General features: G+C 45.7%; 3 protein-coding genes across 3 annotated transcripts; all 3 read right to left on the minus strand.

The window, feature by feature from the left end:
- Window positions 1-30774: 30774 nt before the first annotated feature.
- LOC141022772 (uncharacterized) lies at window positions 30775-32880 on the minus strand. The gene is made up of 3 exons (XM_073499029.1): window positions 32710-32880; window positions 31227-31980; window positions 30775-30977 (listed from the first exon to the last, which is right to left on the minus strand). Exons 1-3 carry the CDS (start codon window positions 32878-32880, stop codon window positions 30775-30777), a joined length of 1128 nt encoding a protein of 375 aa, XP_073355130.1.
- An 855-nt stretch (window positions 32881-33735) lies between these two features.
- On the minus strand, window positions 33736-35170 carry LOC120964893 (GDSL esterase/lipase At2g04570-like). The gene is made up of 2 exons (XM_040389925.3): window positions 34640-35170; window positions 33736-34564 (listed from the first exon to the last, which is right to left on the minus strand). Exons 1-2 carry the CDS (start codon window positions 35027-35029, stop codon window positions 33863-33865), a joined length of 1092 nt encoding a protein of 363 aa, XP_040245859.1. The 5' UTR covers window positions 35030-35170; the 3' UTR covers window positions 33736-33862.
- A 281-nt stretch (window positions 35171-35451) lies between these two features.
- LOC109762802 (auxin transport protein BIG) lies at window positions 35452-57439 on the minus strand. The gene is made up of 14 exons (XM_020321677.4): window positions 57098-57439; window positions 54012-54118; window positions 53613-53778; window positions 47462-53511; window positions 46707-47321; window positions 46425-46605; window positions 45065-45299; window positions 40416-44957; window positions 40127-40349; window positions 39617-40015; window positions 38965-39108; window positions 37806-38831; window positions 37062-37565; window positions 35452-36442 (listed from the first exon to the last, which is right to left on the minus strand). The coding sequence occupies exons 1-14, from the start codon at window positions 57312-57314 to the stop codon at window positions 35636-35638; spliced, it is 15216 nt and encodes a 5071-aa protein (XP_020177266.4). The 5' UTR covers window positions 57315-57439; the 3' UTR covers window positions 35452-35635.
- Window positions 57440-72089: the final 14650 nt, after the last annotated feature.

Raw genomic sequence — 72089 nt, forward strand, 5'->3', positions numbered from 1 at the left:
TTCAGAGAGTAACCAAACTCGCGGTCTCTCTCCGAGATCATGGAAGTAAGGACACGGATGACAATTGGATCAAGCGCAAATTCCTCAAGGCAATTATGCCCTACCACAAAGCCATGTCCTCCGTAATTCGTCAAAGGCCGGACTTTCACACCTTGTCCTCAAGTGAAGTGTTGGATGAGTTTGTTGCTATGAGCATCTTGGACAAGACCGCCGACAATGCGGTTCTTCGTTCTCAAAGAGTAAAGAAGCCCAACCTTGCTCTAAAGGCCAAGGTTAGTAGGGAGGAAGAGCATGAAGAGGAAGAAGAGGAGGGCAACCTCAAAGATATGAAGTATGCCTATCATGAACACATGGCTCTTGCTTCAAGGCAATTTTGGAGCAAGAAGAACACAAGGCCAAACTTCAACAAGAGCAATTCAAGTGGCGCAAAGGGCAAGCAACGAGTGAGGACTTGCTTCAATTGTGGCAATGTGAGCCACTTTGTTGTGGAGTGCCCCTACGAGAAGAGGGAAGACAATGGTGGCAAGCTCATTAGAAAGGACAAGGCCAAGTCGTTCCCCAACAAGAGCAACTTCACCAAGAAGACTCCTCCCAAGGCATTGGTGGTACAAGAAGAGTACAATGAGGATGATGACGATGATGAAGATGGTAAGTCGGTTGCCATGTCCTCCATTGCCATTGCGAAGACTCCACGGATGTCTCTCTTCGACTCACCCAATGAGAACATCACCGCCAAGTGTCTCATGGCTAAAGCCACCAACAAGGTAACCCCCAACATCAAAACTACCATCATTAATCATCCTTCTTCGACGGATAGCATTGATGAACATGAGGGGACAAATGTGGAGGAAAATGAGTTTGAGACCTTTATGGGTAAGCTCAAGGGTAAATCCAAGAAGCACTTCGTTTCTCTCTTGGAACAACTTGGTGAAGCCAATGACATGATCGAGGCTCACGAAGATACCATCTCTAAGATGGAGGGGCATAGTCGTGACTATGCCGATGAGATTTCGGATCTTTCCAATGCTCTTGATGAAGAGCGTGGTCTTCGTTTGGCTCTTGAGGAGTCATACAACGATGATCATGCTAAGTTAAAGAAAGATCTTGATCATGCTCTTGTTGTGTCTCGTGTGCTAAACTCCGAGAAGGCAAAACTTGGGGTTGATCTTGCTAGACTTAAAGAGGAGTTTGACATTCTCGACAAGGCTCACAAAGTCTTGAAGGGTGTTCATGCTAGCCTCAAGGAGTCTCATGATCAACTCCAAGTAAAGCTAACTAAGGAGAAAGCCACCTTTCCTCGTATGGTGTTAACTGATAATGCAAATGCTACTAACCCTTGTTGTGAGCATGTGCACCTTGTTGAGGAGAATGCTAAGTTGAAGGAGCAGCTTGAGAAAGGCCTTGTGTCATGCATACAAGGTGAGAAGAACCTCAACGACCTTTTGAGAAACCAAAAGGAAGTTGTGGCCAAGGAGGGGATTGGGTTCACACCCAAGCCCAAGAACAAGAAGAAGAATGACAAGACCAAACGACCTCCTCCTCTCAAGCAAACTTTTGTGAAGGAGGGAGAGGGTGCTTCCAAGGAGAAGAAGAACAATGCAAAGGGTGACGGTGTCAAGAAGGGCAATACCACCCCATCCAACAAAGCCAGCGACTTTAATCCTTCTTATGTGCTATGCCGTGCTAGTGATGGGCATGTTTATGCCAAATTTGTTGGTTCTCCTCATGAGTATATTGAATGGTCTATTTGGGTTCCTAAGACCCTTGTTACTAACATCAAAGGACCCATTAAAAAATGGGTACCTAAAACCAAGCATTGATCTCTTGTAGGTGTTTGCTTCCGGTGGGGGATCATGGTTGCTCGATAGTGGAGCTACAAATCATATGACCGGAAGCAAGGACTTGGTGGTGGACGTGCACAAGATTCCATCTATGCCCACCAATGTCGAGTGGGGTGATGCCTTGTCTTCTAAGGTATTGGGACTCGGCAAAGTTGTCATTTCTCATGATCTCACGATCGAGAAGGTCATGCTAGTTGAGTCCCTTGCATACAATTTACTTTCCGTTCGTCAACTTGCTATCATGGGCTTTGCCACTTTCTTTGATATTGATACCGTGGCCCTCTTGTGGAGCAAGACTCTTAAAGTAGCCTTTGTTGGGCATGTCGAAAACGGTCTCTATGTGATTAACTTTTCGGAGCGACCCACTAGGACCGCGACATGCCTAATGGCTAAAGTTGACGTGGGATGGCTTTGGCATCGCCGGTTAGCCCATGTCAATATGAGATCTTTGCAAAGTCTTCTCAAGGGGGACCATGTCCGTGGACTAACGAACGTTAGTTTTGCTAAAGATCGTGCTTGCAGTGCTTGTATCGAAGGAAAGCTTCATGAGAAGGCTCACCCTCCCACGACTCTCATTTACTCGAAGAGGCCTTTGGAGCTCCTTCATTTGGATCTCTTTGGGCCTCCATCCTTTGATAGTCTTGGGGGTAGAAAGTATTGCTTGGTAATTGTGGATGACTATTCAAGATACACTTGGGTGTATTTCTTCAAGAGGAAGAGTGAGACCCAACAAACCGTCATTGACTTTGCAAATGAAGCCCAATGTCAACACAATGCAAAGATCTTGACAATAAGAAGTGACAACGGCACCGAGTTCAAGAACTACACCTTGGATGAGTTTCTTAGTGATGAGGGGATCAAGCATCAATATTCCGCACCTTACACCCCTCAAAAAAACGGTGTTGCGGAGAGGAAGAACCGGACGTTGATGGATGCCGCAAGGACCATGATGGCGGAGTTCAAGTCTCCATACAACTTTTGGGCCGAAGCCATCAACACCGCGTGTCATGCATCCAATCGGCTTTACCTCCGCAAGGGCTTGAACAAGACTCCGTATGAGATACTCACCGGTAACAAGCCCAACCTCAAGTACTTTCGGGTGTTCGGGTGTAAGTGTTTCATTCTCAAGAAAGGTGTTCGATTGTCTAAATTTGAGGCTAGAGCATATGAGGGCATATTTGTTGGTTATGCTACAAACTCTCATGTTTACCGTGTCCTCAATAAATCCACAGGACTTATTGAGGAGACATGTAACGTGGAGTTTGATGAGAATAACGTCTCCCAAGTGGAGCAAAGTGGCACTTGTGATGTAGGTGATGAAATTCCTCCTCAAGCCATAACAAGAATGGGTGTTGGTTTTATCCTACCCATTGAGGAACCCCTTGTGGCCGAAGGAGAAGGACAATGCTCCACTCAAGTGGAGCCATCACCAACCCAAGGCCCACACGCTTACGAAGAACAAAGTGAAGGCCCTCAACCTCATGAACAAGACCAAGGGCAAAATCATGATCAAGACGGTGGTGACACACCAAGTGATGCCCAAGGTCAAGTTCTCTCCCCCGAGCAAGTTCAAGATCAAGAACAAGCTCAAGACGGCGCTCAAGATGATCAAGTGGCCGCTCCTCGACTCACCACCGAGGAGGAATTGGAGCGTCGTGCCGCCAAGATTGCATCCAAGCTCTCCACCAAGGGTCATCTCATGAAGAATGTGCTTGGAAGCATTCAAAAGGGGGTAAGCACTCGTAGACAATTGGCAAACTATTGTGAACATCACGCGTTTGTCTCTTGTGTTGAACCCCATAAGGTATATGAAGCACTCGAAGATCCGGATTGGCTTAATGCCATGCATGAAGAACTCAACAACTTCGAGTACAACAAGGTGTGGAGATTAGTGCCGAGGCCAACGGGGAACCACAATGTCATTGGAACCAAGTGGATATTCAAGAACAAGCAAGATGCTCATGGGACCATCATTCGCAACAAGGCACGATTGGTGGCACAAGGCTACTCCCAAGTCGAGGGTATCGACTACGGTGAAACCTTTGCTCCCGTTGCTTGCCTTGAATCTATTCGTTTGTTGATTGCTTATGCCTCTCATCACAACTTTAAGTTGCAACAAATGGATGTGAAGAGTGCTTTTCTTAATGGTCCCATTAATGAGTTGGTTTATGTCAAGCAACCCCCCGGGTTCGAGGATCCCTACTTTCCCGATCATGTGTATCAACTCGATAAGGCACTCTATGGCCTTAAACAAGCCCCACGTGCGTGGTATGACCACCTTACCGAGTTGTTACAAGATCGTGGGTTTGAAGTTGGGCTAATCGACCCCACTCTTTTTACTAAGAAGGTCAAAGGGGAGTTGTTTGTATGCCAACTATATGTTGATGACATTATCTTTGGTTCCCCTAACAAAGCTTTCAATGAGGAATTTGCCGCACTCATGACCTCAAAGTTCAAGATGTCTTCCATGGGAGAGTTGAAGTTCTTTCTCGGTTTCGAAGTAAAGCAAAGAAGAGAAGGAACCTTCATCAACCAAGCCAAATACACTCAAGACATGCTCAAGAGATTCAAACTAAGTGATGTCAAGCCGGCGTCCACTCCAATGCCCACCAAGTGCCAACTTGACATCGATCCCAATGGTAAAGCGGTGGATCAAAAGGTATATCGCTCCATGATTGGTTCCTTGCTTTATCTTTGTGCATCTAGACCGGATATCATGTTGAGTGTGGGAATTTGTGCACGGTTTCAAGCCGCACCTAAGGAAAGCCACTTTGTGGCGGTCAAGCGAATCTTTCGATATTTGGCTCATACCCCAAACTTTGGCTTATGGTACCCAAGAGGAGCAAACTTCAAGCTTGTAGGATATTCGGACTCCGATTGGGTGGGAGACAAAGTGGATAGGAAGTCCACTTCCGGAAGGTGCCAATTCCTTGGTTTCTCTTTGGTAAGTTGGTCTTCTAAAAAGCAAAGTTGTGTGTCTCTCTCGTCCACCGAAGCGGAGTATGTGGCGGCCGGGAGTTGTTGTGCACAACTCTTATGGATGAGGCAAAGTTTAAAGGATTACGGTGTCATTTGTGACAAAGTGCCTCTTTGGTGTGATAATGAAAGTGCCATCAAGATTTCTCTCAACCCCGTGCAACACTTCAAGACGAAGCATATTGAGATTCGGTATCACTTCATCCGAGATCACATTAGGCGAGGGGAGATCGATCTCAATTACGTCAACACCCATGATAACCTTGCAGATATTTTCACGAAGCCTTTGGATGAAGCAAGATTTCGCAAGTTAAGGCATGAGCTAAATATCATTGATTCGAGCAATGTTGCTTGACCCCTTGCACACCCCACCACACTCAACTTGTTGTCTATTCTAGGTGTAGGCATGGATATAGGGGGAGTGTTGTTCTCTCAATGAACTCTCCCTCCCCCCATTATGCATAAAGTGATCAACTCTTTCACATTAGCCATTTTTGATGGTACTTGTGCTTCAAAGATGAGTTTTGGTCATGGGCCCAGGGATAATTCTTCGCGGTGCCATACCAATTGACTCAAACATAGGTGGCTCTGGCCACCGCCCTCCCTTTGGAGAGGTTGTGTCTCGTGGTTGATTCTTGTTGTCTTTTGCCTTTCTCTCTTCGTGTTGAGCGTGTTCTTGTGGTGTCTTGTTTGCTTGAAGATTCCGTGCGAAGACCATTTTTTTCTTGTGTTTGAAACGTGCATCTTCTTGAGCTCACGGTACTACCGCAGCCTGCCACGGTACTACCGCGTGTGGAGTGCGCGGTACTACCGCACCTAGCGTGGCAGTAATTTTTTACTGCCGCCTGGGGGAGCGGTACTACGGCCTCGGTGCGGTACTTCTGCCCGGGCGGTACTACCGCGATGACGTGCGGTACTACCGCGGGAGGAGTGAGCGGTACTTCCGCACCCGGCGCGGCAGTATTTTTTTACTGCCGCCTGGGGGAGCGGTACTACGGCCCCGGTGCGGTACTTCCGCCCGGGCGGTAGTACCGCGATGACGTGCGGTACTACCGTGCGGTCACGGGCGCGTGGGGGTTAAACACGGGCAGGGGGAGTTCTAACTCCCCCATACCCATTCGTCTCTCTCCCCACTTCGTCTCTCTCTCTCTCTCGCTCGCTCAAGAACGGCGCCGGAGGCCCTCGCCGGATCTCCGTCTCCAGCCGCTCTCCTCGGATTCCAACCGGTGGGATCGTTCCCCCCACTCCCTCTTGCCATGGAACAAGGTTTCTCCCCAATCCCTCTCGTTTTCTTGTTCATCTTGTTGCTTTTAGGTTTTGGGGAGATGCAAGTTGTTCTTGAGATTTTAAGTCAAATCTATGCAAGAGTAGGATGTAGGAGAGTAGTTTTGCGTAGTGTTGGTACTTGCTATAGTTGTCCCGTGATGGATTTGATCGACCGTAGTACCGCGTGTTGACACGGATGTGCTCAGATCTCCATGGCTATTTCGGATCTGCAACCGTGCGGTACTGCCGCTCTGCGGGCGCGGTACTACCGTACGTCCGGTACTACCGCCCTACCGGCGCGGTACTACCGCACGTCCGGTACTACCGCTCCTTGGAGCGGTACTACCGCACGTCCGGTACTACCGCTCCTTGGAGCGGTACTACCGCACGTGGCACAACACGCGTTACTACCGTTGTCACAAATCCCTCTTGTGGCACTTCTTACGTGCCATGTCTACTTGTTTCACCTGCTTTGCTGTGGTCTTTGCATTGATCCTTCTCGTGTTTCGTGCGTGTTTGTTTTGTGGTGTGTGTTTTAGGTGGTGGCTCAGGTGCTCCAGCTCGCCGCTCCAATCCACCCCGTGACACGGGGTCCAAGCGTATGCGCAACACACAGGAAGCAGAGGGCTCCAATGCCCCCCAACGGAGAACCAAGACCACTACCAGCAAAGAGAAGGAACCCACCAAGGGCATGGATGAGATACCGCTTGCTGAGTTCATCGCTCGGAGGAAGGTCAATCCGTATGGAAACCCTCGTGCCATCTTTCGAGGGAATGATCTATTCTGGGCCAAGCAGCGGAATCTCATTTATCTGGATGTCATCAAGGCAAAGCAAAATACCCATGTGGAGGTGAAGTGGATCAACATGCATCACATGCGCAAAGAGGCGCACCGGGAATACTTTGGTGAGGCTTTGGACCTCGTGGAGCAATTTGGCATTGAGCATATCATCTCATTCCACAAAGACTATGATCCTGAGATCCTTGCCCAATTCTTTGCCTCCATGCATTTTCATCCCAATGAGGAAAGGACCATGACTTGGATGACCAATGGCCGACAGCTGGCTGCTACCTGGAAGGAATTCATGACACTGCTTGGGATTCCGGATGAGGGGCTCACCACACCCCAAGGTGTTCGCCCTCATGCCAATTCCGAGTCTGCCAACAAGAACAAGCTCATGCCCTACCTTGTGGATAAGAAGCTCTCCAATGGCAAGTCAACTTGGGTACTCAACTCATTTCTTGACATCATGCACAGGATCTTCCGCAACACTCTGTTCCCACGCATTGGGGACAAGGACAAAGTGCATGCCTATCTGGTGGATATGATGCTGTTGTGTGAAGATGCTCGCAACTCTCAGACTCAGCCACTTGATGTCTCACATATCATGGGGACTAAACTTCGGTTTGCGGTCTACAACCGCAAGGTCCCCATCTATGGACCTTATCTGTTTCAGTTGATCTCGGCTACTTGGGAGCGGGTCTACCCTCAGGATGAGTTTGAGGCCCCTGGTTGGATCTGGCATGAGCCCATCAACCTCCGTATCAAGTCTCAGTGGGCCAACACTACCTCTCGTGTTGATACTGCGGCTGCCATGGACATGGATGCAGATGAGGATGAGGAGGAGGCAGCAGACGAGGACAGTTCTGAGGGTTACATCCCTCCCACCTCTGAGCCTTCTTGGGCTAAGCGATTGAAGAACAAGATGAAGATGTTGTTTTGTATGCAAGCCAAGGGGCAGTACCAGACCCATGTGGCTTCCAAGGAGGTTCGCCGCCGCAACAAGCGGATTTTCAGGACTTTTGGCAAGAATATATCTAGCGGGTCAGAGGTGAACATCACCCCAGGCAGAATGGCTGCACAAGCAGGGCTACCGGTGGACCGAGTCTGAGGAGGAGTCCGTCCCAGCTGCAGAGTCCGACGAGGAGCGTGCCAGTGACTACTCCGCTTGAGCCACCCCTATTGATGTAGGTGTCCTCTCTGCCTTTTTGGCGTCTCGATGCCAAAGGGGGAGAGAGTGTAGGATTTGCTGCGAGTTATGTCGTGTTTGGGTCAGTTGAACTTTGTTTATTTCGTTTGCTTTGGTTTGCTTTGGTTTGCTTTGGTTTGTGCTCGTGAGACCTTCTATCATATGGTGTAAGACATATGCACTCTATTGTGCCGTAGTAAACTTATTATATCGTGTGCTTATTACATTATGCTCCTGTCTATCTTGCTTAGCTTTAGCTTTATTGCAAGATTTGCCATGTCTATAAAATATAGGGGGAGTGTTGATCCTAGTATGTGTGCCGTGCAGTCCAAAGCACTCATCGAGATAGCACACATCTAGGGGGAGCCCGTCTATATTTTAGAGACTTGGGGTTTTCCCTTGCTCTTTGTGTTATACCCTCGTGCAAATCCCGTGTTGTCATCAATCCACCAAAAAGGGGGAGATTGTAAGGGCATTTTATCCCTTAATTGGTTTTGGTGATTGATGACAATGCTTTTGCGGACTAATCATGTGCATCAAATATTTCAGATATATTGACTAGACACAAGATGATTGGGTTCCCCTCAAAGGCTATAGAAGACGGCGTTTCTCTTCGGTTCTTTTCGGTGGTATTGAGTCGTAGGGAAGCCATACTATTAAGAGGGGGTCCGCTTTGGAAAGGTTGGGTGGATTCATCACGTACACATCGTCCCTTGCACCTCCTTTCCTCTTGCCTTTGGAGCATCCTAAGTTTTCCGTGTCTATGCAATTATAGCTCTTGTCTGCCGAACTAGGAAGTGCGGTAGTACTGCTCCTCAGAGCGGTACTACCGCAGGACCTTGCGGTAGTACCGCAAGGCCCCACGGTAGTACCCCTTCTAGTGAGCGGTAGTACCGTGGTCCCTGGTTAGTTCCGCAACTACGCGGCTGTAAGGGGCGGATGTAATTTTTTACATCCGCACCTAGCGCGGTAGTACCGCGGCTGGCTTACGGTACTACCGCGTCGGGTTTTTGCATCGACTCCAACTCTGCGGAAGTAGCCACGGATGTAATTTTTTATATCCATGCCTTCCCATCCCTGGACAGCCCCTGCCTTGCGATAGTACCGCAAGCGGGTGCGGTAGTACCGCGCCAGCAGTACTACCGCCCTTTGTCGTATTGCTGTGTGGCTGTTCTGGTCTCTGCTGCGTGGGCAGTAGTACCGCGGGGCTCTGCGGTAGTACCGCGTGCCCCTGCGGTAGTACCGCGCCTCAGGTGCGGTAGTACCGCGTGCCCCTGCGGTACTACCGCGCTGCGCAGGCTGAGTTGGTGGATAACGGTTAGATTTGTTCTCCCACTATATAAGGGGTGTCTTCCTCCTCTAGTTGACCACCTCTTCCACCTCCAAGCTCCATTGTTGCTCTAAGCTCCATTTTCGCCCGATCTCCTTCCCTAGCCAATCAAACTTGTTGATTCTCTAGGGATTGGCTGAGGAGGCCCCGATCTACACTTCCACCAAGAGATATTTGAATTCCCCCCACTAATCCCTTGTGGATCTTGTTACTCTTGGGTGTTGAGCACCCTAGACAGTTGAGGTCACTGTGGAGCCATAGTCCATTGTGGTGAAGCTTCGTGGTGTCGTTGGGAGCCTCCAATTAAGTTGTGGAGATTGCCCCACCTTGTTTGTAAAGGTTCGGTCGCCGCCTTCAAGGGCACCAATAGTGGAATCACGGCATCTCGCATTGTGTGAGGGCGTGAGGAGAATACGGTGGCCCTAGTGGCTTCTTGGGGAGCATTGTGCCTCCACACCGCTCCAACGGAGACGTACTTCCTCTCAAAGGGAAGGAACTTCGGTAACACATCCTCATCTTCACCGGCTCCACTCTTGGTTATCTCGTGCCTTTACTTGTGCAAGTTTATTTGTGCCTTATCTCTTTCTTGCATGTATGCTATTGTTGTTGCATCATATAGGTTGCTCACCTAGTTGCATATCTAGACAACCTACTTTGATGCAAAGTTTAAATTGGTAAAGAAAAGCTAAAAATTGTTAGTTGCCTATTCACCCCCCCCCCTCTAGTCAACTATATCGATCCTTTTCACCAGCCCATTCTTCTGGAGGTCGAAGGGCTTGCCTACAATGAGGCCTATCCGACCCAGGACTGTTCTGTCGTTCGTAAAGTCTATAGTAACGAATTTGACTAGGCCGCCCTTGAGGAAGTTCTTAAATTCCTCGCACTCAACGTCGGCATGGCATATGTGGTAGACCAAGCATAAGTCATGCACGCAAACCTGGATCACGGCGGGCTTCATCTTCTCTTCCTCCTTTAGATTCTTCTCTTTGTCCACGGCTGTGGTGTACTCAACATCTAGCCCAGCGACCCACTCATCATTTGACTTTTAGAACATGCGTCTGAAGCGAAGAAGGCATCCTTTCACCGTCACGGAAGAACGGGTGTAGATGACGTCAAACTCATCGCCGGTGATAGTTCTAACCTTGTACTCACTGCCGATCATGGAGATTTGGGACGCCATGGATTTGGGAGGAGGGTTAGGATTAGTGGAACTGCCGTAATGTGAAAGGACGGGACGACTAGGAGTGAACTATCGTAATGTTAAAGGAAGTCCGGGGACGAGTATGAGCGAACTGCCAGCGGTTTTTCGATTGTAAAAATGCTGAGTGGGGTGTGCGAACAGTAGGGTAGTGGCTTGCCTGGTGGATAAATGGATTCATGCATAGTACTATGGGGGCCCAATTAGATGTCATGTCTACTCGACGCCCAATTAAATGACTTTCGATGTCATGTCAAGCGTCGGGAAAATTACAGGTGATACAAAGCTTTCCATTCTCCCATGATACGGGCTTTCGAGATCCCTTGGATCTGAGATCGAACGGTTGCATGGCGTGATTCTAGACCTATGGGTGAATATCCTATCCTGGAGGGTTATTCTGCAAATTTTCAGCAACTTAGCATGCGACCGTTCGATCTCAGATCCAAGGGCTGCCAGCAGCCCGTATCATGGTCGCGCCTACCACGACCGTCGCCTCGCTCGCGCAATCGCGCCCTTGGAGATTTAACACAGTGCGTTAGGCTATCTGATGTTTGCATGTCATACATAGTCATCACTTAGTCACTCATACAACAAGGTTAGCTATATGGTTAGCTATAAGAGTATTTTTTTACTTCTCTCTATCTCTTTTTTCGTAGTATTTATTGCATTTGCCAAGGAGTGACCTATTCCAATGAAATGGTGCTTAGATGAGGTGCTAAGGGCATTAAATGGCTTAGCAACTCAAGTCCCCAATGCATAGGTGCTTAGTTTTTTGTTACTAAGTTTGCTTCATTTAATTAGCTATAGACTCAAAATTGTCTTTTCACCTAGGTACATGCGCTTAGCACCATTTCTTCGTGAGGTCACCAAACTAGTCTCTCTCTTCTTAATTAACTTGCCACATCAGACTTTATGCCTATGTGGCAGGCTTAGCACCTGTACGAGCAAGTACAATAGTGGGCTATAAGCCCGCTTACATGGCATTTTTGCATATGTCGAGGAAAGACGCAAGGAAAAAGTGGAGGAGTGGGCTCTCATGCAAGAGCCAGCCTTTACATGGTGGAGCATTGGGAGAGGCACCTGTATACCAAGGAGGTGGTTAGGAATCGGGAGACTCACGCCGGTCGTAGCGCCGTAGTTAAAATGATAATGGCAAGTCAAATCACGGGGCCCCACCTGTCCAGCAGTAACTCGTTGTCAAATCACACAGCCCTACGTTTGCAGCAGCCTACTCCCTCATCTTCTCGCGTCTCTGTCGAACCGACTAGGCGGAACTGCCCCGCCTACCGCGCGGGAAAAGCCCCGCCCTCGAATTTTAAATAGTACTCCATGGATTGCGCCATGGAGCAAAGCCTCAAGAAAACGGCAGTACACATGTACGGAGTATACAGCACGCCCGTCGCGTTCGCGTCGCACCCCAGACGGACGGTCGGTCTGGCACGCCGCTCTCCGAATGGAACGCACGTCATATTGCGTTTGCACACACATGTGGGACCGCAATTGAGAACCGACCATAGGCACACTCCCCGGCCCCGCAAGTCGGGTGAGTTAATAGAAGAGAGAGACGAGCAATAGTACTAGAGAAGTGTTGTACAGACGTTGGTGCATGGATGATCCCTGGATGACACGGAAGATCAGTTCGTCCATGCATGTGACCAGAATCCAGCAGACACGCCTGGATTGGCTATCGTCTACATATCGTGCAGGTTGTGTTGTATAGGGCTGTAGTTCTGATGAGAAATCTAAAAAAAGGTTTCTTGTCATCTCGCAATATTAGGTGTCATGTGCTTCGAATCACTGCGAGGGTTAAACAGCGACAACTGAGTTTCTCCAAGGCGCTGGTCATTGGGGGCACATGCATGAAGACTACTCGGCTGCCATCTAGGTCAAGCCGGCTATGTTAATTAGGACATCTATCGATGGACCCCTTTTCTATGAGTTTATCTTTAATTTGAGCTTTGATCCTCGTCTAGTTTGTCCGTCGGGATTCATGTTGTCTCTTTTGGGCAGTGAGGTTATGGTTTCTTGTCATGTGGCATTTTTTCGTGTTATATGTTATAATCCGGTGCTTCAGATCAAAATGACGACAACTGCGCCTCCGGGGCACATGCATGAAGACTTCCCGACAGTCATTCACGAGGTCAAGCCGGCTCCGGTAGACAAAAGAAAACTAGTACTCCACTATATAGGCAGGAGCCTTCGCACTTGCTTGCTAGTGTTGCTCTCTTCACACTGTGTCGTCCTCTCCAGATCTAAACACGACAGTGGTGGCCACACTCTCTCTCTGCTCACCGCTGGTTACAGACCCAGCTGGATCCTCTCCGCTGGGGAAGGTGAGAAGGTGCAACGTTCACGCGGTCGTCCTCGGCGACGGCTCTTACCCACTGCCGGCGCGTTCCGATCAGCGTGCCTTGCCGTTCTCTCCCAAGCACCGCTGGCTAGGGAGGGCCTCCGACCCCTTCTTCCTCGCTGCCGTAGTGTGGATAGATCAGCCTCCCGCCGCCCACCTAGCGACATCCCGGCGACCCTCAGGTATAACTTCCTTCGAAACCGGCCTTGCTCTACTTCCCGAGCTCCTGACATCACTGCATTTGTATCTTTTACTATTTCTCAGGCCCCCTCGTAGATAGGATCGATCGGCTGTTCGAAAGCCACCTAAATTTTTACTGTTAAGAGGTAAAACTAGTTCACGCACTCGAATCTAGTACTACTTGGTTCAAACCAGGAAGAAAGGGGTGGGGGTGGGGGTGGGGGAAGATTTGTTACCTGAATCTAGGACTTGGTAGAAAGAGGAAATAATGGGGGCGAAAAGTAGCAGAGACTGGCTATCCAACTGGTCTCTTGGTCTAATAGGGAAATAAAGGGAAACGCAATACAAACTCAATATAAACCCGATCTATTGGTTGAAAAGGGAAAGAAAGTGGGGACTAGGGGACAAGTCAACAGAGTAAGTCTAGCACTAGATTTGCTAGCCTCACATAGTATAAGGTGGCTATACCGAACAAAAATGGGACAACCCAGATATCCTGTTCTGATGTTTGTTGCCCCGAGCCACTCTTATGTAATGCCACTGGTAAAATGTAGCAGTCGCATTGTTAAAAGTAAGGACACGTTAAACTAATGTTGTTTTCAATGTAATGCCTCCAGTAATATGAATCAATGGCACTTTTTTTCATGTCCTGCTAAATTTCCCATTAAGGTAAGTTGCTTCTTTTTGTTAGAAATGCAACTGTCCTGGTCCGCCTACTCTCCCGTGCCCAAATACCAACTCTGTAGCAGTAATCCGCTTGTCGGTCTGACCGTTTGCCAAAGATCCTGCATGCTGAGTCTGCTCTTGTGCTACTGTTTTGGCACTGCCATGATAAAGCAGTAATGTTATTATTTTGCACCTTAATCTAGTGGCACTATTAATTTGAGGCAATGTTTTCGCACCGCTAGTGCCACTGATTTTTTTTATATATCAAAAGAGGGGGTTTCCTCCGATTTCATTAAAGAAACCCAACCATAGAGAACCATTATCCGACAACATCTCAGTGTAAACAGGCAGTTATGCAACTACTACTAGAACTGACTGAGTACTAGTAGGAGACAAGTTCGCCACATAAGATAGGGAGGTAGGGGGATGCAGCACCAGCTCGACCAAGTTTGGATTACAACCCAAATGCTACCACAGAAACATCAGGGGGGAAGCTAGGGACTGAAAGAGCCAGCTTTAGCATCCCAGTCTAAGGACCCCCGGCCTCCATCCTTGCGACGCACGGTACACCTCGTTTGCCACCTGCTCGACCCTAGTGCCACTGATAAAATGAAGTAATAATACAGTTAAAATAGAGCGAGTGTCATCTCTATCATTTCATTTCCAATGTAGATAAAGAAAGTGCTTCTCTTTGTTAGTATATGTTTCATCAACTAGTCCTATTGTTAATGTTTAAGCGTTTCTGCAAACTGGGGTGCTTAATTTTAGTTGATCTGCACAAAAATAGAGATTTGGAATGTCACAAGGCCCCTCCTTGTACTACCGTTGTACACTGATGTTCATCACTGGCAGAAGGTGTATCGGGGAGACTTGGGTCGATTTCCAGTATGAGGCGTACCGTATGAGGCGTCGCAGGGCCCATCTCGCCCTCGCAGCATGGCATACTATGATACTATCACAATATTTTCTTCTATTTATTAGTGTATGTTTCGTCAACTAGTGCCACTATAATGTAATCACGCTTTTTCATTATCTGTGCAAATAGGGTTATTCAGCTACATTTCGTAAGCATGATTTTCATTAGCTGACTGATTGTAAGCATGAGCAGATGGAAGATTAGGTTAGTGCGAAGCTTACCTTAAACCCTACCGCTGCTGTTGAAATGAGGCGAGCGTCGAGGGAACTGTGGAGAACGGCAGGGAAGGGACATTGCGCCATCCGGCCTCCTCTTGCGATGGGAGAACGAATACTCCTGTGGCTTTGGCTGGCTCTGCACCCTCACGAACGGCACACCGTACTCGATCGATTCGTTATCCTCTGGGTGCTTGACATTCGACCTGTACGCCCACCACCTCCGCCTGACTTTCGCCTCAGGCGAATCTGTCTGCTCCGTCACCCAGAGGAGATACTCGATGAACTCGAAGGACTGCGGCGTGACTACCGCCGAGGAGTACATCGCCGCCCTCATCGCCGCCGTCTCGCTCTTTCGCATACATTGCCACATGGTCCTCGCCGTCCTTGAAATCTCCCACTCATTGTCAAACCAAGTAAGGATCTCCTTTAACCTGACTAACTTTGCCTGGTCGCCGCCGGCGATCTGCCTGATTCGCTGTTGCATCCTCTCCATATATGTCCTTCTGAGTGGTCCGGTGCTAGATTTTGAAGATGGGAGGAGAGACGGTGGTCTTGCAATAGAGAAGAGGGAGAGGCGAGACGGTGGTTTTGGAATGGAGATGATGGAGAGGAGAGGGAGTGGTTTTGCAATGGAGAAGAGGGAGAGGCGAGACGATGGTTTTGGAATGGAGATGATGGAGAGGAGAGGAGGTGGTTTTGCAATGGAGAAGAGGGAGAGGCAAGACGGTGGTTTTGGAATGAAGATGATGGAGAGGAGAGGAGGTGGTTTTGCAATGGAGAAGAGGGAGAGGAGCGTGCGACAGCGATTTAGGATTGGATGAGGGGGCCGGCACGCTGTGACTGGATCAAAATCAAAATCAATTTACCCTTCAATTAAGAAAGCGACCCCACATTAACTAGTCTCCCTTTTATTCTAGGTCATAATTGACCATGATTTTCACAAATAAAATATATGTTATACATTGCAAAAATAATATAATTTGAAAGTACATTCAGATACGAACCAAACGATACAATTTTTGGTGACATGCACTCACATTTTGCTTGTCAAATACAGTACGTGGTCAAACTTTGATCCAAAATACGCAAAACAAAAAAATACTTCCAAGACCAGCGCTGCTCCTCTCCTCTTAAACCACCGCCGCTCCTCTCCTGTTCCAATCTAAATCCAGCGCCGCTCCTCTCCTCTTCCATTTCAAAACCACCGCCCCTCCTCTCATGTTCCGATCCAAAACCAGCGTCGCTCCTCTCCCGTTCTAATACAAAACTAGCACTGCTCCTCTCCTCTTCCATTCAAAAACCACCGCCGGCGAGTGAAGGTGTTGTGGAGAAGTAGATCGATGGAGGAGTACAACCGATACGTGAGGATCGTAGACGGCAACCCTGTGAAGCTAGCTAGGATGTTGGAGATACAGTCTTGGTTTGACAACAAGGACCAACTAGCGGCGACGGCGACATCCATGGCCAAATATCTACAACAGAGCGAAAAGGCGGCGATACTCCTGAAGGGAGTCGCGCGGGAGTACATAGAGCTACTCCTCTGGGCCATGGAGCAAACAGATTCACCGAATCTGATCATGAGGGAGCGGTGGTGGGAGTATCGATCCCAGATGGAGCATCCACCAGAGATTGAAGGATCGAGCATCTATGGGGTGCCGTTTGTGAGGGTGTCGTGCCATAGCGAGCCAGTGGAGTCTTCGTCGACCGAACCCAACTGCAAGAGGAGAAAAGCGGTTGGCCCGATGACGCTTCCCCGCCATCCTCTCCCTCGACGTTCACATCTTCTCACGGGGCGGCTGTCTGCCACCAAGGAATAGGAGGGGACTGCCCCCAGCCAAATACTCGGGCAGGTTGTGAATTGTCAGGAGGAGCTTAGGGTTGTCAGTATTTGCAGGTTGTGAATTGTGTTTTGTGTTGTGTATTTTGAGAGTACTTTCATATATGAATGCCTTTTGAATTTCAGAATTGCAGTGTTAAGCATATGAAGTATTTTATGAATTCTAGAGATCTATTTTTAGCACTTAAAAAAATGTAGTTTCATAGGAGTATAAAAGTGCAGACAATGTGATTCTCAGAGAAGAAACTACAAGTTTCAGTTTCAAATAAGAAACTGCAAGTTCAGTTTCAGATAAGAAACTGCAACTTTCAGAGGCAGAGCATTTATATTAACACGGCCTTTTTAAACAGGGATAACATCATGTTGGAAGTTTTATTCATGGTCGAAAATGGAACTACCAGCCAGTTAACATCATGCTGATCAACATGCATGCATAGCACATCTTCATATGACGCACAGTCAAAAAGATATGCTATTTTCAAAATGCCCACACAATGTTGAGTGTGCGAAAAACAGAGAAAACGAGGGACGAAGTTTTGGCAAGTGTTGGAAGTGGTGTGCGTAGATGACAATGGGGACCCACATGTCAATAATGGTAGAGGCAAAAAATTTGGAGATATTTTCCCTGCATCAGGTGGAATCGAACCCAGGCGGAACAGCTGCCGGGTAGTGTCACTTGGCCACTGGGCTAGTTCAGTACTTTCGTTACAAATAAGGCACTGCCTCAGGTGGTCCGATCTCCTCCTGCGCCTTTGTGCGCTCGTCGCGGCGCCGCTATCTGCCGTTGTGAACATGCTGAACAAATGAGAGGAATCTGGAGAGGACTGTACGTGGAGAGGCGGACAGTCAGGACCCACCAGGTCTATGGCCGTACGCAAGCAAGTGCCTCATTGAAAAAATACTTCCTCCTAATGCTATACTGACGTTGGGGCCCACGGGTTTGTCAACGTAGTTACATTTTTTTAGGTGCTTCAACGTAGTTACTAAAGGAGATAAATTCACAACGAAGCCGAGGAGCCGGCAGGTATCATTTATTATCACTGGGCAGCAAGTATCAGCTGGGTTGTGGGCTGCCCCGTCTACGCTTTCTTTTTTAACATGCGCAGCCCACGACATGCCGGTTTGTATTTTCTTGAGGGCCATCATGTATCGACCGGCCTATGGACCTCCCATCCGAGGTTTTTATTTTTCCTGAAACATCGGCAGCCCAACTTATGTATTTTTTTAAGAAAACGCAGAGGTCTGTTCTATTTTTCTATATAAGAATAGGAACGTCTGGTCCAACTTATGTTTCCCTTCTAACTATATTATATATATATATTATTTTATATGTTATTATATATTACTGTTATTGTCATCATATATTTAATAGATACTTACATATGTAAGAAAACAATATCCCACATCTTATTAACTTATAAAAATAATTTCTTAACAATAAAATCCTGGATTTTTTGGCAACGAAAATCCTGGTGATTGTGTACAAAAGCTTGGTAAGATTTAAGGACCAATGTAATAATAAATTACTTGTTATTCAAATATATCTATAACAAAATGCTCCGCCCCTGTTTATTTTTTGATAACATTGCTGCGCCCAACCCAACATTATAATTAGAATCAGCCCAGCAAAATCGTGTATTTCGAGAAAGTGCAAATGGCCTATAATTTTTTAGGAAAAAATAAATGGGCCGCATGTTCACCCAGCCCAGCAAATGGACTGTAATTCTAAAAAAAGAAATCAAATTGACTGTAAATTCTGAAAAAATGGGTTGAATACGTGCCACATTTTTGGAGGCTGAAATGTGGGCCAATAGGTCGAAGCCAACGCAAGTCGTTGTCAACTTAGTCAAAAAATGATTCTGACATTGTTAGCCATTGAATTTACATCCAACGACTGACATCCATCTTCAATCTCTCGTCTTCTTCCTCCAGCGCCGCCGGGACCACCTGCTCTCGCCTCCTGCTGCTAGCAGCGCTGCTTAGCACGCTTCGCTGTGAAGCACTACCCCACCGCCGGCCAGGCCATCCCTCCACCCCTCCACACCTCCTGTTCTTCTCCACCGACTGCCGAACCACACCGCACCAGAACCAATTAACCCTCGTACACCTCTCTGTCTGCGACTCCACTCCCGCGTCTTCCCATCTCCGGCTCGTTGTTGTCCGGGGCCTCGCCGTCGTCCACCACCTTGGATGCGCTCGGCGCAGAGTGGTCAACGAACGACATCCATCGGAAGTGGACTGTACGTGGAGAGGCTGACAGCTGGGTCCACGGCCGCACGCAACGAAATGCCTCCTTATTACGCGCAAAATAATGATTTCTCCACCTGACAGCTGGGACCCACCGGAAGGGCCTCTGTATTTCGTGGAAAAAAACGTTCCCCCCGCTGACAGGTCAGACCCACCAGCTATATCTTCGCACGCCAGGAAGTGCCTCCTTATTACGCACAATAAAATGAATACCCCCCTGCTAGCTGGGACCCACCATAGTGGGGGGCTGACTTGTGGGCCTACTAAGTTGACGGGGATGGAGTGCTTTGTCAACTTAGTCAATATGAATGATTCTAGCTCCAGTGACCGTATGATGTCCATCCAACGGCCGTAGTGCTTCTTCAACCTCTAGTCTTCTTGCTCCAGCCGCCCAAACCAGCGTCGGTCGTGCCGCGTGCTCCTGCCTCCCGTGGCCGGCTGTGATGCTGTGGAGGCCTCACCGCCCCCTATTACACCCACCGCTGGCCAGGACATCCACTCACCCACACCCCCTGTTATTCTGCGGCGACGGCAGCCTCACACCGCAGACGAACCAGTGAACCCTCGTACTCCTCTCCGAGTGGGCTTCCACTGTCGCGTCTTCCCCCGCTCCGCGTCATCCCCTTCCTAGGCCTCGTTGTCGTCCACCGCCCTGGTGCTCTCGGCGCGGCGTGGTCAACGTGGTCAAGAAACGACTTCCATCGGAAGAGTACTGTACGTGGAGAGGCTGACAGCTGGGTCCATGGCAGCAGCAAGGAAGTGCCTCCTTATTACGCGCAAAATAATTATTCCTCCACCTGACACCAGGGACCCACCAGATGAGCCACCGTATTTCACGAAAAAAACGTTTCCCCCCTGACTGCTGGGACCCACCAGCTACATCTTCGCACACAAGGAAGTGCGTGACAGTCAGGACCCACCTGGTCGATGCGTACGTAGCGTTGTAATTCTGGTCACGAACGTGTACGCACATACTGGTCGATCGGTCTGTCTGCAGGCTGTAGTGATGAACCGTGGCCGTGTAAGGAAGGGCACGTGTCGTAGTAGAGGCACGCACGTAGCATGTCACACAGTCCCGTTAATATTGTGTACACGTATGTACAGCGGCCAGGGTGCAAGAAAGTAAATACGACCACGTATGTACATATGGGCGGGGTCTCGAATGCCTACTCGTGTATACGTACGGCCAGGGCTCGTGTACATGGCTGGTTCAGAATGGAGAAACTGCGTCGTCGTCGTGTTCATCGGGAGCCAACCAGCTTGGATAGAACAGCCGATCGAAATGAGGCCTGGCGTACCGCAAAACGGAGGAAACGGCCTTGTGTTCGATCGGCCACGGTCGAAACGGGATCCTGTTCATCTGGAGGGGTCTGGCGTACCGCAAAACGGAGGAAACGGACTTCTCTTGGACCTCCTACGGTCGAAACGGGGTCCTGTTGATCGGGAGGGGTGTGGCGTACCGCAAAACGGAGGAAACAGACTTGTGTTGGAGCACTACGGTCAAAACAGGGGTCCTGTTCATCGGGAGGGGTGTGGCGTACCGCAAAACGGGACTCCACGAGATACTGTCCATCTCCACCGTCGACTGCCTCCACGGGCTACTGTTCATCCACCGTCGACCTCCTCCAGCCTCCACCTGCGACTATTCATCCACGGGCTCCTGTTCAACCAGCCTCCACCGCTCCTCCACCGGCTACTGTTCAACCAACCCTCTCCACGGGGTCCTGGTCAACCACCCCTCCACGGGTTACTCTTCATCCAGCCCTCTACCGGCTACTTTTCAACCAGCCCTCCACGGGGTCCTGTTCATCCAGCCCTCCACGGGGTCTTGTTCATCCACCCCCAATCGGCTCGATCGGCGTACTGTTCATCCAGCGGCAACGACCTCTACTACCACGGGGTCCTGTTCATCCAACCCCCCAACAACGCTCACTGTTCATCAAGAGGCAGCATCGATCGGCTTCAGTTAGCAGCTGTAGTGAAGGAATCGCTCAATCGGGTTCAGCTAACAGCCATCGATCGATTGCTCGGGTTTAGTAACGCGTAGCCTGCAGTGCAATCGCTCAGGTTCAGTAGGCGAACGCCTCGCTCGGGTTCAGTTAGAGCCCAACGCCTCGCACCCACGCGTATGTGTACAAGAGAAACGCGTATTGCTCGGCCGCCGACCACCCACCCTAACCAGGAACTCCCCGATATTTTCCTCGCCCTCGCTTCTACCACGGTTTTTTCCGTCATGGACGGCCAAAGAATGTCATGCAGCTGCGTCTCCGGCCCGCCCAGGACGAAAAGCCCAATTTCTTTCATGATTTTTTGTCATAGAAGTAGGAGCCCACAACATCTATGATGATACCGGGTTTTGTCACAATTATCGTCATAGAAGTGTCATAAGCATGACAGGAAAAAAATTCGTTCGGCCCAAAATGTCATGGATGTGTCTTTTTTTGTAGTGAGGGGTTCCGGGCATCCCCCCAGCAACTACATAGGCCTAATGGGCCAAGAAGGGGACAGACCAGCCCCTAGGGGGTTGGTGCGCCCCATGTAGGCCAAAATAAGGAGGAAGGAAAGAGGGGAAGAGAGAAAGGAAGGGGAGGGATTCGGCCTCCCCCTTCCTTCTCTCCTCCCTCCTCCTTCCTTCCCCCTCCGGATGAATATGGAAGGGGGGATGCCGAATTGGGAGGCACCCAAGTAGGATTCGTCCTACTTGGGGCGCCCCCATGGTTGCCTCTCCTCCCCTCCAAACTATATATATGAGGGGGCCACCGCTAGAACACACAACATTGATTCCTAGTCGTGTGTGGCGCCCCCTCCTTAGTTTACGCCTCCGGTTATATTGTCGTAGTGCTTAGGCGAAGCCCTGCGCGGATCACTTCAACTTCACCATCACCACACCGCCGTGCTGACGAAACTCTCCCTCGACACTTTGCTGGATCAAGAGTTCGAGGGACGTCATCGAGCTGAACGTGTGCAGAACTCGGAGGTGCCGTACGTTTGGTGCTCGATCGGTCGGAATGAGAAGAAGTTCAACTACATCAACCGCGTTGTCAAACGCTTCCGCTTTCGGTCTACGAGGGTACGTGGACACACTCTCACCCTCTCATTGCTATGCATCTCCTAGATAGATCTTGCGTGAGCGTAGGATTTTTTTTTTGAAATTGCATGCTACGTTTCCCAACAGTGGCATCCGAGCCAGGTCTATGCGTAGATGATATGCACGAGTAGAACACAAAGAGTTGTGGGCGGTGATCGTCATACTGCTTACCACTAATGTCTTATTTTGATTCGGCGGCATTGTTGGATGAAGCGGCCCGGACCAACCTTACATGACCACGTTCATGAGACCGGTTCCACCGACAGACATGCAACTAGTTTTGCATAAAGGTGGCTGGCGGGTGTCTGTTTCTCCAACTTTAGTTGAATCGAATTTGACTGCGGCCGGTCCTTGTCGAAGGTTAAAACAACAAACTTGATAAATCACCGCTGTGGTTTTGAGGTGTAGGTAAGAACGGTTCTTACTAGAAGCCCGTAGCAGCCACGTAAAACTTGCAGCAACAAAGTAGAGGATGTCTAACTTGTTTTTGCAGGGCTTGTTGTGATGTGATATGGTCAAGACATGATGTGATATACGTTATTGTATGAGATGATCATGTTTTGTAAAAGTTATCGGCAACTGGCAGGAGCCTTATGGTTGTCGCTTTATTGTATGAAATGCAGACGCCATGTAATTGCTTTACTTTATCACTATGCGTTAGCGATAGTTGTAGAAGCAATAGTTGGCGAGACGACCACGACGCTACGATGGAGATCAAGGTGTTAAGCCGGTGACGATGGAGATCATGACGGTGCTTTGGAGATGGAGATCAAAGGCACAAGATGATGATGGCCATATGATGTCACATATTTTGATTGCATGTGATGTTTATCTTTTATGCATCTTATTTTGCTTAGTACGGCGGTAGCATTATAAGATGATCCCTTACTAAAATTTCAAGGTATAAGTGTTCTCCCTAAGTATGCGCCGTTGCGACAGTTCATCATGCTGAGACACCATGTGATGATCGGGTGTGATAAGCTCTACGTTCATATACAACGGGTGCAAGACAGTTTTGCACATGCGGAATACTCGGGTTAAACTTGACGAGCCTAGCATGTACAGACATGGCCTCGGAACACTGGAGACCGAAAGGTCGAACATGAATCATATAGTAGATATGATCAACATAGAGATGTTCACCATTGAAGACTACTCCATCTCACGTGATGATCGGACATGGTTTAGTTGATTTGGATCATGTAATCATTTAGATGACTCGAGGGATGTCTATCTAAGTGGGAGTTCTTAAGTAATATGATTAATGGAACTTAATTTATCATGAACTTAGTCCTGATAGTATTTGCATATCTATGTTGTAGATCAATAGCTCGCGTATAGCTCCCATGTTCTATTTTTGATATGTTCCTAGAGAAAACTAAGTTGAAAGATGATAGTAGCAATGATGTGGAATGGGTCCGTGATCTGAGGATTATCCTCATTGCTGCATAGAAGAATTATGCCCTTGATGCACCACTAGGTGACGAACCTGTTGCAGGAGCGGATGCAGATGTTATGAACGTTTTACAAGCTCGGTATGATGACTACTTGATAGTTTAGTGCACCATGCTTTACGGCTTAGAACCGGGACTTCAAAAATGTTTTGAACGCATGGAGCATATGAGATGGTCCAAGAAGCTGAAAATGATATTTCAGACTCATGCTGGTGTTAAGAGGTATGAGACCTCTCACAAGTACTTTGCCTACAAGATGGAGGAGAATAGCTCAGCTAGTGAGCATGTGCTCAGAATGTCTGGGTACAACAATCGCTTGAATCAAGTGGGAGTTAATCTTCTAGATAAGATAGTGATTGATAGAGTTCTCTAGTCACTATCACCAAGTTACTAGAACTTCGTGATGAACTATAATATGCAAGGGATGACGAAAACGATTCCCAAGCTCTTCGCGATGCTGAAATCAGTGAAGGTAGAAATCAAGAAATAGCATCAAGTTTTGATGGTTAACAAGACCACTAGTTTCAAGAAAAGGGGCAAGGGAAAGAAAAGGAAACTTCAAAAAGAATGGCAAGAAAGTTGCCACTCCCATGAAAAAGCCCAAAGCTAGACCCAAGCCTGAAACTAAGTGCTTCTACTGCAAAGGAAATGGTCACTGGAAGTGGAACTGCCCTAGATACTTGACAGATAAGAAGGATGGCAAAGTGAACAAAGGTATATTTGATATACATGTTATTGATGTGTACTTTACTAGTGTTTATGGCAACCCCTCGGTATTTGATACTAGTTCAGTTGCTAAGAGTAGTAACTCGAAACAGGAGTTGCAAAATAAACAGAGACTAGTTAAGGACGAGGTGACGATGTGTGTAGGAAGTAATTCCAAGGCTGATACGATCACCATCGCACACTCCCTCTACCTTCGGGATCAGAATTGAACCTAAATAAATGTTATTTGGTGTTTGCGTTGAGCATTAATATGATTAGATCATGTTTATTGCAATATGGTTATTCATTTAAGTCAGAGAATAATTGTTATTCTATTTATATGAATAAAACCTTCTATGGTCATACACCCAATGTGAATGGTTTTTTGAATCTCGATCGTGGTGATACACATATTCATAATATTGATGCCAAAAGATGCAAAGTTGATAATGATAGTGCAACATATTTGTGGCACTGCTGTTTAGGTCATATTGGTGTAAAGTGCATGAAGAAACTCCATGCGGATGGACTTTTGGAATCACTTGATTATGAATCATTTGATGCTTGCGAACCATGCCTCATGGGCAAGATGACTAAAACTCCGTTCTCCAAAACAATGGAGCGAGCCACTGACTTATTGGAAATAATACATACCGATGTATGCGGTCTGATGAGTGTTGAGGCTCGCGGCGGTATCGTTATTTACTCACCTTAACAGATGATTTGAGCAGATATGGGTATATCTACTTAATGAAACACAAGTCTGAAACATTTGAAAAGTTCAAAGAATTTCAGAGTGAAGTGGAGAATCATCGTAACAAGAAAATAAAGTTTCTATGATCTAATCGCGGAGGCGAATATTTGAGTTATGAGTTTGGCCTTCATTTAAACCAATGTGGAATAGTTTCACAATTCACGTCACCAGGAACACCACAGCGTAATGGTGTGTCCGAACGTCGTAACTGTACTTTATTAGATATGGTGCGATCTATGATGTCTCTTACCGATTTACCACTATCATTTTGGGGTTATGCATTAGACACAGGTGCATTCACGTTAAATAGGGCACCATTTAAATCCGTTGAGACGACAGCGTATGAATTATGGTTTGGCAAGAAACCTAAGCTGTCGTTTCTTAAAGTTTGGGGTTGCGATGCTTATATGAAAAAGATTCAGCCTGATAAGCTCGAACCCAAATCGGAGAAGTGCGTCTTCATAGGATACCCAAAAGAAACTGTTGGGTACACCTTCTATCACAGATCCGAAGGCAAGATCTTTGTTGCTAAGAATGGATCCTTTCTAGAGAAGAAGTTTCTCTCGAAAGAAGTGAGTGGGTGGAAAGTAGAACTTGATGAGGTAATTGTACCTTCTCTTGAATTGGAAAGTAGCTCATCACACCAACTAGAGAGGAAGCTAATGATGGTGATCATGAAACTTCAGATCAAGTTACTACCGAACCTCGTGGGTCAACCAGAGCACGTTCCGCACCAGAGTGGTATGATAATCCTGTTCTGGAAGTCATGTTACTAGACCAAGACGAACCTACGAACTATGAAGAAGCTATGATGAGCCCAGATTCCGATAAATGGCTTGAGGCCATGAAATCTGAGATAGGATCCATATATAAGAACAAAGTGTGGACTTTGGTGGACTTGCCCGATGATCGGCAAGCCATTGAGAATAAATGGATCTTCAAGAGGAAGACGGACGCTGATGGTAGTGTTACTATCTACAAAGCTCGAATTGTCGCAAAAGGTTTTCGACAAGTTCAAGATGTTGACTACGATGAGATTTTCTCACTCGTATCGATCTTAAGTCTGTCTGAATCATGTTAGCAATTGCAGCATTTTATGAAATCTGGCAAATGGGTATCAAAACTGCATTCCTTAATGGATTTATTAAAGAAGAGTTGTATATGATGCAACCAGAAGGTTTTGTCAATCCTAAAGGTGCTAAAAAATGTGCAAACTCCAGCAATCCATCTATTGACTGGTGCAAGCATCTCGGAGTTGGAATATACGCTTTGATGAGTTGATCAAAGCATGTAGTTTTATACAGACTTGCAGTGAAGCCTGTATTTACAAAAAAGTGAGTGGGAGCACTACATCCTTTCTGATAAGTATAGGTGAATGACATATTGTTGATCGGAAATGATGTAGAATTTTCTGGAAAGCATAAAGGAGTGTTTGAAAGGAGTTTTTTCAAATAAAGACCTCGGTGAAGCTGCTTACATATTGGGCATCAAGATCTATAGAGATAGATCAAAACGCTTGATAAGATTTTTCAATGAGTGCATACCTTGACAAGATTTTGAAGTAGTTCAAAATGGAACAGTCAAAGAAGGAGTTCTTGCCTGTATTGCAAGATGTAAAGTTGAGTAAGACTCAAAACCCGACCACAGCAGAAAAAAAAAGAGAATGAAAGTCATTCCCTATGCCTCAGCCATAGGTTCTATAAAGTATGATATGCTGTGTACTAGACCTATTGTGTACCTTGCCATGAGTTTGGCAAGGGGGTACGATAGTGATCCAGAAGTGGATCACTAGACAGCGGTCAAAGTTATCCTTAGTTACCTAAGATGACTAAGGAAATATTTCTTGGTTATGGAGGTAATAAAGAGTTCATCGTAAAGAGTTACGTCGATGCAAGCTTTTACACCGATCCGGTTGACTCTGAGTCTCAATCTGGATACATATTGAAAGTGGGAGCGATTAGCTAGAGTAGCTCCATGCAGAGCATTGTAGACATAGAAAAATTGCAAAATACATACGGCTCTGAATGTGGCAGACCCGCTGACTAAACTACTCTCACAAGAAAAACATGATCACACCTTAGTACTCTTTTGGTATTAATCACATAGCGATGTGAACAAGATTATTGACTCTACTAAACCCTTTGGGTGTTAGTCACATGGCGATGTGAACTAATCACATAAAGATGTGAACTATTGGTATTAAATCACATGACGATGTGAACTAGATTATTGACTCTAGTGCAAGTGGAAGACTGAAGGAAATATGCCCTAGAGGCAATAATAAAGTTGTTATTTATATTTCCTTATATCATGATAAATGTTTATTATTCATGCTAGAATTGTATTAACCGGAAACTTGATACATGTGTGGATACATAGACAAAACACAGTGTCCCTAGTAAGCCTCTACTAGACTAGCTCGTTAATCAAAGATGGTTAAGTTTCCTAACCATAGACATGTGTTCTCATTTGATGAACGGGATCACATCATTAGGAGAATGATGTGATGGACAAGACCCATCCGTTAGCTTAGCATAATGATCGTTAAGTTTTATTGCTATTGCTTTCTTCACGGCATATACATATTCCTTTGACTATGAGATTATGCAACTCCCGGATACCGGAGGAATACCTTGTGTGCTATCAAATGTCACAACATAACTGGGTGATTATAAAGATGCTCTACAGGTATCTCCGAAGGTGTTTGTTGGGTTGGCATAGATCGAGATTAGGATTTGTCACTCCGAGTATCGGAGAGGTGTCTCTGGGCCCTCTCGATAATGCACATCATAATAAGCCTTGCAAGCAATGTGACTAATGAGTTAGTTGCGGGATGATGTATTACGGAACGAGTAAAGAGACTTGCCGGTAACGAGATTGAACTAGGTATGAAGATACCGACGATCGAATCTCGGGCAAGTAACATACCGATGACAAAGGGAATTACGTATGTTGTTATTGTGGTACGACCGATAAAGATCTTCGTAGAATGTGTAGGAACCAATATGAGCATCCAGGTTCCGCTGTTGGTTATTGACCAGAGAGGTGTCTCGGTCATGTCTACATAGTTCTCGAACCCGTATGGTCCGCACGCTTAACGTTCGATGACGATTTTGTATTATATGAGTTATGTGATTTGGTGACCGAATGTTGTTCGGAGTCCCGGATGAGATCACAGACATGACGAGGAGTCTCGAAATGGTCGAGAGGTAAAGATCCATATATAGGACGATAATATTCGGACACCGGAAGTGTTCCCGGGGTTTCGGGTCACCGGAAGGGGTTTCGGGCATCCCCCCGGCAACTACATGGGCCTAATGGGCCAAGAAGGGGACAGACCAGCCCCTCGGGGGTAGGTGCGCCCCATGTAGGCCAAAATAAGGAGGAAGGAAAGAGGGGAAGAGAGGAAGGAAGGGGAGGGATTCGGCCTCCCCCTTCCTTCTCTCCTCCATCCTCCTTCCTTCCCCCTCCGGATGAATATGGAAGGGGGGAGGCCGAATTAGGAGGCGCCGAAGTAGGATTCCTCCTACTTGGGGCTCCCCCTTGGCTGCCTCTCCTCCCCTCCAACCTATATATATGAGGCGTGGAGCACCGCTAGAACACACAACATTGATTCCTAGCCGTGTGCGGCGCCCCCCTCCATAGTTTACGCCTCCGGTCATATTGTCGTAGTGCTTAGGCGAAGCCCTGCGTGGATCACTTCACCATCACCGTCACCACACCATCGTGCTGACGAAACTCTCCCTCGACACTTTGCTGGATCAAGAGTTCGAGGGACGTCATCGAGCTGAACGTGTGCAGAACTCGGAGGTGTCGTACGTTCGGTGCTTGATCGGTCGGAACGAGAAGAAGTTCAACTATATCAACCGCGTTGTCAAATGCTTCCGCTTTCGGTCTACAATGGTACGCGGACACACTCTCCCCCTCTCGTTGCTATGCATCTCCTAGATAGATCTTGCGTGAGCGTAGGAATTTTTTTTAAAATTGCATGCTACGTTTCCCAACAGTTCGTCGGTGGCCAACGTCGACTCCAGCAGGTATGGATCTGAGATCCCCCCCTTTCCCCGCATTTCTGGCAATTATGTAGGTGTTCATGGTGGTTCTCCCCGGGGCGGCTTGATCCATACCACCGAGATGACGAGGACGGTGCGACTAGGAGGGAGACGGCTGGTTTGTTGGAGAGTGGTCGCCGGTGTAGGTAGTTCGGCGGCGTTGTAGGTCGCCGGTGTAGTTAGGTTGCAGGATTTGGATCTGCTGCAGGATTGTTTTACATAATTTCTGCACTGGTAATGTCATGCAAAGGGACTTGAAGCTGCAGGATCCCTTGTATTATTTCTGGATTTCTGGAGCTCATAGTTTCCGTAGGATTCCCTGTGATTTTCTCTGAAGCTCATAGCTTATGATGAACTTAAAGTTGCAGGATCCCGCGCGGCCAGTCTTTTTCTTTTTCTTGCAATAAGGGTCTTGTTTCAGTAGGTTTCTGCAACACAAGACTAGTTTCAGAAAGAAAGAAAAAATGATTCGGTGGTGAAGGTTTTTTTCTGCAACTCGGGTCTTGTTTCAAAAGATTTCTGCAACATGTCTTTTGTTTCAGAAAGAAAAGAAATGTTTTGGTTGTGAAGGTTTTTTTTCTGCAATAAGGGTCTTGTTTCAGAAACATAGCCCGAGTAGCACCGCCGGAGGAGTGCCCGACGTTAGAGAGTGAGTGGTCAAACATTGCAACATGACGCATGATTTCGGCGGCAGCGTTTTTTGCGGTGGTGGAGGCTGGCGCCGCGCTGGATGCAGCTGTGTCAGGACAGCGGACAGGGGAATATGTTTCCGAAACAGATGGGTTGTTGTAGGAAGTAAAAGGTGGTCACGCGCGCGCGATGGTAAGATCCGACGGTTGTTAGGGGGCTGATCGAACGGAGCTCCATGCGGCGGATGTTTCCAACACATCCGCCGGCCGACGCGTAGCAGCGCCCTTAAATGATTTGGAACTACAAAAAACTTTCAAAAATTTAAAAATGAGAATTTTGAAATAAAATGTTTAATAAATCATAATTTTTTTGTGGATTCAAAAAATATTCGCGATTATGTTTGCTTATTCAAAAAAGTTTGAACTTTTCAAAACAAATGTTCGGGAAATAAAAAATGTTCATGATTTTTTTAAGAAAATCATGCATTAAAAAATGCTAATGGAATTGAACAAACTTTTGCCAATTCAAAAAATGTTCATGAATGGAAAAATATCCTAAAAATTCAAAAACTGTTTGTGACTTACAAATATTTTTATTCATTCATAAAATGTTGGCTGATTAAAAAAATGGCCATGCATTTCAAAAAATGCTCATTAAATCAAAGAAAATGTTCATAAATTTTAAAAATTGTTCCACCAGTTTCCAGGAAAATGTTCATTGATTCTAGAAATGTTCGCGGATTCAAGAAAATTGTTTATAAAAATGTTCACAATTTGTTTATAATTTTTTTGTAAATAGTATAAAATGTTCATGAGTTCAAAAAATGTTTGAAAATTTATAAAAGTGTTCACGAGTTTTTTTTTTTATGATTTCACGAAGTTGAGAGTAATGGTGTATTTCAATGATGCACCAAATGTGATCATGACCATCTGAGATTATGCTTTTTTTTCCGGCCCTTTTGCTAGTAATAAAATAAAGAAACGGCCGGGTGTGTCTCAGTCCGGTCATCCAACAATACCAGCTAAGAATCATTGGCTTGGTCAGACTTTACCTGACCAAATACCTAATACTTAGGCAGGCTCATCAAACAACGCTTTTTATCTTTTTTCAGGATTTGGCCCGAACTGTTCAGCATTCTGCTTTGAACGATGAACTTGAAGTAATAGGTGTTCAGCATTCTGCTTCCAACTGATGAACTTGAAGCGAATTACGTTGGCCTGGACGCAGAAATTTCCATGACGCTCTAGTTCCCATGCCCATGTATCCTCCTCTAAACGTCCAGTGGGTAACCTCTGTATAGCTTCAGAGTCACCCGGAAAGTTTTAACCCAAGACACATTTAGGGAAAGTTGATTCAGCAAAATCTTCCTATCCAAACAACCCCTAAATATGAGGAAAGAGAAGAGAAAAATGTACGAACCTGCAACTCTATTACACAATTAATTAATTAATAAGGCTGATTTTTATGACATGGCAGTTTAGATCGTTGCACAAGATTTTACTAATTATTATGCAGTCTAAAAGGACACCCAATCTTGTTAAGAATTCACCATGCAGCGGCGCCTCAATGATAGCAGTCCAATGAACCTTCACTTTCAGCTTGAGGGAGCCGTGTTCGCACAGAGTCTCACTCAGAGGGTATTTGAGAGCAACAAGACTAGTAGGGTCGTCCCCATCATCCTCCGCACCCGCGCTTTCCATTTCATCAGGTTCCTCTTGGCCTTCTTCGTCAGACACAATGTCATCCTCATCTTCATCTTCTTCCTCAGGCCTAATATAATCCTCATCCTCAATCTCAGAACCAGCACCAAGAAAACACACATAGATCGTCTCTTGTTCATCTCCCTTGAGTGTGTTGTCTCGTATACGCCGCGAGACAGCTAACAGGTTATGATCCAACACAAGAGAGCCAGTTTCCGTCACCAAGTCCCCACTAGGCAGACGACTACTATCATAAACAACCATATGCTGTCTATAATTTCTAGCAGTCCCAACTGTTATTTTACCATTGAAGTGTACAGCACGATCACCAAGCTGTTGTTTTCTCACAAGACTGACTTCAACACTAGCTGCCATTGGAGATGCCACATGTTGCAATACCAATTTCACCGTACTCTGGAAACTAGGTAGCTGGCTGATCATGCGCTTGTTGTAGAAGTTGTGACGGTAGAGTATTACACCTTTGCTGAACTGTACATCACAATCAGGCCCACCCTTGCCCTTGACCTTTAAATCGAACTCGAAACACATCAAGCCATCAGTAACCAATGCTCGGCGTGGACCTGTCAGAGCTAACATATCCTTCTGCACAAGGGTTCAGAACAACAATTAGAATCAAAACATGACTCCAGGTAGTTGAACAAGCTTATAAAGTTGGACATGGAAAGCATGACTAGTCATCAGATAAACCAAAACCATTTCAAAAATCATACTCAACATCATTCTGTTGCTGCACTGCTGTTTCTACAGAGGGTCTATACATTTGTGACCTGTATGGTCAAATGAGCAAGACATGAGACTAAAACTTGCAAACATTAAGACACTTCCTGATTCAAATAATCCAACTTTACACAGAAACAGATTAAACAAGTGACAGGACCTGCACTGCTGTTTCTACAGAGGGTCTATACATTTATGACCTGTATGGTCAAATGAGCAAGACATAAGACTAAACTTGCAAACATTAAGACACTTCCTGATTCAAATAATCCAACTTTACATAGAAACAGATTAAACAAGTGACAGGACCTCAATGGAGAAATCTCACAGAAAATAAAAGGGGGCAGAACTGATGAAAAGGTGTTGTTTCTTGACAAGAAAAGGCAGATTACTAGTAAGTTATATCGACAAAACAATAGATAGCACATGATGACAACCTGCTAACACTATAATGTTCCAATTAATTAAATAAAACGTTTTAAAAGGAAGATAACATAACTGGTCAACCAAGGTGCATGGCAGATTTACAGTGAAGAGGGTACTACATCTAAATTGTACTACTGTATAAGAATGAAGGAAGGAACAAATATATACCTCCGAATTGATGAACTGGGCATCCTTCCTTTCACGATCGAACAGAACGACACATTTGTAGTCAACCTCATCCCTCGCAATAACTCTGACATAAACCTCGACTGGGTATGTGTGCTCAGGGCCAGATTTAACAACCCTCAAGGAGATGACATTGATGGATGAACCCGCCATATTAGCCGCATCAGCTTCATATGGTGGCCCAAGTGGAACTTTTGCTGCAAATTAATAAAGATCAAAGAAACAAATCAGAACAAACAAGAGCATGAACGCTTCTGATTATAATAGCTAGAGCTAGAAGGAAGTCTACGGTTGTGACCTGTTAATATAGAAGTACACTCTCTTCATCATGGTCGAAGCTGGCCAGGTGGAAGCTGCAGAAGCGGCTGGGGACAACAGCTCTCCTCTTAGGATCGTAGATCAAGAGTGCCTTAACTTTTTCCGTGTGCAAATCAGCCAGCTTACACCGGTCAGTGCCACGCACCAGCTCAACAAACGTGGGCTGCTTATCGATTTGCTGCTGGGTCTGATTGAAATTGCTAGAGAGAAGATTTCTGGCTGCATCTAGAAAGCCCAGTTGCTCGCTACACTGTTTCGTTCGATCGTGTGTTGGCGCAGTCCCGACGCCGAGTACTTTCCGACGACAACAACTACCGACGACGACGAACCAACTCACTGACTGAACTCGACGAAGTGCCTGTGCGTCGAGGTGAAGCTGGCCACCTGATCCCTAATTTTTTTTTTTTTTTTTTTGAGAATTGATCCTTTGCTGGACGTGAAAAGTACTAGTTATGCACTAGCACTTCTAGCAGGGCAGCAACACGCACGGTTATTTGGATAGCCAGCAGGCTCGCGTCGAGCCTGTGTTCTTCTTTATTGCTTTTCAACTCGTGGTTTGGTTTACAGGGGACTTGCACGGGTATAAATGGCAGCTAGCCTGCCTAGTTACATGATGAATCGGTATAGGATACTAGTCCTACACGGAAACTAACTCATATACTAGTTGGACACGTACTAACCAGACCGGACGTTGGGTTTACTTCCAACATCGTGTTGCGGTTGGTCACTAGACTTTTTACTTGTTTGTTTCACATGTATGAAATCTGCTTCCATCATTCTAGGAACTGTGTATCTGACGTCCGAATTCGGAGAAGCGTCAGTTGAAGCGGTGCAAGCGCGAGTGGGACGTGGCATTTAGGATCGCACCAGCTATCATCCTGTACGCCCTCTCCGACGGATGGACGGCGTCGAAGAAGACATATTTGCCGGCGTCGTCGCACGCCAGCGCGCTCTTCAAGCTCCACAGCGCCCCCGTCTCCACATACCCCGTGCCACTGCCACAGCATCCTTGGGCCGAGTTCTCAAACCCATATTCCCACGGCCTGGCGATCATGGCCGACAGGAGGCCGTACTGGTCGACGTACGCCACCCGCGCCCCGGGCAGCTCCCGGCCGAGCCTGCCGATCATCCCCTCGAGCCTGCGGTTGAAGCTCACGGCCGCCATGTTGTACGCGCTGTTGCAGTCCCCGGGGATGCGGAGGTTGACGGCCCTCTCCAGCGGCAGGCACCCCAGCGGCGGCAGGCCGGCGAAGGTGACCGCGCGCGCGCCGAGCCCGTGCACGGCCCGCACGGCCGCCTCCGCGGCGCCCACGAGGTACGCCTCGTACTCCGCCGGGGTGAAGCTGTAGCCCCTGACCGGGAACACCAGGTAGTTCTGCAGGAAGTCGCTGGCGCCGATGCTGAAGATGTAGAGGGCGCCGGCGATGATGCGGCGCGCCGCCGCCTCGCCCTTCGCCCGTCTCAGCCGCTCCGTGTACTGCCTGAAGTGGTCGATCTGCTCGCTCAGGGTCATCGCCGACTGCGTCAATCAAATTCAACTTTAGTTTTTCTTTTATTTTCTTTTTGAACATTAGTTGCATTTATGCATGGTTACCGGGATTTGCGCGGTAATGTTGTCCAGTCCGGAGCCTGCGGAGGCGAAGCTGACGCCCGAGGCGAGATGGTGGACGGTGTGGGCGGGGTCGAGGTACGCCGGCACCGAGGGCGGCAGGCCCAGCGCCTCGGAGACGAAGTCGGCGGGGAGGCGGCCATTGGAGAAGCGGCCGGTGGCGACGCCGCCGGCGTAGTCCCGCCCGTACGGAGCGTAGTTGCCCCTGGCTACGGTCTGGATGAAGTTGTTGTTGCCGGTGTCCGCGGTGGAGTCGCCGAACACAATCACCGCCGGGACCTCGCCTGAACCAGCGGCGGGGCCCTGGAGTGCCAGTGCCAAGACGGCATGCACTAGGACCAAGACCACGGGCATGGCATGTCGCAGAGAGGACATGTTTCTCTAGTTCGAATTCTCGCGTGCTGTGGGCAGTGGCTGCGTGAGCGTAAGATTTATAGTGCCGCTGCACTGTACGAGCCGCCAGGCATGGTGATTGGTTGAAGGATGAGCCGAGCTTCTTGCTCATCCATCTCTGAGGCGGTGACTTCTTGCAGCCGCCAATCTTGGCACTTGAGTGATTCGTTACATGCAACGTAGGACCAAGCTGGTACATTCTTCTAGCTCGTACTGCAAGCCAACCACTAGTAGCAGTTAACCAAGTTTCGGTGGCGCTTTCAATACGTGCAACCCGGCCGCCAATTTCATTCAACTCAGCCACTTAACCCATCCGAATCAATCCCGAGGCAAAGCAGGAAACCAGCGCAGGCCAAAAGGGGGGAAAAGCGGCAACTGTAACAGATAACAGCAGGAGCGAAGCATGTTGAGAATGAAGGCCGTCAACGCCACGACATAATATTATACAAGTTCAACAGCTGATCTCCAAGTGCTAGACTGTTTACAGCTGCTACAAACAAGCTGCCTATCTCAACATCATCATACAAAACAAAAAGGGCCGTGCCTTATATCAACACAAACAGTGGAGTGGAGTGGAGCTGTGGCCGCTCAGCTCCTCCCAGCCTGTATGGCAGCCCGGACAAAATCATCACATTTCGTGTACCCACTGGAGAACACGTCTGGCAGCGCCCCCATGACGTCGAAGGCCTCCTGCAAATCTTCAGACGAGGTCATGTCGTCGAGCCATGAGAGCAGGTCCTTTGATAGTCCCACCATCTCCTTCATGTTGCTCAGCCTTTCTTTCATCGTCGACTCCCACTTGCTGCTTGCTTCGTCTTTCTGGCTTGACTTGCTAGTCCCAGATGATTTGCCCTTCTTGAAGAATTGCTGCAGCTGCTCGACCAAGCCAGTGTACACCAGCATCGACTGGACAATGGCAAAGAGCCTCTTGCCGTCGTCGTTTGGATCAGCGGACGAACCTTCATCTGACCGGGCAGCGGAGGAAGACGACTCGGCGGAAAGCTTGAGGGCGGATCGCCCATGCTTGTGTTGCATGTAAGCATGGTAGATGCCCCTCTGCAGGAAAGCGGGGCGGTGCTGTGTCCAGCTCTCGTAAGACTCGGACAGCAGAGAGTTGACCATCATAAACTGCACAGTTTCCTCCGGAGACCCTGGACTACCCCGAGCTCCAGGGGGAGAAGCTGAAACTCGACTGGGAGATTCTGAAGTTGAGAGAGAACTGGACAGGTAAGTAGAGATGGCCTTGGCCATCGAATGGCGTTGCTGGTTGGCACTTCCATCTACAAGATGAGAAGCCATCTGGATCATGAAAGGAAGAAACCGTGAATTGCTCTCCTTCCCCCCACCCTTGCAGTCGGTGCTGAAAGAAGCACCTGTGGCAAACCTGGCCAGCATCTAGTAAAAACAACACAACAATTTTCTGCAATTAGTCGTTTGTAAGATGTGAAAGAACAGAAAATCTATCCACGGAAATGTTAACAACAATTCAGTGAATTGCTAGGCCAAATTTTACGTTCCCTGAAGTCCCAAACCCAGTGTTTGCCTCTCCCCTTAGGTAACAATAGGGGAGACTAGCTAGACAAGAATAATATTCACCAGATTTTGCATCCTTACAATAGCCATGTGGCCATGGATTTCAGTGTCATATTGCCATCAGATCACAAAATTACACGCTGTACAGGGTGTTTGGCAAAATAAAAAACAAAGAGTGTAGATTACACTAGATGTTTCAACTTTTCATTCAAGTAAAATAAACCAACATTTGTTAAGAATATTTTCTCTTCAGTTTGGAATTGTTTTTGGAGTTCATCACCTATTCCATTTGTAGATGGTTTTCATTACTTGGTTTTCTTGACTCTGCACAGAATTTTGTAACCTTGCTGCTTTTTGTTAATATAACCAGTAGGGCTCTACCCAACTGTTATCGTACAAAAGAAATGGTGATAGCGCAAACCCTTAGATTCATTTCTTATATTGTTTTAAGAAGGAGATCACGATAGCAACAGCCACGTACCAGAACAATGTCGTATGTCAACAACCGGAGACGACTTCCATCTGCCCGTCCTTGAGAATTCAGTTGGTCCCAATACTGATCGACACATCGGTTGTACTGCCCATGTGGAACAGATGGCCCCCTCAGCGGAAAGATACAATTACACAATGTCTCGTTGTTTCTCAGGGTAGCCCCATCCCATTCCTTTTTAGGAGTCTTCAGTGCAGCATCAGCTCGTTTGGCTTCCTGATGACATTGGTAGTGTATGATGTTGAAGTGGCTAACAGTAGTGAATACACAATCCCCACGGCCACTGCCAGAACTTGTTGCACCCAGGTTCACCCGTTTACTGAAAGCATAGACTCCTAACATGTCTGTTGGTCTTAAAGTATACCCTTCTCTACAGACCATACAGGCCAGCCCTTCTTCCTCTTCTTCCACATCATCAAAACCTTCGATTATAGGCTGAGAGACAACGATACGTCTACCTCCATCCGAACCAAATTCTTGCCGCATTCCTAGCCCCTAGAGAGAAAGAAAGCAGCAAAATATGTTACTTTGTGGTGCAAATGTAGACATTGAGATAAAACAACAAAGCATAAACTACACAAATAAAAACAAGGAATAATCAATAGCCTATAATTTCAGTTCAAGATTCAACGTGATTTTGCGCATTTGCAGAATAATCTTTGAAAAACAGGGTTAAAACAATCGGTTGAAACATAACAGCTGATGAAACTATATCTGTAGCGGTTACCTACTTACCTTAAGTAGTATTTCTCTTTTCTGGAGAGCACGGCGTCGCATCTCATCCCTCGTAGCATGCCGCAGTTCTTGAATCTTCCCCCACAGGAAGCCATCACCATTATTTTCTTTGTTCGCTAGGGTGTCCAAAAGATTTTCTGCTCGTGCACCAATTTCGTTTTCACCAGGCACCCCTTCTAAAGCATGGAGAAGTGGTAAAATGCCTTCTTCATCGACACACTTCTGTGTAGGCAAATGACCCTTTGCAAGCCCTTTCAGCATTGATAGGATGAATGGAATAGATGGCAGCTTTAATCCAGCTGCCCATTCTGCACTAGTTCTAGAGCTAGCCAGCCCTGCAGAAGCAAATCTTTCCTTCAGATGCCCTAAAGCAGCTTTTGTAATGCCCTTCTCTAGAATAATCTCCTTCAGCCTCTCACCACATGAACTCGTCTTGAGTGATTCCGACACTCGAACAAAGTTTTCAACAGCAGATCTCTGCATTGATGCCTTTTGGCTTAAATTGTCATCTTTTTTATTCTCTTCGTGCTGCTTCTGCAACCGGTCAAACTCACTCCAGTCCCTAAGGTAGGGCTCAAAATGTTCGACCAGAACTTCCATAGCTGCTGGCTCTCCATAGGTCAGGTAAGGCAAGATTCTGGCAACCATCTCCTCATTCCTTTGTTGCTTGTTTGATTTTTTGGTGCCTACAGGATGACATAACCTCTCCAAAAACATGAGAACAATTTTTTTGGCCTGCTCACACGCACCAGTCTCCTCAACACTAGTTGTAAATACACTTTGCGAGATACTTATGTCGCTCTCATTAGCTTCCAATGTAAGGCTTTCTACAATTAATAGAATACCCTCGGCTGGTTCCATTGCATCTACTGAGAACGCGCGCCTGGCTGTCTCAAGTAGCAAACCAAGGGCACCCAGACGTAGTAAGGCACATCTATTTTCACGGATTTTGCAACAATACTTGAGAAGGTTAAGAACTGAAGCCAACTCCTCCTGGTTAGATCTTAACTCGTCATCACGTAGGCTCTGGCAAAAAGAAAACTGGGATTCAATAAAAATAACAGAACTGAAGCATAACAGTTGAATAAATGTAAACTTTTTCAACTTCATGACACTGCACTTGAGGGACAAGAAAACCAAAAGTATTGACAGAACATACCTGAATCATGCTTAATATAATTTCCAGACCTCCACATTCCCTAACAGCACCTGATATGGCAAATTCAATTTCAGGATCTTGTGATTCCTCCCTTTCTTCTTCTAGCTCTTTAATCATGGGCTCAGTTGCTTCACCATCTAAACCCTGATCAGGGAAAAAAAATGGACACAACAGCGAATGATGTGAATAAATCAGGATGTATATTAATCCAAGAGGAGGCAGAAAATCAAACCATGCACAATCCTTAACCAGTTTCAGACCAAATAGACTATCCTCAAATTACTGAATTACTCAATACATGTACAGCAATATGATTTACCAATAAAAGCTATGATGGAACACTAGGCATGTATACAATTGTAATGTGCACACAATACCGGTTCAAAGGTTTGGCGCTTCACAGTTTTTAAAAGAGAGAGATTTGGTGCTTCACAGAGGACACAATTAAACATTTTCCATAGTAATGAAAATGCTCTTGGCTCGACATAGCCTCAATGCAGGGGTAAAGGTTAACGCAAACTTGTATATGGCCAAGGAGCAGCGCATGGAAACAAGCATCAAGATATCAAAAAACTGCTACAGCTAGCAAGGTGCTACATACACAGTAAAGAATTTAAGGCAACAAAAAATAAGTTAAACCCTCGTAATGTACCTGTAGTCTGTAGGTTACCGTCATTGGCGGGCAATCTCTGACAGATGACGTAGCAGAGAGTGTACTGGCACTCAACAAAGAATGCTGAGTTTGGCCGTGGTGCTTTCTCCACACTTGCTCATAGACCTGGGAGATGCTAAGATCAAGTGAAATTATATTCCCAGCAACCAGTAATTCCATACCATAGTCATCTTCTATAAGTCCAATCAAATCAAGTTGCCGACATATTTTGTTTTTCACATCTCTCATTAGTGGGCCAATCTCCACACTGGAGTATGGACTCTTTGTCATGGAACCCCTGATGAACTCTTCTTGAGTATGTGACTTGTTTAAAATCAAAAGGTAAACAGGCTCTGGTTTCACTGGGCAAATCAAATCACAGAGTTGCTCCAAAATAAACTGCAAAAGAGCATGATCACAATTAAGTTGCATTTTATTATGAGCGTTGATAGGAACAGGAAAAGAAGTTAAGCACAATATCCAAACAAAAAAAAATGTATGTGCTTGTACCAGAGATGTCCGTCTCTTTTTCTCCTTCACATGCTTCTGCAATCCAGAGATGCAAGCACGAATAAATTGGCGTTTGTTTGCAGTACTCTCTATAAGTAAGCTATCAAGAAGGTCTTTCAAAAGCCGATTGCAGTCATTGATTAACTTCGTCTTCTGCACAACTAGCCCACGAATAACCAAGAAGGCCTCAAGCACCTCGGACAGTAACTTGTCACTCATAAATCTGCAACATGGAGGAAATGTAAATACAAGATGGTGGGGTTCCGAATGAGAATATATTAAGATTTACCTTGCTCTAATATTGGGAATTTCGAGAAATTTATTCAGGAGCTCCACAAGTTTATGAAGAATGAATCCTTGTGATATGTCAATGCTAAGGCTTCTCTCCTGCGATTCAACATTGTACACTTCTTTTGTTATCAGGGAACACAGTGTGGCTAAGCAACCACGAACAGTTAAGAACAGACGTGAAGCCTCTGAATCAATCATTGTCCCCAGTAACTCAAAGTACTCCGCTGCACTCTCACCAGCTGACAGTGTCCGAGGAAGTAAAGACATGAGCAAGTTCAGTAACTGAAACTGTCTGGAAGAGTTTGACGGGCATAGCAAGCTTATAAGAGTGCATATCTCAGATCTTATCGACTGAGAACAGGAACTTAAAATCAAGTCTGAAACCCAGGAGCCCAAGGCAAATTTTGAGAAATCACTTTTAGATGACTTCCGACATGCACGACGCTTCCATCTGAGTCCATATTTCAGAACAAGGTAATCTGATTTCTGCGAATCATGACGTGCTTTCTGTACTCCTTTCACTGCCTGTGATACTTTGTATTGCCTCCTCACAAAATCCAGATATGACGCACCACTCTCCCATTCTGAATAGCTCAGCAGTGGCATATCCTGACCTCTTCGACTACCATCAGGACTTTTTCCAGATATATCAGACTGAACCTTGGAAGAGGATACATTAGTTGCCAAGTGACCTGTGGTATCATCATTCTTCGATTGCAACATCAAGCCAGATTTTCCCGCACCTGACTCCTTGTCCCCAGCATCAGATTTTGGAGGTGTGCAAGCCTGAGAAATTATTCTCAGACAAGGAAGAATAATATGCTCTGAAATTGCAGGGTGCTTTGCTCCAACTTTAATAGAAGAGAACAAAAGCTGAAAGGCAACACGTAACCTCGCTTCCCAAAACTCATCTACAAGGGCACATGTCTCTGAAAGTAGCTGTAACTCTTCTCGTGTTGATTGTGCAATATCCATGGAGCGATGGTGCTCAAGACAATACATTACCTTCTTCTGAATCAACTTGTCCAGTTCCTGGACTGCATCTGCATCACCTTCAGAGAATGAAGATAGCACAGCCCTGGCAAGAGTGCGTGAAGTTCTAGGGCCTTGATGGATGTTGTTTTCAAATAACTCAGATAAAATGCCAGTGCTGACAAGTTGCTTCCTGCAGTTCGTGTGTTTGGATAGCACTTGTAATAGCTCTAGGCATTGCGTAACAAACGTAGTACTACATCCATAGCAACTACTTGGAGACCTTGGTATTGAAAAGGCTGGCAATGCATTGGCATCATTAGAACTTTTCTGGTGCAGATATGCCATTAGAACACGGCGCAGTCCTTGTAGCGTCTGAACACTTTTGCTGACTGAGTCGAAAGCTGCTTTGCATTTTTCACCATACAGAACACCAAGAAGTGCAATCTTGCGATTTACCTTGCAAGTGGGACCAGGCAAGGACACCATCATCTGCTGGACAGCATCTTTCTGTTGTGAATCTATCTCCTGTTCACCTATGCTGGATACAAGTTTGATGAGAGGCTTCTTAAATCCCATCAGTTGCTGGTATCGCCTATGAGCGTTTTCTGACTCTGACTCAATTGCTGCCAATCCTTTTCTCATATCATCATCGTTTTCCATGTTATCAAACGAGAAGCTTGGTTTTGCCATGAAATGGAATTCAAAACGGCCATATTTACTATATCCACACTCGTTGCAGAGAAAAGAGTCAAGGTTTTCATAGTTAATATTTCTACATTGCCTGCACTGATATGCATTTTCATGGCAGTTGCTACAGATTCCATGCTTATCAGTGACAGACCTGCTGCACCGTGGGCACTGCAATGACTCGAGTGAAGAAGCTTGGAGATTTTCATAAAATGAATCGAGCTCAATCATGAAATTGCATGCTGTTATTGGGATGGGGAATTCAACCTTCAATTCAGTCTGATTAAAAGTAAGATGGCAGCTTTTGGCCCGTTTCCACAAAGACCAATTATTCTTCAGCTCAGACAAATCTGTTACAGGCCTGTTGTTGTAATACAGGTTCAGCACTTTCACTGACTTCGACTTACGTGCATCATAAACATTCATGGTCACTGACTGTATAGTAAAGCTTCCAGTACATTTTACTATTATCCTGTTGTCAGTAAATTTGGTCTCAGACTTGAGGCTTTCAAGCTTCATTCTTGAATACGGAACATCTGGACAGCTACAGGTCACACAAGGCTCACTCTCCAAATAATAGCCATCAAACTCCACTAAGCAACTCAGCGTATTGTATATATGGGAATTTGGATGGTTTGCTAACAGCTCATTCTGCGAATGGAGGGTGTCAAAAATGCAGCTTATTACATCAGATGTTAAACACTTATTCAGAAGTTCAGCTTCATTCTGCTTTGCACTAGAATCATTTGCTTTTCCTAGTAAACAGGTCATGAGGTCAGTGTACTCAATGATGTTCTGGCCATACATGGGAAGATATTGCACCTTCTGCAGTAGAACTTTCAACATTGTTTCCTTAAACAGGTTCTTTGCATGGTACCATAGTCCAAATAAAACACATTTGGCCTCATGGCGGACACTTCCTGAGTTCCATTCTAGCAAGAATGTGTCAACAAAACGCTTCAACACATCCCCTTCCTTGTCATTGAACCCTTCCACAGCCTGATCCATGTCCATGCAGGATTTCTCCGAAGTGCCTTCCGAAGCATCATCACCTTTCCGCTTCTTTTTTGAATCTGAAGATTGTGAACCAGTTCTTGTAGAACCTCCAAGATCCCCACTTTCTGTTTTTTGTACAGTTTGATTGACATCTTTCCCTGAATGGAAGGCCAAATTCAGAAGCTTGAGAGTCTGAATAATACACTCTTCACTGAAATAGTAAATGTTGTCCATCAGAAAAGGAAGAAGATCCATGTGCTTCAAGCAGAACTTCTGCCAATTTCTGGGCCTTGCTGCAGCCACATCACAAAGAGTAGACAAACATTTTATAAGCTTAACACTTCTCTCATATGGCACAGGATTTCGAAAACCTCCAGACTTGTTAATGATTTTATGAAGTTTCTTGACTTCATGGGAATATTGCCACGAATCCCTAACACTGTAATAGTGAGTCTTGCTGCCACACAAATGAAGGAATAGCCTCCTTGCATATCTACGGACAAATGTAGTATGTGGATTGCTAATATAACTGCAGAGAACATCCTGGTACCCGTCCAACTTGAGATCCTTAGCGTTGGGAACCTTGTAGCTTCTATCCTTTTCAGCCGATTTCTCCTTCTCCGGCCGAACCATGCTATATACTAGCCGGAAAGTATTCTCCAACAACAATTTGTTGTAGTCCATGAATAGATCAGTCGGATGAGATTTGGCATATGAATCAGAAAAAAAGGGAGAGAAGTTTCCAGCTGGTAGCTCTCTCCGCACTGTCAATAGGGATCCACATCCTGAACCAGAACCACCTTCTCCATTTGTGGACGATGACTTGAAAATATGAACAAGCTGTTGCAGTATGTCCATTAAATAATTCAGAAATGATTGTTGCCTGAGGGCAGAGCAAGCACGAATTAACTGAGAAGCAAATTCATTTTTATCCTTGTCATCACTGGAGGACGAGAGACCTGTCGTTGACACTGGAACCTGAACATGACCTTTCTCTGTCAAATCAGAGCTTCCACCAGACTTCGAATGAGAGCCATCACTCCCAGGCTGATGCCAGTTACGGAACATGAGTGTGAAAAACATGAAAATAAGGATAGATACTTCTCCAAAAGAACATCGTGCTTTGGCAGGAAATGGTTTACTTATATTGATTTCATCCATGAGCCACTTGACAAATTTTTCCAAATCAAAATATTCTGGCTTTGAGCTATCCATGAAAGGTCCACCAACTGCAGATGAAAGTCTATAGAACAACTGCATTATAGGTATGGCTTGAGTGCCAGCTGTGGTCCCCATCCAGCCTCTGAGCTCTTCAATTAGACAACTGAGTAGTAGGGAGTTAACGGCACGTTTGGATGCAGAAATTGAAACCGTCCTTTGGTCTGTCATGGACCCAGGGAAATCTGCAGATCCACTTGCATCCAGTACATGAATTGGTGACTGTGAGGTCTGGACACTTCTATCAGCAGCAGGAGGAGGAACACTGGTATCTGCTAGCTCATCAATAGAGAAATGAATATCACTGCCCTCACCTCCAAATGTATCAAGTTCAATTGTTACTGCTGACATAGGATGATCTTTTGAATGCGGTGCAGGTAGACGATCTGCATCAAGTATCTCATAGCAGGTTTCGCATAAGTCAAAGTCTGGACATATGTTGCAGTGCCACCTTTGCCTAAGTATTGGAACTGTGGAACAACCATCACAACAGTACTGCACTGACGATGTGGCAGGATCTTCTTCAATCATAACCTGGGCATTTCCACTAGCGGGATTCATAGCAGAAGCACTTGCTTTTGCATGATTATCAGAGCCATCATCATTAGCTATCATTGTCTGCTTAGGGAAAGGAACTTGTAGAAATCGTGATGAAATAGCCAAACTGAAAATAAGAAACAAAATTTAAGCTATCGGGAAGACTACAAGAGCTGATAGCAATAAAACAAAAACTGGGAAATGTCAATGTACATGCAAATACAGAAAGATCACCTGCTAGAAGTCTGAACAGCTTCATATGGAGCAAATAGTAGCTTCTTCAATAGAGCAACTGCAGGTGCCACTGAAACACCAGACTTCTCATTTGTATGCAGAGACAAGCATTCAGCATAGCTATAAATAAATTCCACACAAGGTATAACAAGATTATTTATCATTTGAGTATCTGGCCTGTCTAAATCCAAAATGTCCCAGAAAACTTGCATTAGACCGTCAACTAATTCTGTACCTGCAGAAGGCAAAGATAAGCTATTAATCTCCACAATGTATAAAATATGCCAATTTTACAGGCCATAGTTTAATTAAAATATGATTCACATTCCTAATACCAGGCTGTCACTTTTAATCAAAGACAACATCAGCAACAGTTACTACCGAAACATCATTGCAATTACACATAATTCGAATGGCATGTCTACTCATATTATCGATAAGAATATTCTTTCATGACATTTAGCAGAGCATGTCTTATTCTTAGAACAGAAGTGAAGAAGGTAGAAGAATCAACACAAAGAAAGATGTGTTGTCGCATTAGAAAAGTGCCTTTCATATTATTTAGTGCATCCTGCACCAGATGAACAGCAACCTCGCTTTACGTTAACTGGCAGCCAATAGGTCAATTAGCAAAAGAACTAAGGGCATTGCCTTGCCTGTTTAAGTAGTATCATTTGAACATGTATAACTAACCAAAAAAAAATCGATTCATTTGAACATTATTTTTTTAACCAAGTTACCTATTTAAACCCCAGTAATCACAGGGATCTCCAATTTGTTGCCATCAACTTTTGGAACACTAAAATTTACTTTTACTTTTTTTTAATCACAAGGATCTCCGATTTATTGCCATCAACTTTTGGAACACTACAGATCACTTTTACTTTCTTTTAAACACGACAGATCACTTCTACTAGCATCAAAAGTAACCAAGTATTTTATGCATCAGGCCTTTAAAGAGAAACACTTTAGCATCACAATCACAACAATACAACACAGTGGCTATTTGAGAATGTTAACATACAATAGGTAAGAATTTTAGAATTTGTTGCATAACCTAATCCCAACAGTAGGAATGACGTTTTTTTTGGTGCAGCCTTGTACAACTTTGGATCTAAGTTTATTGATATACACTAGCAAATTATAAGTATCATATTACCAAAATAACCTTTTGTGACAAGTATGGCAATGCCAATTTTCATGTGTTATATTGATCCTTATAAGTAATAAATGGTCACGCACTGGAATGGATAAGAAAATAAACTTCTTTTTTTTCACTAGTTGGGGCAATAAGAATTCACAAACATCAGACACGGAAGGAGTCCTCTGTATTAATTAAGTGCAGAGTAAGAATCCCTACCATGATTCTCAAGAAAAGATGCGAAGTTTAATTTCCTGTGCAAAGCAACTTTGGAGACTGTATGGATCTGGGCAATAAATTCTTTTACCACCCAGCTAGATGCAGTTCCTCCAACTCCTATTCTTGAAGTAATTGCTGGAAGTGACTTTATCACTCCCAAAAGGCGCATAGTGTCCTTAACCTGTGCAAAGATTAAGAATAAAATCAAAAGAGTAACAGCAGAGTAAGAGGGAACGAAAGCCCATAATATTAGGATTTTGCATAAAGATAATCAAAACTTACATGATAGTACACTTCCTTCTTTGGGAATACAGCCTGAAGGACACGGCATGCAGCAGAATGCAGCAGAGGCTCCCTGTCGCTTTGAAATATGGTTTCCAACAAAGCTCTGCATTTTAGACTATCAAGTTCCATGTCTGCATCAACCGTGTCAGTGCAGCAGCTTGTTTGGCAAAGCAGATAGATCCGTGAGAGGATCCTGAGCGCATCTGCCAAAATCTGCTCCTGCATAGGAGCAGTTGGCATCGTTTGGGGTCTCTTTCCAGATTTCCCACCGGCAGTACTACCCATGACATGGGCTTCCATATCAAGTACAGCATCCATTTTCTCTTTCCACCCAAACTCATCTTTAGCTCGACCATAAACTTCAATAGAATCTACCCTAGGCATAGATGAACCATCGAATGTTCGGCCAACTGTAATTGTGAATTCTTCATCAGCCAGAAGTGATTCTGCAGTAGTAAATGGAATATCATACCATGATCGCATGCCTTCATCAAGCTTAACAACTCTGTGAAACATCGTGATTTCAGACGGGATATTGCTAGCCGATGTGTTACCCACATGGATTCGACAACCAACCATTACAAGATCAGGATTTGGATTTGAAATAGATACCTACAGCCAAATAATAGAATGCAGATAAGTAACTGAAACGTCTGTTACAGGGTAGCAGAAAAATATAAGCAGTTGGGCAATAGCATGGGTGAAAAATTCACAGTAGTCACCACTTGGATTAACAGGTCAGTAATTCCTACCTTGAAGCCAGCAGATGTCAGGCTCTCTAAATACCCATCATCTGAGGTCAGTCTCTGCTTGATGCTTTCAGAATCACCACTTTTGGTTGTATCACTACTAAATTTGACATCAGACGTGATGCAAGTTGTCTTCTCAAAAAAGTCAAGAGGAAATTCTGGTTTGGTGCCAGCATAAGCTCTACTGGTGAGGATACTGCTGCCTAACTTCTTTGTTTGTTCTGCAGTAAGGCTCACTGAACTATCACCTCCACTAGGTGTATGCGAGTAAATATGAAGGCTTCCATCATCATATAAAAGAAGACAATGTGTTTTATCTTTGGATAAAGGCTTATATGCCGCAACACCCACCACTGGAGAATTTGAACCAGTACCATATCTCATGTTTTGTGCACACAGCTCATGAGGACCCAAAGACACAGCAAGAGGAGAATTTGATTTAAATTTTGATAGACAGGTAAGAGTTCCACTGCCAGCTATAAGCTCTCTCCAACGGTAAAGCCCAGCTGGTTTGGATTTACCATCTTGATCTTCTTCGCATACATATGATAGCTCAGTAACTGATGAAGAATCAGCATCTAAGCGCCCCATGAAAGTAGTGCCATCTTGATGAGACACGAATATAAGCCTGTAGGTTGATGAGAAGTACAATGATAATCCCTTGTGCATAGATACTGCATCTTTAACCAAGACTGTGTCAGTCAATGTTTTGGCACCAACATCGCCTGCCAATACAATATTGAGCCTATACAGAAGACCCCCTTCAGAAAGAACAAGTAGCACCAATTTGCCCATTGAAGAGGGAACAAGGGTGGCATCAACAATAACATCATCAGCCACAGTAAAATAATGCAATGGGCTGATGTTATCCTGCGAGAGATCATATATTTTCACAAACATGTTTGTTACCACCATGAGCTGTACCTGAGAACCTGAAACCCATTCCACACGACGAATGTAAGCTCCTTGCAGAGCAAGTTCTATGGCAAGGCGATCGGTTACTTCACCACGACTATTTAGTGTCAGTACTTGGCAATCCCCATATCCAGCAACAGCAAGGTAATGATCCTGTAATGGATTGAAGATCAGATGAACAATTTCAAAGCGGACAATGTTTCTGGAGAGTGGCTTCACATTTGTTTTGTCCGCTGTAATAGGGGCTGCAGTAGGCTGTCCAATGATTTGTCCCACATCAAATATAGCTACTTTATCCCCTTCTCCAACAGCAAGCTTGCCTCGACTGCTGGCAGTCAGCAATGATTTAGTAAGAGAACCATTAGCAAGATGTGACTTGAGTTCCCTTGAATTCGGATAATCAGCCTTTATCTTCAGATCCAGTGATCCGCTTTTGAAAGCTTTCTTTAGTTGGAATACATCAGAAGCTTGTGACACCAGCATATCACCTCCTAACAAGACTTTCCTATCTTTCAAAAGATTCAACTCTCTCTGGCTGAGTATTGTTGGAAGCAACTTCTTGCATAGTTCAAGCATTCGAACTTCAATATCAAGATTTTTCAGAAATACAGGGAGCCCATCACTAAAGCCTTTTGGCACAGATAACTTGAGGGAAGTATCAGCATCAGTTGAGATGTCATCTTCAAAATCAGAGCCACTATCTGCAACCTGTTCCAGATCATCGTGATAAGGCAACAACGGCTGGAAGCTGCAATCAGCAGGTGCTGGTGCACTGGATGTTCCAGTAAATTTCCGAGGTTTCAAGCACTGGCAGTTGCTTCCTCTCACACCACCAGCGCCACAATCACAGAAGAAACGGCTTGAGCGGGAATAAACAACACGGTGACCCCGATGGCACACCTTGGCACATACAGAACAGCAACCTTTGGAAACAGTCAAATCACATGTATAGCAGAAGTACCAATGCTGTTCCATAAAATTACTACCACTGGATGTAAATGTGCACACTTTGGATGCTAGTGCCCTTTCACTGTTTCCATCCTCTTCATCATCTCTATCCATGCTCCCCAATTCCCCATCAGATGTTCCATCATCTTCATCTTCCTCGCCAGAACTAGCATCACAATCAACAGCAGAATTACTTTCTTGATTGGTGCGAAGAACTAGGTTCTCTGGATTCTTCAACTGCTTTGGTATGAGAGATCCTGAACCACAATCGTTGCCAGAATTTTTAGATGAAAGCCTCTTAAGGGCAGTCCTATTTAATCCAGCCTCGCCAAACACTGACTCCACAAAAGTAAACAGAAACTTCAAAGTATGAAGCAAACCCTCATTACCAACCATCGTCTCCATCAGCATCAGTGTCTTATCAAATAGCTGTTTGAAATGTGATTCCTCACTCGACAGCTGGACAAGAAAATGGAAATATGCTTTGGCAGTTTGGAGATCACATGACAAAAATGCTCTATCAAGTAACAGTAGCATTGCACCAAAGAGATGATGTTGAAGTTCTTTGGCCAATGTCTCAGACGAAGGGCAGATAAGACGCATAAGAAAATCCACTGATGATTCTCTTAGGGTTGTTGAACCCACTGTAGTACCACTCTCACTTTCAGGTTTCAAAGGATGACCCAAAATTCTAAATTCTAACCAAGATGAAAATGAGGACGCCTCCATTCCAACAAATTTATTTTGCAACTCCACCTTAAGGGCGGGACAAAGGCCAGCACCTAAAATATCCGTGAACAAGTGAAGGATTTTTAAATTAACCTGCTCAGACTGGCATCTGTCCAATATATCAATAAAGACTGATATTTCAGCATGCTCGGGAGCAAAGAGACTGCTTGCTCCTTCAGGCGCACCTTCTACATCACCAAGGAAGAATTTAAATACATCTGTTTTTGAACGAATGTCCTCCACTAGATCAATAATGGTAGAAACCAGAATTTCTTCCGCCCCATGGTCGATGCTTTCTTTTGAGTTGATGTCAGCCAGGAACCCTTCTAACTGCTTCAGGGTAAACAGGTCAATGTATCCAGCTAGATCATCCCTGTAGTTGATTAGACTCATAAATATAGAATCACACTGTCCATAAATGGATTTGAATATTCGATCAGATCTAACAGTCATCACCATTCCAAGTAGTTTGGAAATAACACTCACATCAACTTGATCTCTGTCTCCTGGTTGCATGATCTTTATGTATCCATCAAAGGTGTGTATGATGTCATGTATTACGAGAATGCAAGAAAGGAGAGCACTGTTGCTAGAAATGTAATCTGATGGAAATCCATGTAACAGGCACTTCAAGGGAAAACAATTTTTCTGTACTTCACCTAGCTTTGTAGCAACTCCATCTATCCTTGATGGAAGATCACATATACGTTCCAGCACTGCCATGTCAGAACCAATTTTCTCAAAAAGGAGGAGATGCTTGGATTTGTCAAAGGCAGAATGCTTAAGCAGCAAAGAAGGATAACAATGATCCTTAGAAGGCCTTTCTCTATCAACAAGTGAGAGATATGCTTCCCTGAAAGTACAAAGATAGGTCTCCAAAAGAGATGATAAAATATTTAAACAATGTCCACTATTTTCACTTATGTATGTCACCAAACTCTTTCCAAGAACAGATTGCTCTCCATAAAAAACCACCTGCTTTCCGTATGAGTCCACATCAGTTTTTTCACTTGCTTGGTTCCTCCAAACACCAATATTGATGAGAGAGAGAATAAAAGAAAGCCATGCTCCTTTCCTGGAAAAATCCCAAGTTTCCAGCATGCTTGAAGCATTGAGAATCTCAGAATTCAACAACTGCAGGAATCCAAATACTACAGACGGCAGGTTGGCACCCACAAGAGACGAAGCATCATCACTTACACTGAGAGCAAATGTGAGGAAGAAATTGAGATTTACAAAATCAGGTTTGGACAGATCAACATTCTGAAGGAGGGTATCATTGCCATGGTAACCTATATCAGCAAGAGTGCTCCAGCAAATCAGAAATACATATCTTTCAACGATGAGATCATCAGCCAGTTCGGGTTTCATATCCCTCCAACTACCAAGTATTTCTGAAATGGTTGCACTTAAATCAGCCAAGTTCAAGCCTAAAGCTCCAACAGCGGACTTATCAAAATAGAACTCAGCATGAGCAGGAGTCACATCAATCAATTGCGAGAACAGACTACTAGCTGTAGCATACTCCTTGACAGTGTCCATGAGTAAACCCTCCACAATAGCAGTTGCAAAGGATGGCAAGCAATCATTCATGGAACGTGGCTGCTCTTCCTTCACTTGGATATCCCGCATCCTGGATCTTAATCTCATAAACAACCATGTTGGGCGTGTCTGCGGATATAACAGAATATGTCGCAGCACGAGCAGAAGTCTTGAAAGGACTAAAGCCCATCTTGTGAGTCCAGGTGCATTTTTCCCAGGTGGATAATGTTTCATTTTTTCTAAGGAAGAAAGCACAATGCTAACCAAATCAGACTTTTCTGACCCAGTGGTTGAATGAAACGCCACCAACAGAATTTCCAGATGAAAGGCACAAGGCAGAGTTTCACAGAACTCATTAAAATTCAATGAGCTGGATGACTTGTCATCTGCCTTCTCCAAAAGATAACCAACATATTGAACAAAAACTTTTCTTCCCAGAATATATGCCGACTTTGTCCCAGAGATAATTGCACGGGCAACTAGAGCAAGTGTATAGTTGTTATAAGTGTACTTCCCATTCTCAACATTAAACACTTTCTCCACAAGGTCTTCTCTTAAAGAAGCAGGACACTCATCAGAAGCAAGGAACATTTGTAGAAATTCAAAACAGGCCATGTTGATGTGCAGTAGGTTAGTCTCCATATGGTGAGATGATGTGTTTTCAGCACTGCTTTCGTCAGGAAGACAAGCTTGGCACTTAAGTATTGACATAAATTGTTCCAAATGATCTGTATGAAACTTCCTGCAAGCATCCATGTATGTAGCATTGCACCATTCAGGAGAGAAGATGCATGTTTTCATAAAGCATATCAAATCAGCAGCTAGCTGAATAGGCCCATGCTGGCTGCTTGATGAAACACTCCCAAGAGAAGTTGGCTGTTCAACACTATCAGCTACTCCAGTAGAGCGGGCTTCAGAAAAGAGATTCCCAAATAGTGCGTCTTCCTCGTGACTGGCCACAGACTCCACCTCTGACACACCGGCTTGTTTAGTGCAACTTATCTGCGGCTTCTCAAGTGCAGTCATTGATTTTACTCCTTCTTCATGGAGGAAAAAGATGAGATGCACCAAATCATCCAACCATTGCTCTTCTGAAGGGAAGATAAACTCCAGATACTCCTCACATGTGTATTTCTTCAGCAATGGCACCACCACAGAACGAGCTCGACAAGACAAACCATCAATCTCGGAATTGCATGAATAATCTAGAACATCTTTACAAGATTTGTCCCTGTCAACACGACTTGTCCATCTTTTGGTGCTTTCAAGAAGCTTTAGCACATATTGCACGGTATGAGGAGAGTAAGCTAATGGGGGTACTAAGCAAGAACCAGATTTTTCATATCTCCATGTCTTTGTACTAAATATGCCCAGAAGGGAAGCAAGTATGCATACTTGTACAGTACAACAAATATCACTATTGCAGAAGACAATTTGAATCAGCTGTAGGAATTCTTCAAGTATTTGCAGCAACATAATTCCAACACCATCTCCAGAAAATACTCTATCATGGTTAGAGAACTTGAACTTCAGCCCAAACAAGACCGGCAGACTATTAGCACACCTTGCTACTGAGCATAACATCATGGTATCAGAAACGTCACAAGGGAATTCCATTGCGAGACCATGGGCTAACTTCAAGATTCTTTGGGTAAAAGACAATCTCATGTTAAAATTGATATCTTCTATAACTTCCAAAGCTGGGGATTGACATAGCTTCTGAATCAATGTTAGAAGGCGGGGTATGCAGTGTAGATGCACAACTGCAAAATGTTGTGCTATTGACACCATGGCACTAGGAGATGCAGCATGCAGTGATTCAGTGGTCTCTGGAATAGCATAATTTTGCTGTAAACACTCTGGTGATAAGGTCAAACGAAACCGTTGCAGATCATCTCCACTATTTGAGCAGTTGAAGCCTGGTAATCAATCGTCAAGAATATACAAACATCAGCAGATGAAGCATCAAAAGCGCATAGAACCTTGAACCGCATTTTTAAAGACAAGATCTAAAACTCACCTTTTAAATAGCAGAAATATTTGTCCTGTGGGCTCATGCGCTCAGATTCGACTGGGACAGATGACCACTGCTCGATAACGTCATGTATATTGCTGGGCTCCAACGAGTAAACCTTGCTAGGAGACCCGCTAAGCAGCACAGATTCCATGAAAAAGGCAACTTCATTCTGAAAAGATGTGAAACATAATGAACACAAATTGTTGCTACTGAGAATGCGCGATAACACAATCCAAGAAAGTGCAAGTTAAGGGAACTCTGCACATTTGACAAAATACTGAATCAACTCTGCACAATACAAAATGCTGCCACCATCTCACAATAATAAGATCACAGCAAGGTGAACTTTGTGTGGCCACAATAAACATCCCCTTCAATTAAAATCAAGACGAAAGAGCTTACCAGTAAGCCAAAGTCATCACATGCATATGATGATTTTTCGAGATACAAGAGACAAAACTCCAAAGACCTCTCCGCAATCTCCACAACTGTTGACTCCACTTGCTCCACTAATAACAAGATTAGAAAGAAAACAAAGTGAGAAGCAGATCAAATATTTGCTAGACAAAGTGAGAAGCCGATCAAATATTTAAGCAAAATCTGAGGGAATGGTAAAAAGGAGGAATAACATTGGAGAGAGAAAATGCATTAATCAAAATCAGGTAAATGAAAAGCAACATTCGATTACAACAGTGCATGAACTGCAAGACACATTAGTACAACCACAATCATATTTACTCCCTAATCCCTACTGGCATCAGAAATAAGTTGAAGCCACACTAAGATCTGCTAAACCGACGCCTTACAACCTAGTCTCAGTAAAAGTAAATTCCAAATACAATACAAGTAAAGAAACAATAATTGCAAAGTAACATCAGAAGCATCAGCATACTCCTAACTTACAAGAGCACTCACAACTTACTGGACAGCATCAAATTCATAAGGCAGGCACCAAGATGCTCAAAAGGGTAATGAAATGTATCAAAGCAGGATCCATCCATATGAGAAATAAGTATATAATACACACCTATCTCTTGAAGTACAACAGTAAACTCCACAAACAAAGAACAAAACAATATAGTAAACAAGGTACTATGAAACATCAAATCAGCAACAAGCTGATCCAGAACCAAATAAGAATCTAAAAGGTGCATCAAAAAGCAAGTAAATTAAGATCTACAGGGATGTCTTCACATTTCATAAGTTTTCAGATGAGATGGATGAATGAATATGAAGTCCAGTATGACTGAAATTGTTATTCCCTCCATCCATTTTTAGAGGGCCTAATTTTCAAATCTCCCATACCAAGGCGATAGCATGGAAGTTGGGAGTAATTTCAGGGAGTAGATTTTGGCCAACAGGATCACAACAAATAGCTGGCTGGCCGCCGTTAAAATCTCGCATGCATCACTCATTAATGCATTAATCCTCTCGCCTCCTCACTGCATGCGGCTGCTAAGAGTTAACGTGGCTGCTAACAATTGGTTGATGCATGCAGAAAATTGATGGGAGAGGCCACGCACAACACGCGAGAGAAATATATTAATGGCTACATGCATGGGACAGCTAATTAGGATGAGTAATTATGGAAAAACGAAATTTGGGGTTAGGCCCTGTATAAAGGGATGGAGGGAGTAGCAAATATTTGCACATTTGTGGAAGCCTCAGCATATCAAAAAACATGAAGCTGGTATTGGAAGTAGTGTTCACAGACGTAACAAGAAGACAATTACAACTGTTAACCAAGACTAACCTAATTTGCTAATTTAGGCTTAGTAGAACTAGAACTGAGTACAGGAGGTGCGGTTTCAGTACAACTAGGCACGAGGAGGAGGTTAGCCTTGGCGGGCAGGTGGTACCTCAGAAAGACACCTTTCGATATTTGGGGTAATGTTGCAGAAGGATGGTGATATCAATGAATATGTGAGCCATCGAATCAAAGCTGGATGGATGAAGTGGCACCAAGCTTCTGGCGACAACTATGACAAGAGAGTGCCACAAAAGCTAAAAGGCAGGTTCTATAGGACAGCAATTTGACCGGCAATGTTGTATGGCACTAAATGTTGGCCAACTAAAAGGCGACATATCCAACAGTTAGGTGTGGCAGAGATGCGCATGTTGAGATGGATATGTGGCCACACAAGAAAGGATCGGGTTTGGAATGAGGATTATACGTGAGAGAGTTAGGGTAGCACTGATCGAAGAAAAGCCTGTCCAACATCGTCTGAGATGATTTGGACATGTACATCGCAGGCCTCCAGAAGCGGCAGTGCACAGCGGACAGTTAAAGCATGCTAATAACCAAACCTGACATGGGAGGAGTCCGTTAAGAGAGATCTGAAGGATTGGAACACCGCCAAAGAACTAGCCATGGACAGGGGTGCGTGGAAGTTAGCTATCCACGTGCCAGAACCATGAGTTGGTTTCGAGATCTTATGGGTTTCAACTCTAGCCTAACCCAACTTGTTTGGAACTAAAAGGCTTTGCTGCTGTTGCTGTTGTTTAGGAAACAGACATTCAGGCTTTATACCACAAATTACTAGACACAGATGATTCTTGCATAAGCTTGCCAATCTTTGGTCAAATACAGATACCTTGCTTGAAAAATAAACAGGGCCTAAAAATAACAAAACATAAGTTTCCACCAAATCAGTGAACAGTCAATATCTAGCCTATTTGCGCTGCCCTGCCAAATGTCAATCATCCTCTCAGCCAAGCGCCTGAGCAATGCAAATAAGAAAAGCATATCCGATACTACATTACTAGGCTATGAAGTCAGTATACGAGCATGGCACATGCATGCATCTGCGATTAGCTCATATATGAATCAATTCATGGTAGCTCATAATCAATTCATGGTAGCCCACAGATGTAAGCATCCATGACCTCACAGCACAAATAGTACTACCCAAGCTAAAACAAAAACATAAACCCAAACAAGCGTGCAATCCTCTCATGACACAGAAACAAGGTAATTGAAACAGAACAAGGCAAGTGAGGCTCGATGCATGAAACAGGAAGTATGATGCAAGCAATAAGGCAGAGGAAAGACTAAGCTAGGCAGAAAAATCAGACTCGTACCCTACGATCGTGCAAAAAGGAAAAGGCAAAACAGCAAACTACCGCTGGAAAGTTTCCCAGTTGTGTAAAGCGACGAAACATGGAAGCTCTAGATCGATCGGCAGGAGAAAACCCGCTATGATTTGAGCAGACCAGTCCAAAGCGTGGCCCTAAGCCATCCAACCATTGCTCTAACGAGGCGAATCCTGCTCCCGGAAAGGGATTAAACAAGCGGAGGATCATAATTCGCAAGCCAATGCAGTCTAGGAGCAGCTGCAGCGCATCTCGCACCCGCGAAGCTCACCACTGCGAGATCGCACAGCCTACTGAGCAAATCCAAAACCCTCGACAGAAGCAAAGTAGGTAGCTGCCTCGGAGAAGGCCGAAACGCTAGCCGCCCAAGGGCTCGGAGGATCGGGGGAGCTCACCGGAGGAGGAGAGGACGGTGGAGACGACGGCGCGGGCGGCAGCGAGGACCGCGCCGGCGCGGGCGGGCTCGGGCGGCGGGCCGGCGGCGAGGGCCCCCGCGAGCGCCTCGAGGCCCGCGCGGGCCGCGCCGGTGCGGAGGCGGCGGGCCGGCGGGTCCCGGTCGCCGGCGGCGGCGGGGCGCAGGAGGTCGAGGAGCGCCGAGATCTCCGCCGCCATCTCTGAGGGATCTCCGATCGGCGGCGGAGCCCTAGAGAGACGAGCTGGCGCAGGGTCGGATCGATCGCCCGGAGACGGCCAGGGTTTTTGCACTGCGTGCGTGTGCTCTAGAGAGAGAAAGGAGGGGGGGGAAAGGGGGGAGATGGGGAGGAAGAAGACGACGCGATGTGCCGAGTGGCCTTTCTTTATTTTACACGGGTGGGGTTGGGGTTGGGGTTTTGGTTCGATTTCTTCATGAGTAAGGAGGGCTGGATTCGTTTGATTAGACTCTGCTTAGCTGTGTGGTCAGTGGCCGCTCCTGATTAAGTCGGTTCACGGTGATATTTTTATGGAGCTTTTTTGTTGTATGACCCCTGTGGAACGGATGATAATATTTCTGGAGCGGATGATATTTCTACATTGCCCTCGGTGTGTTGTGCCCATATGGGCACACTCTTGTTTTGGTTTACTGTATCGTTGACAACATGCGTTGCAGTGTCCTTCTATTTTTACGAGAGAGCAATATGATTTTCATATATCTGTGCATAAATAAAGTGTTGAATGATGGATACAATTTTTTTTGTTAAAATTTAGATGGTGCAAACAGTTGAAAAGCATTGCACTACTCATACTAACATATTGTACATCAATTGAATAGTATACAGTGCATAGCAACACTAACCTTGATCCCTCAATAAAAGTAGTAACACCTTAGTATGACATGCCATATAAAAAATGAAGCAATATGCGTAAACCTGGTGAAAATGAGTCATATAACTTCAGTTCACAAGCTATACATGAACTCTAGCATGAAGTACACTGACTGACCCTAGCTAACTAAGGAATAATAAGTTGTGCGTAAGCACGGAATTACATAATTATCTGGCATTGTCTATTGTTTTGAATATACATCAACTCTAGCATACCGAAAAAGGCTTTCGCCCCGCTTTATATATAAAGCAATGACCGACCATAGCTCAGATACAAACGCACGCCACCCCAACACACGCACACACCCAAGGCTAGATACATAGGCACTGAGCGCAGCAACACTTCCCCTAGTACTACACGAGCAACCGGAGTTCCAAGGCGGCGCGAACACGCCAACGCGAAGAGAAGAAGCCGCATATGACGAACCGTGTGCTCCAAGGCGGCGCCTTCAGGAAGGTTACGACACCAGAGCGCTGTCACCGCCCGACCCGAGGATCAGAGTTTCCCCTGGAGCAACACGACGGGCAATGAGAGCCGTGACGACGCCTTCAAGAAGGGAGCGAGCTTCGCCGCCGCCAGTCCGTCCGAAGATAGATCAGGTTTTCACCCCGGCCAACACTCACCACCACCGGACGCCACATCCAAATGACCACGCCGCCCACACGGCCATGGCCACCAGGCAGCACCTAACCACGGGCTCTGCCCAAGAGCACCGCGGAGCCACCACCAGGGCCGCCGCCCTGGCATTCAAGACCTGGACACCACCTCACTCGAGACCCACCGCTACCCCAACCAAAGGTACGAGCGGAAAGGAACCGCCTTTCACACCCCTGGGCTGCCGCCAACGCCGAAACCCAAAGGCCGGCCAAAATTGGCCTCCATCGATCCGTCCTGCTGCCGGACGCGAGACGAGTACGGTCCTGCTGTCGGGCGCGAGACGGGCATGATCCTGCTGCCGGGCGCGAGACGAGGTCGGTCCTGCTGCCGGGCGCGAGACGAGCTCGGTCCTGCTGCCGAGTGCGAGACGAGCGATGGACCGTAGTCGAAGGAGGGCCGAACCTTCAACGAAGGTAGCAACCAGACGACGAGGAGAGGGCCGAAGGTCGAAACGGGCCGCCTACAGACAAGCCAACGCCGGAAAACCAGCCGCCGCCCTAGTCGACCCGCCGAGCTGCTATGGAGCCGGCACGGCGAAGCCACCTCGCTGCCGCCGCCCACAGCCGGGGCCGCAGCCACGCCGGGCCGGGGCCCCAAACCCGCGCCGCCGACCGGAAAAAGGCGAAATCCGGCCGGCACGCAACACCACCACCGCCACCATGCCGTCGACGACGAGCGCAACAGCCCCCGCGCGCCGCCGGCAGGCCCTTGCCGCCTCAGCCTATGCTGCCCGCGGGAAGGAAGCACAGCAACACCTTAGGTCGCCGGACGCCGGATCCCGTGCCAGCCACCGGACCCGGCCCGCGCTCGCCTGTTGGGGAACGTAGCAGAAATTTAAAATTTTCTACGTATCACCAAGATCAATCTATGGATTCATCTAGCAACGAGAGAGAGGGGAGTGCATCTACATACCCTTGTAGATCGCACGCGGAAGCGTTCAAGAGAACGGGGTTGATGGAGTCGTACTCGTCGTGATCCAAATCACCGATGATCCTAGCGCCGAACGGACGGCACCTCCGCGTTCAACACACGTACGGAGCGGGGACGTCTCCTCCTTCTTGATCCAGCAAGGGGGGAGGAGAAGTTGATGGAGATCCAGCAGCACGACGGCGTGGTGGTGGAAGTAGCGGGATCCCGGCAGGGCTTCGCCAAGCGCAAGCAGGGAGGAAGAGGTGTCACGGGAGGGAGGGAGGCGCCAGGGCTTGGGGTGCTGCTCCCATGCGCCTCCCCACTATATATAGGGGTGGAGGGGGCTGGTTTCTTGCCCTCCAAGTCCATTGGGGCGTTGGCAAAGGTGGGGGAAAGAAATCCCATCATTTCCCTTCCCCACCGATTGTTATCCCCCTTTTTTAGGGATCTTGATCTTATCCCTTCGAGATATGATCTTATTCCTTCTAAGGTGGGATCTTGGTGCGCCTTGACCAGGGGTGTGGGGCCTTGCCCCCACTACCCACATTCATGTGGGTCCCCCCATGCAGGTGGGCCCCACTTCGGAACCTTCTAGAACCTTCCCGGTACAATACCGAAAAATCCCGAACATTTTCCGGTGGCCAAAATAGGACTTCCCATATATAAATCTTTACCTCCGGACCATTCCGGAACTCCTCGTGACATCCAGGATCTCATCCGGGACTCCGAACAACTTTCGGTTAACCGCATACTAATATCTCTACAACTCTAGCGTCACCGAACCTTAAGTGTGTAGACCCTACGGGTTCGGGAGACATGCAGACATGACCGAGACGACTCTCCGGTCAATAACCAACAGCGGGATCTGGATACCCATGTTGGCTCCCACATGTTCCACGATGATCTCATCGGATGAACCACGATGTCGAGGATTCAATCAATCTCGTATACAATTCCCTTTGTCAATCGGTACGTTACTTGCCCGAGATTCGATCGTCGGTATCCCAATACCTTGTTCAATCTCGTTACCGGCAAGTCACTTTACTCGTACCGTAACGCATGATCCCGTGGCTAACTCCTTATCACATTGAGCTCATTATGATGATGCATTACCGAGTGGGCCCAGAGATACCTCTCCGTCATACGGAGTGACAAATCCCAGTCTCGATTCGTGCCAACCCAACAGACACTTTCGGAGATACCTGTAGTGCACCTTTATAGCCACCCAGTTACGTTGTGACGTTTGGTACACCCAAAGCATTCCTACGGTATCCGGGAGTTGCACAATCTCATGGTCTAAGGAAATTATACTTGACATTAGAAAAGCTCTAGCAAACGAACTACACGATCTTGTGCTATGCTTAGGATTGGGTCTTGTCCATCACATCATTCTCCTAATGATGTGATCCCGTTATCAATGACATCCAATGTCCATGGTCAGGAAACCATAACCATCTATTGATCAACGAGCTAGTCAACTAGAGGCTTACTAGGGACATGTTGTGGTCTATGTATTCACACATGTATTACGGTTTCTAGTTAATACAATTATAGCATGAACAACAGACAATTATCATGAACAAGGAAATACAATAATAACCATTTTATTATTACCTCTAGGGCATATTTCCAACAGTCTCCCACTTGCACTAGAGTCAATAATCTAGTTCACATCACCATGTGATTAACACTCAAAGTTCACTAGAGTCAATAATCTAGTCCACATCACCATGTGATTAACACTCAATGAGTTCTAGGGTTTGATCATGTTATGCTTACGAGAGAGGTTTTAGTCAACGGGTCTGCAACATTCAGATCCGTGTGTGCTTTACAAATCTCTATGTCATCTTGTAGATGCAGCTACCACGCGCTACTTGGAGATATTCCAAATAACTGCTCTACTATACGAATCCGGTTCACTACTCAGAGTCATCCGGATTAGTGTCAAAGTTTGCATCGACGTAACTCTTTACGACGAACCCCCTTTCCACCTCCATAATCGAGAAAATTCCTTAGTCCACTAGATACTAAGGATAAGTTCGACCGCTGTCATGTGATCCCTTCCTGGATCACTATTGTACCCCTTGACTAACTCATGGCAAGGCACACTTCAGGTGCGGTACACAGCATAGCATATTGTAGAGCCTACGTCTAAAGCATAGGGGACGACCTTCGTCCTTTCTCTTTCTTCTGCCGTGGTCAGGTCTTGAGTCTTACTCAATACTCACACCTTGTAACACAGCCAAGAACTCCTTCTTTGCTGATCTATTTTGAACTCCTTCAAAATCTTGTCACGGTATGTATTCATTTGAAAGTACTATTAAGCGTTTTTGATCTATCCTTATAGATCTTGATGCTCAATGTTCAAGTAGCTTAATCCAGGTTTTCCATTAAAAACACTTTTCAAATAACCCTGGATGCTTTCCAGAAATTCTACATCATTTCTGATCAACAATATGTTAACAACATATACTCATCAAAAATTCTATAGTGCTCCCACTCACTTCTTTGGAAATACAAGTTTCTCATGAACTTTGTATAAACCCAAAATCTTTGATCATCTCATCAAAGCTTTCATTCCAACTCCGAGATGCTTACTCCAATCCTTAGAAGGATTGCTGGAGCTTTGCATACTTGTTAGCATCTTTCAGGATTGACAAAACCTTCTGGTTGTATCACATACAACCTTTCCTCAAGAAAATCGTCGAGGAAACAATGTTTTGACATCCTATCTGCAAGATTTCATAAATAATGCAGTAACTGCTAATATAATTCTAACAGACTCTTAGCATCGCTATGAGTGAGAAAGTCTCATCGCAGTCAACTCCTTGAACTTGCCGGAAAACATCTTAACGACAAGTCGAGCTTTCTTAATGGTGACACTTACCATCATTGTCTGTCTTCCCTTTAAAATCCATCTGTACCCAACAGCCTTACGACCATCAAGTAGTTCTTTCAAAGTCTATACTTTGTTTTCATACATGGATCCTCTCGGATTTTATGGCCTCAAGCCATTCGTCGGAATCCGGGCCCACCATCGCTTCTCCATAGCTCGTAGGTTCATTGTTGTCTAGCAACATGACTTCCAAGACAGGATTACGTACCACTCTGAAGTAGTACGCATCCTTGTCGTCCTATGAGGTTTGGTAGTGACTTGATCTGAAGTTTCATGATCACTATCATAATCTTCCACTTCAATTGGTGTAGGTGCCACAGGAACAACTTCCTGTGCCCTGCTACACATTAGTTGAAGTGACGGTTCAATGACCTCATCAAGTCTCCACCATCCTCCCACTCAATTCTTTCGAGAGAAACTTTTCATCGAGAAAGGACCCGTTTCTAGAAACAATCACTTTTGCTTCCAGATCTGAAATAGGAGGTATACCCAACTGTTTTGGGTATTCTATGAAGATGCATTTATCCGCTTTGGGTTCGAGCTTATCAGCCTGAAACTTTTTCACATAAGCGTCACAGCCCCAAACTTTTAAGAAACGACAACTTAGGTTTCTCTAAACCATAGTTCATACGGTGTTGTCTCAACGGAATTGTGTGGTGCCCTATTTAAAGTGAATGCGGTTGTCTCTAATGCCTAACCCATAAACGATAGTTGTAATTCGATAAGAGACATCATGGTATGCACCATATCCAATAGGGTGCAGTTATGATGTTCGGACACACCATCACAATATGGTGTTCCAGGCGGTATTAGTCGTGAAACAATTTCCACAATTTCTTAATTGTGTGCCAAACTCGTAACTCAGATATTCATCTCTATGATCATATCACAGACATTTTATCCTCTTGTCACGACGATCTTCAACTTCACTCTGAAATTACTTGAACCTTTCAATAATTCAGACTTGTGTTTCATCAAGTAAATATTCTCAGCATCTACTCAAATCATCTGTGAAGTAAGAACATAACGATATCCACTGCGTGCCTCAGCACTCATTGGACTGCACACATCAAATGTATTACTTCCAACAAGTTGCTCTCTTGTTCCATCTTACTGAAAACGAGGCCTTTCAGTCATCTTGCCCATGTGGTATGATTTGCATGTCTCAAGTGATTCAAAATCAAGTGAGTCCAAATGATCCATCTGTATGGACTTTCTTCATGCATATATACTAATAGACATGGTTCGCATGTCTCAATCTTTTCAAAAACGAGTGAGTCCAAAGATCCATCAACATGGAGCTTCTTCATGCGTTTTATACCAATATGACTCAAGTGGCAGTGCCACAAGTATGTGGTACTATCATTACTATCTTATATCTTTTGGCATGAACATGTGTATCACTACGATCGAGATTCAATAAACCATTCATTTTAGGTGCAAGACCATTGAAGGTATTATTCAAATAGACAGAGTAACCATTATTCTCCTTTAATGAATAACCGTATTGCGATAAACATAATCCAATCATGTCTATGCTTAACGCAAACACCAAATAACAATTATTCAGGTTTAACCCCAATCTCGATGGTAGAGGGAGCATGCGATGCTTGATCACATCAACCTTGGAAACACATATCGTCATCTCACCTTTAGCTAGTCTCCGTTTATTCCGCAGCTTTTATTTCGAGTTACTAACACTTCGCAACCGAACCGGTATCTAATACCCTGGTGCTACTAGGAGTACTAGTAAAGTACACATTAATATAATGTATATCCAATATACTTCTGTCGACCTTGCCAGCCTTCTCATCTACGAAGTATCTAGGGTAGTTCTGCTTCAGTGACCGTTCCCCTCATTTCAGAAGCACTTAGTCTCGGGTTTGGGTTCAACCTTGGGTTTCTTCACTAGAGCAGCAATTGATTTGCCGTTTCATGAAGTATCCCTTCTTGCCCTTGCCCTTCTAGAAACTAGGGGTTTTACTAACCTGTTGGAAATATGCCCTAGAGGCAATAATAAACGGTTATTATTATATTTCTTTGTTCATGGTAATTGTCTATTGTTCATGCTATAATTGTATTGTCCGGAAATCGTAATACATGTGTGAATACATAGACCACAACGTGTCCCTAGTAAGCCTCTAGTTGACTAGCTCGTTGATCAACAGATAGTCATGGTTTCCTGACTATGGACATTGGATGTCATTGATAACGGGATCACATCATTAGGAGAATGATGTGATGGACAAGACCCAATCCCAAGCATAGCATAAAAGATCGTGTAGTTTCGTTTGCTAGAGCTTTTCCAATGTCAAGTATCTTTTCCTTAGACCATGAGATCGTGCAACTCCCGGATACCGTAGGAGTGCTTTGGGTGTGCCAAACGTCACAACGTAACTGGGTGACTATAAAGGTGCACTACGGGTATCTTCGAAAGTGTCTGTTGGGTTGGCACGGATCGAGACTGGGATTTGTCACTCCGTGTGACGGAGAGGTATCTCTGGGCCCACTCGGTAATGCATCATCATAATGAGCTCAATGTGACTAAGGCGTTAGTCACGGGATCATGCATTGCGTTACGAGTAAAGAGACTTGCCGGTAACGAGATTGAACAAGGTATTGGGATACCGACGATCGAATCTCGGGCAAGTAACATACCGATTGACAAAGGGAATTGTATACGGGATTGATTGAATCCTTGACACCGTGGTTCATCCGATGAGATCATCGTGGAACATGTGGGAGCCAACATGGGTATCCAGATCCCGCTGTTGGTTATTGACCGGAGAGGCGTCTCGGTCATGTCTGCATGTCTCCCGAACCCGTAGGGTCTACACACTTAAGGTTTGGTGACGCTAGGGTTGTAGAGATATATGTATGCGGAAACCCGAAAGTTGTTCGGAGTCCCGGATGAGATCCCGGACGTCACGAGAGGTTCCGGAATGGTCCGGAGGTGAAGAATTATATATAGGAAGTCAAGTTTCGGCCATCGGGAAAGTTTCGGGGGTTACCGGTATTGTACCGGGACCACCGGAAGGGTCCCGGGGGTCCACCGGGGTGGGGCCACCTATCCCGGAGGGCCCCGTGGGCTGAAGTGGGAAGGGAACCAGCCCCTAGTGGGCTGGGCGCCCCCTCATGGGCCTCCCCCCATGCGCCTAGGGTTGGGAACCATAGGGGGGAGCTTCCCACTTGCCTTGGGGGGCAAGGCAACCCCTTCCCCCTTTTGGCCGCCGCCCCCCTTGAGATCCCATCTCCAGGGCCGGCGCCCCCCCCAGGGGGCCTATATAAAGGGGGAGGGAGGGCAGCAACCTACAGCCTTGGGCGCCTCCCTCTCCCCCTGTTACACCTCTCCGTCTCGCAGAAGCTCGGCGAAGCCCTGCCGAGACCCGCTACATCCACCACCACGCCGTCGTGCTGCTGGATCTCCATCAACCTCTCCTTTCCCCTTGCTGGATCAAGAAGGAGGAGACGTCGCTGCACCATACGTGTGTTGAACGCGGAGGTGCCGTCCGTTCGGCACTCGGTCATCGGTGATTTGGATCACGGCGAGTACGACTCCGTCATCCACGTTCATTGGAACGCTTCCGCTCGCGATCTACAAGGGTATGTAGATGCACTCCTTTCCCCTCGTTGCTAGTAGAGTCCATAGATGCATCTTGGTGAGCGTAGGAAAATTTTAAAATTATGCTACGATTCCCAACAGTGGCATCATGAGCCAGGCCTATGCGTAGTTACTATGCACGAGTAGAACACAAAGCAGTTGTGGGCGTTGAGTTTGCCAATTCTTCTTGCCGCTACTAGTCTTTTCTTGTTTCGGCGGCATTGTAGGATGAAGCGGCCCGGACTGACCTTACACGTACGCTTACGTGAGACAGGTTCCACCGACTGACATGCACTAGATGCATAAGGTGGCTAGCGGGTGTCTGTCTCTCCTACTTTAGTCGGAACGGATTCGATGAAAAGGGTCCTTATGAAGGGTAAATAGAAATTGGCAAATCGCGCATACGTAGGTAAGAAAACGTTCTTGCTAGAAACCTACAAACCACGTAAAAACTTGCAACAACAATTAGAGGACGTCTAACTTGTTTTTGCAGCAAGTGCTATGTGATGTGATATGGCCAGAAGATGTGATGAATGATATATGTGATGTATGAGATTGATCATATTCTTGTAATAGGAATCACGACTTGCATGTCGATGAGTATGACAACCGGCAGGAGCCATAGGAGTTGTCTTTATTATTTTGCATGACCTGCGTGTCATTGAATAACGCCATGTAATTTACTTTACTTTATTGCTAAACGAGTTAGCCATGTAAGTAGAAGTAATCGTTGGCGTGACGACTTCATGAAGACACAATGATGGAGATCATGATGATGGAGATCATGGTGTCATGTCGGTGACGAAGATGATCATGGTGCCCCGAAGATGGAGATCAAAGGAGCATGATGATATTGGCCATATCATGTCACTATTTGATTGCATGTGATGTTTATCATGTTTTTGCATCTTATTTGCTTAGAACGACGGTAGTAAGTAAGATGATCCCTTATAATAATTTCAAGAAAGTGTTCACCCTAACTGTGCACCGTTGCGAAGGTTCGTTGTTTCGAAGCACCACGTGATGATCGGGTGTGATAGATTCTAACGTTCGAATACAACGGGTGTTGACGAGCCTAGCATGTACAGACATGGCCTCGGAACACACGCAATACACTTAGGTTGACTTGACGAGCCTAGCATGTACAGACATGGCCTCAGAACACGGAGGACCGAAAGGTCGAGCATGAGTCGTATAGAAGATACGATCAACATGGAGATGTTCACCGATCTTGACTAGTCCGTCTCACGTGATGATCGGACATGGCCTAGTTAAACTCGGATCATGTTTCACTTAGATGACTAGAGGGATGTCTATCTGAGTGGGAGTTCATTAAATAATTCGATTATATGAACTCAATTATCATGAACTTAGTCTAAAATCTTTACACTATGTCTTGTAGATCAATGGCCAATGTTGTCCTCAATTTCAACGCGTTCCTAGAGAAAACCAAGCTGAAAGATGATGGCAGCAATTATACGGACTGGGTCCGGAACCTGAGGATCATCCTCATAGTGGCCAAGAAAGATTATGTCTTAGAAGCACCGCTAGGAGATGCACCAATCCCAGAGAACCAAGACGTTATGAACGCTTGGCAGCAGCGTGCTGATGATTACTCCCTCGTTCAGTGCGGCATGCTTTACAACTTAGAACCGGGTCTCCAAAAGCGTTTTGAGAAACATGGAGCATATGAGATGTTCGAGGAGCTGAAATTGGTTTTCCAAGCTCATGCCCGGGTCGAGAGATATGATGTCTCCGACAAGTTCTTCAGCTGTAAAATGGAGGAGAACAGTTCTGTTAGTGAGCACATACTCAGAATGTCTGGGTTGCATAACCGCTTGTCTCAGCTGGGAGTTAATCTCCCGGATGACGCGGTCATTGACAGAATCCTCCAGTCGCTTCCACCAAGCTACAAGAGCTTTGTGATGAACTACAATATGCAGGGGATGGAAAAGACCATTCCTAAGGTATATTCAATGCTGAAATCAGCGGAAGGGGAGATCAGAAAAGAACATCAAGTGTTGATGGTGAATAAAACCACTAAGTTCAAGAAGGGCAAGGGTAAGAAGAACTTCAAGAAGGACGGCAAGGGAGTTGCCGCGCCCGGTAAACCAGTTACTGGGAAGAAGTCAAAGAATGGACCCAAGCCTGAAACTGAGTGCTTTTATTGCAAGGGAAGTGGTCACTGGAAGCGGAACTGCCCCAAATACTTAGCGGACAAGAAGAAGGCCGGCAACACCAAAGGTATATGTGATATACATGTAATTGATGTGTACCTTACCAGTACTCGTAGTAGCTCCTGGGTATTTGATACCGGTGCGGTTGCTCATATTTGTAACTCAAAACAGGAACTACGGAATAAACGGAGACTGGCGAAGGACGAGGTGACGATGCGCGTCGGGAATGGTTCCAAGGTCGATGTGATCGCCGTCGGCATGCTACCTCTGCATCTCCCTACGGGATTAGTTTTAAACCTCAATAACTGTTATTTAGTGCCAGCTTTGAGCATGAACATTGTATCTGGATCTCGTTTAATTCGAGATGGCTACTCATTTAAATCCGAGAATAATGGTTGTTCTATTTATTTGAGAGATATGTTTTATGGTCATGCCCCGCTGGTCAATGGTTTATTTTTGATGAATCTCGAACGTGATGTTACACATGTTCATAGTGTGAATACCAAAAGATGTAAAGTTGATACCGATAGTCCCACATACTTGTGGCACTGTCGCCTTGGTCACATTGGTGTCAAGCGCATGAAGAAGCTCCATACAGATGGACTTTTGGAGTCTCTTGATTACGAATCATTTGACACGTGCGAACCATGCCTCATGGGTAAAATGACCAAGACTCCGTTCTCCGGAACAATGGAGCGAGCAACCAACTTATTGGAAATCATACATACCGATGTGTGTGGTCCAATGAGTGTTGAGGCTCGCGGAGGATATCGTTATGTTCTCACTCTCACTGATGATTTAAGTAGATATGGGTATGTCTACCTAATGAAACACAAGTCTGAAACCTTTGAAAATTTCAAGGAATTTCAGAATGAGGTTGAGAATCAACGTGACAGAAAAATAAAATTCTTGCGATCAGATCGTGGTGGAGAATATTTAAGTCACGAATTTGGTACACACTTAAGGAAACGTGGAATAGTTTCACAACTCACGCCGCCTGGAACACCTCAGAGAAATGGTGTGTCCGAACGTCGTAATCGCACTCTATTGGATATGGTGCGATCTATGATGTCTCTTACCGATTTACCGCTCTCATTTTGGGGTTATGCTTTAGAGACTGCCGCATTCACTTTAAATAGGGCTCCGTCGAAATCCGTTGAGACGACACCGTATGAATTATGGTTTGGGAAGAAACCTAAGCTGTCGTTTCTAAAAGTTTGGGGATGCGATGCTTATGTCAAGAAACTTCAACCTGAAAAGCTCGAACCCAAGTCGGAAAAATGCGTCTTCATAGGATACCCTAAGGAAACTATTGGTTATACCTTCTACCTCAGATCCGAAGGCAAGATCTTCGTTGCCAAGAACGTGTCCTTTATGGAGAAGGAGTTTCTCTTGAAAGAATTGAGTGGGAGGAAAGTGGAACTTGATGAGGTGATAGTCACCCCTTCCGAACCGGAAAGTAGCGCAGCGCGGGAAAATGTTCCTGTGGTGCCTACACCGACTGGGGAGGAAGTTAATGATGATGATCATGAAGCTTCGGATCAAGTTACTGAACTTCGTAGGTCCACAAGGACACGTTCCGCACCAGAGTGGTACGGCAACCCTGTCCTGGAAATCATGTTGTTAGACAATGGCGAACCTTCGAACTATGAAGAAGCGATGGCGGGCCCGGATTCCGACAAATGGCTAGAAGCCATGAAATCCGAGATAGAATCCATGTATGAAAACAAAGTATGGACTTTGACTGACTTGCCCGATGATCGGCGAGCCATAGAAAACAAATGGATCTTTAAGAAGAAGACAGACGCGGATGGTAATGTGACCATCTATAAGGCTCGACTTGTCACTAAGGGTTATCGACAAGTTCAAGGGGTTGACTACGATGAGACTTTCTCACCCGTAGCGAAGCTGAAGTCAGTCCGAATCATGTTAGCAATTGCCGCATACTATGATTATGAGATATGGCAGATGGACGTCAAAACGGCATTCCTTAACGGCTTCCTTAAGGAAGAGTTGTATATGATGCAGCCGGAAGGTTTTGTCGATCCTAAGAATGCTAACAAAGTATGCAAGCTCCAGCGCTCAATCTATGGGCTGGTGCAAGCATCTCGGAGTTGGAACATTCGCTTTGATGAGATGATCAAAGCGTTTGGGTTTACACAGACTTATGGAGAAGCCTGTGTTTACAAGAAAGTGAGTGGGAGCTCTGTAGCATTTCTCATATTATATGTGGATGACATACTATTGATGGGAAATTATATAGAATTATTGGAAAGTATAAAGGCCTATTTGAATAAGTGTTTTTCAATGAAGGACCTTGGAGAAGCTGCTTATATATTAGGCATCAAGATCTATAGAGATAGATCAAGACGCCTCATTGGTCTTTCACAGAGTACATACCTTGACAAGATATTGAAGAAGTTCAATATGGATCAGTCCAAGAAGGGGTTCTTGCCTGTATTGCAAGGTGTGCAATTGAGCACGGCTCAATGCCCGACCACGGCAGAAGATATAGAAAAGATGAGTGTCATCCCCTATGCCTCGGCCATAGGGTCTATTATGTATGCCATGCTGTGTACCAGACCTGATGTAAACCTTGCCGTAAGTTTGGTAGGAAGGTACCAAAGTAATCCCGGCATGGAACACTGGATAGCGGTCAAGAATATCCTGAAGTACCTGAAGAGGACTAAGGATATGTTTCTCGTTTATGGAGGTGACGAAGAGCTCGTCGTAAAGGGTTACGTCGACGCTAGCTTCGACACAGATCTGGATGACTCGAAGTCACAGACCGGATACGTGTATATTTTGAATGGAGGAGCAGTAAGCTGGTGCAGTTGCAAGCAAAGCGTCGTGGCGGGATCTACATGTGAAGCAGAGTACATGGCAGCCTCGGAGGCAGCACAGGAAGCAGTCTGGATGAAGGAGTTCATTACCGACCTAGGGGTGATTCCCAATGCGTCGGGCCCGATGACTCTCTTCTGTGACAACACTGGAGCTATTGCCCTTGCGAAGGAGCCCAGGTTTCACAGGAAGACCAGGCATATCAAGCGTCGCTTCAACTCCATTCGTGAAAGTGTTCAAAATGGAGACATAGATATTTGTAAAGTACATACGGACCTGAATGTAGCAGATCCGTTGACTAAACCTCTCCCTAGAGCAAAACATGATCAACACCAGGACGCAATGGGTGTTCGATTCATCACAATGTAACTAGATTATTGACTCTAGTGCAAGTGGGAGACTGTTGGAAATATGCCCTAGAGGCAATAATAAATGGTTATTATTATATTTCTTTGTTCATGGTAATTGTCTATTGTTCATGCTATAATTGCATTGTCCGGAAATCGTAATACATGTGTGAATACATAGACCACAACGTGTCCCTAGTAAGCCTCTAGTTGACTAGCTCGTTGATCAACAGATAGTCATGGTTTCCTGACTATGGACATTGGATGTCATTGATAACGGGATCACATCATTAGGAGAATGATGTGATGGACAAGACCCAATCCTAAGCATAGCATAAAAGATCGTGTAGTTTCGTTTGCTAGAGCTTTTCCAATGTCAAGTATCTTTTCCTTAGACCATGAGATCGTGCAACTCCCGGATACCGTAGGAGTGCTTTGGGTGTGCCAAACGTCACAACGTAACTAGGTGACTATAAAGGAGCACTACGGGTATCTCCGAAAGTGTCTGTTGGGTTGGCACGGATCGAGACTGGGATTTGTCACTCCGTGTGACGGAGAGGTATCTCTGGGCCCACTCGGTAATGCATCATCATAATGAGCTCAATGTGACTAAGGCGTTAGTCACGGGATCATGCATTGCGGTACGAGTAAAGAGAC

Source organism: Aegilops tauschii, chromosome 5, assembly GCF_002575655.3.
Source record: "Aegilops tauschii subsp. strangulata cultivar AL8/78 chromosome 5, Aet v6.0, whole genome shotgun sequence".
NCBI classification, from domain to species: Eukaryota; Viridiplantae; Streptophyta; class Magnoliopsida; order Poales; family Poaceae; genus Aegilops; species Aegilops tauschii.

Coding starts and splice junctions, on each gene's coding strand:
- LOC109762802 (XM_020321677.4), bottom strand. CDS start 57,314: ATGGCGGCGGAGATCTCGGCGCTCCTCGACCTCCTGCGCCCCGCCGCC. Junction 53,512..53,612: donor ATATTTCTGCTATTTAAAAG/GTGAGTTTTAGA, acceptor ATTGATTACCAG/GCTTCAACTGCTCAAATAGT. Junction 40,016..40,126: donor AAAAGAGACGGACATCTCTG/GTACAAGCACAT, acceptor GCTCTTTTGCAG/TTTATTTTGGAGCAACTCTG.
- LOC120964893 (XM_040389925.3), bottom strand. CDS start 35,029: ATGTCCTCTCTGCGACATGCCATGCCCGTGGTCTTGGTCCTAGTGCAT. Junction 34,565..34,639: donor ACATTACCGCGCAAATCCCG/GTAACCATGCAT, acceptor TGATTGACGCAG/TCGGCGATGACCCTGAGCGA.
- LOC141022772 (XM_073499029.1), bottom strand. CDS start 32,880: ATGGCGGGTTCATCCATCAATGTCATCTCCTTGAGGGTTGTTAAATCT. Junction 31,981..32,709: donor CCCAGTTCATCAATTCGGAG/GTATATATTTGT, acceptor ACCCTTGTGCAG/AAGGATATGTTAGCTCTGAC. Junction 30,978..31,226: donor CATTGAGGCGCCGCTGCATG/GTGAATTCTTAA, acceptor GTGACTCTGAAG/CTATACAGAGGTTACCCACT.